We start from the raw sequence: 72,089 nt of genomic DNA, 5'->3' as shown, positions 1-72,089 counted from the left end.
TGATAAGGTCCTCAAGCTTGTCCTTTAGCGCCGAGCATTCTTCCGTCGAGTGCCCCCGGTTTCGGTGGAATCGGCATGCTTTCGCCTTGTCCGCCCTTGGGGGCGTGTTCGCTCTTTTCAGAATTATCAAGATTTCCGACGAGAGGGCTTGCTCCAATACCTTAGCCCTGCTAGCGTTGAGGGGAGTGTACGTTGTGTAACGAGGTCCTCTCGGGGGGCGGGAATTTGAGGGGTCGGCATTGATCTTTTTTGTTGATTCCCGGCTAGATTCCTTCCGGTTGTAATTCTCCTCGGCTCTAGCTTGATTTCTTGTTTCGGCCAACTCTTCCATTTGCATGTATTTTTCAGCTCGGCGTCGGAGATCATTCATGTCCACAGGTGGCTTTTTGCATAAGCTATTGACGAATGGTCCCGGCCTGAGGGCAGTGCTCAACCGGTCCAGCGCCACGGCTGGGTTGAGATCACCGATCTCCATGGCAATCCTGTTGAACCGGTCCATGAAACATCTCAGACTCTCTTTCTTCTCCTGACGCACTCCCGCTAAAGCCAACGAGGTCGTCCTGTACGGCTTGCTCGTCGCAAATTGCAAAGTGAACAGGGATGACAACTCGCCAAACGAGTCGATGGAAGAGTTCGGCAACCTGGAGAACCAGTTTAGAGCTCTTCCTTTCAGTGAGGTGGGAAATATTCGGCACAGGGCCGAGTCGTCTTGGGTGGAGAGAGTTGCCTGCGTCAGGAAAACATTTAGGTGTTCGTCGGGGTCGGAAGTTCCGTCATATTTCTCAATTGGGAGGTTTTTCCAATGATCCATGAGGGTTGTTTCCATTATTCTCCGTGAAAAGGGATGTCTTAGGGAATGGACGGTGGTTTCGGCCCTGTTGGCTATCAATGAGGTGCTCGGCATTCGAGTTACCGGCTCAGTCGGGGCGTGATAGGCAGATTCTTCCACGGCTGTGGGGGTGGACGGCACACAAGTTTGGTTCAGGTTCCGGAGTTCGGCATTCTGCCGCCGTAACTCGGCTAGCTCCCGGGCGTTGGCTTCTCTTTGCCTGCGTATGGTGGCCATTTCTTCCCGCAACGCGCGGAGGTCGTCTTGTAAATTTGGTTGGGTTTGATCAGTATTCGGCTGGACCTGCTGTATCACGGGTTCCGGTTGAGTTTGGGGCATTCCGTACGGGTAACGCTCTTGGTTAGTCATGGCGGGATTGGCTTCGGTATTAACGTTGTGAGTCGGTTGGGTCGTTGTTGATTGTCCTTTGCGGGTCACTACCATATCTCGGTCTCAGTCGTAGAGTTAAGAAAGGGGCTGAAAACGTCTCTTCGGCCCCACGGTGGGCGCCAAATGTTCCTGTGTTAGGATACACACTCCAATTATCCTTGTTGTAGTAGGTCGGGTCTTGGGTCTCGGTCTTCTCGTTCAATCCGGGCGGTCCGAAGCGAGAGGGGGGGGTGCCTGCAAAGACACTCCAACGCTCAAGTAAGTACTCGGCGTAATAAATGCGGTAGGTCCAAAGTAGTTGCGTACCTCTCAGGAGTTCTATTTATAGGTGTTCGTGTTGGGCCGTGATTATGGGTTGGGCCCCGGGAAATTAGGGGACTGATCCGAAGTTTATGCTAATTAATTTACTTGTAATTAAGCCTGGTAATGACGTTGACCTTGGCCGACCGTACCGACAAGTTCCATACGTTCGTGTGGGGTCGGCGGTGTCGGGTACTCGGCGGGTTCGGGTACGCAAAGCGTTCGGATTGCTCGTCCTGTTCGGCACCATACGGTATAACTCTAACATTCATTAGGAAGAAATACTAATATTTACATACCAAAATGATGGTAATTGAAGTGATCTAAGGGGGAGAGAGACACCGAATGTATGGAGCGTAGTGTAAGGGTGTATCAACATTCTTTTTTCCAGATTTCCAAACACATACAAACAAGAAGACCTTTGGAGGATTTTTCAACGATATGGCAAGGTCTAGGAGGTATTTATTACAAGAAGAAAAAATAGGAGCGACCATAGCTTTGGGTTCGCGAGGTTTCTTGGAGTGGTAGACACCAAGTAGCTTGAATAACAGCTGGACAGGATTTACATAGGAAATGTTAAGATGTGTGTGAATATCCCACGTTACAAGATGAACGAGCAGGGTATGCAGCAAAGGAAAGCCACTCTAGATAGTAGAGTGATGCATAATCATGGAAGCGAGTGAAATACCAGCATTACAAGAAAAATGTAAATTTCTGACGAAAAATTTCTGACGAATATGAATCCGTCAGAAAATATAAATTTTTCAACGGATATTTTCATCGAAAATTTCCAACAGAAATATACATCCGTCAGAAATTTCTGATGAAAAATTTCCGACAGAATCTTCCGTCGAAAATTTCTGACAGATTTTTGTTTCTGTCAGAAAATTTAAGACCATAACACTTCTTGATGTCCTTTGTTTGAACTCTTTGGGAATTCGATGATCGTTTTTTTAAAATTTATAAATATTATTTTTAATATTATAAAATGAATAATTTTTTTTTATTTTTTTAAAAATATTTTTCTTTAATTTTATCTTTTCAAAATGACTTAAATATGTCTTTAATCCTTATAAAATTAATAAGTTTTAATTTTAGTTTCTGTAAAAAAAATTGTTTTTCATTTTCTAAAATTGGAATTTTAATTTTTAATTCTTATTTTTTGTGTAATCTTTTTAAACTACTTTCTATTTTTTTTAAAAAAAGATAAATAATTATCTTAGGTGTCACCTACAACAATTACGTACTATTATCATATTGATATTTAACACCTCTAAAATTTTTTTTAGTTTTTTAAAATAAATATTATTTATCTACCTTAAAATAATCAAACTAGTGAATTTATATTTTAGAGGGATGAAAATCAAAGAAAATTATTTTACTCATTTTACAACGAAACAATCTTTATAAATCTTACAAGGATGAAAAATATAAAAAAAATTACAAAGACCAAAATCAAAATCACCCATCTTATAGGGACTAAAATATATTTAATTAAACCTTCTAAAATTAATATTTTCGATCTTAACAATTATTTTAAATAAATAATATTTATTTTTAAATATTTATAAAATGCTTAGAAATGTTTGTATATTGTCTTTAAAATTATAGTAAGCAAGTTCAAGTGTGAATATTTTCATATTTGTGGGTTTCATGAGTTTTCTATTAAATAATTAGTGTATATATTAGTTTATTTAACATAAATAGTAGTTTTATATTTTAGAGGAAAAAACAAATTTTTTATTTTCTATAAGTAATAAGCTTAAAATTATAATTAACAATATATAAATTATTTGCTAATTAACAATATAATTGAAACATTAATTATATTAAATTATTTAACTAAAATCTTATTGACAAGTTACTATATGATATTAATATTTTTGTATAACTAATATCTGATTTTAAATTTAATATGAGAATATTATTATATAATTAAATAAGATTTTAAGTTAATATTTTATTAATGGTTGATAATTAGAAAATAAAACAAGGATAAATACATTTTTTGAATTTTATATGTTTGATTTAAGCTAAATAAATATATTAAATTAATTAATAATTTGTTTAAAATGTTTAAATTTAATTTATAAGTATGTAATAAATAAATATTTATAATTTTATAAATTATATTATCATTATAAATTATAAAATTAAATAATTTAAATTATAATTTTAAATAGAAATAAGTATATGTTAATTATAAAAATAAGTACATATAAATAAAGAATCATTGAATATATTATTATTATTATTATTATTATTATTATTTGTAATATAAAATTATTATATATTATTATTACAGTACAAGTATGAGATTATATATTTGAGGATGACTTAAATGAATTAATTTGTACAAGTTATACTGACAACATACATATACATTTCGGTAACTTACTCATCAGAAATTCACAGTTAAGCATGCTTGACTTAAAATAATATAGGGATGGGTAACCTTCTGGGAAGTTTCCCAGAAATTGCGTAAGCAAGGATAAAACACTCTAAAAAGTGAAATGTCGTGAAATAAAACTCTTAAAAAGCTAAATATGAGGGTTGTTACATTAATAAATTTATTAAAATTAAAAAATAATTATAATTTTCGACGGAAAATTCTGTCAGAAATTTTTGACGGATTTTTCTGACAGATATTTCTGTCAGAAGTTTCTGACGGAATTTTCCATAAGAAATAAGAAATTTTTGATTGATTAAATTATTTTTGACAGATTTTTTTTTCCGACACCACTTTTTTCTACGAATTTAAATCCGCGAAAATCTGTCAGAAAAAAAAAGAAGAAAATTCATCAAAAATTTCCCTTTTTCTGTCAAAAATTAGCATAATTTTTCTTGTAGTGCAGATTGGGATGAAGGAAAACATTCCTAATGTATAGGTGCAACGCCTCACATACGCGCAAGTGGCAACTGAGGATAAAGAAGAAACAAAGGTGCTTGGCAGTGAAGACCAAAGCAAGGCGAACACACCCAACAATGGCAAGGAATAAGCATGGTCACACCGGAGGTCAATAAGGAGTGGCTTGAAGGCAGTTGGGTCGACTACCTGAATGATATTACAATGTAGGACATGCTAAAAGAGGTATGCGTGCTCAGTGAATTGGAGGATGTAAGATTGAGGAATTTGGGTGATGATTTGGTATTCATCACGGAATTATCTAAGACATAGATAAGAGAGAAAATGGAGGATGAGGAGGATGTGTTCACTGAATTATTCCACTCAGTTCAATGGTGGGACCCTACAATCTGCCCAGGCAATCGTCTTACATGGGTGAAATGCTCTAGGGTCCCATCCAAGTCTAGGACCAACAATGCTTTGAAAAAGTAGTGGCGGTTTTGGGTACCTTGGTAAAGGTAGACGAAGACACGGCTAATTTCAACAATCTTGATGAGGCACGCTTACTTATAAGTGCCACTATAGAGAAAGGCCAGTGGGTCAAGGAAATTAAAATTAATGATCAGATATGCAGAGTGAGGATCGAAGAGGATACAAATAGGAGAATAGCACATTGCAATTGCTGGAGAAGGCAGGAAAGTACTTCATGGGGATCAAGGTCCACGTCAGAAAGTGGTGTGGGCAGATATGCAATATCCTATAACGCTGCGGATGGTTCAGAGAATGAGTCCTTATTTGACTCATGTGGAGAAGAGGTTCCAGTTCAACAAGAGGGCTCATCCCAGTGGGAATACGTCATCGACAGATTAATCTTAGAACTGATGATCATTGGGAAAGAGAATGATTCAAAGCAGGAAAACATCATTACCCTAGAAGGTGGTGTAGGAGATATTAGCCAAATTGGTGTATTATTTGACTAAAAAGGGTCTAATACAGATAACGATAGGCATGGAGAAGGGATATATATATATATATATATATATATATATATATATATATATATATATATATATATATATATATATATGATTTTTGTGGACTTGGTTGAACCATCACAGGCTAAATTGAGAGACAAAATGCACGAGAAAGCTGATTTGGGGAACAGACATTCTGAGATGACAGTAAAGGGTGGTAGTAGGTTGAAGTCAACGGGAAAAGACAAAACAAGCGTGATGGAAGGTGAAACATGTAATACACCAATAATTTTGAATGGGAATGTTGGGTTGATTAGCCCAATGGTCAACAGTAGTGCGACTCAAATATTTGAGAGAAGGCATGATGGGCTATCCAAACAGACCACGAAATCTAAGCCCAAAAGATGCAGGCCTAGCATGTGGGCAATTTACCACTCAATTAAAAATGTTGGCCTAGACAGTGGACATGTATGCACAGGGTGGAGGAGATCAAACTTTCTCCCCAGTTTAAGTAAGGTGCCCCTAATGGAATCCTACACCCAGGTAAATACAAACATTGCCAGAAAGCAAGGCATCTACATAACCTCCTAATTTTGAGGGGGAAGACCATCAAGGACGTGAACAAGAGTTGGAAAACTTGAAGGTGCAGGTGCAAGGCAAAAAAGAACAGAAACACAAACTATTGTCTACTATCATCAAAACTGGAATGAAAAAAGGATCAAAATGTGCAAATTAAATACCCTGTAAAAAAGATCGATGGAAAGAGGTCAGTCAACTTGGCAAGGTAATTAGTAACTTATTATCAAAATAGAGCATAAGAAATTGTAACTGCATATTCTAGATGAGGAATAATAACTTGGAGTTATGCAAATTGTGGGACATAGGGATGTCCCTATGAGCAGCTTATGAAGGGAATCAAGAGGAAGTATTGCAAAAGTTGTTAGCCATGGAGGAAATAGATCAGGAAGGCAATGGGATTAGGGAAGGGAATTCTACAGTGGCTTAATGATAATTGCATCATACAATGTTAGGAGGCTGGGGCAGAGGTTCAAATGGAGGTTCGTAAGAAATTTTCTTATTAAGGGGAAAGTGCAATTTTTGTGTCTACAAGAGTCCTAGTTGGAAAGCTTCAATCAAATGCAAAGTCAACTACTGTGGGGAGATTCAGAGGTAAGTTTTGTGTGTAGTCCAACAATCAATTCCGCTGAGGGTCTGACATCGGTATGGAGCAACAATATATTCGAAATAAAGGGTGAATTCTCAGGAGATGGCTTTTTGGGTGTGGAAGGAATATGGAAGGAAGATGATGTTTTGGTAACGATAATTAATGTTTATCCGTCCTACAACCTGTCAGATAAATAAAGAATGTGGGACCAACTAAGAGATAGAAAGGGACGATCAAGGGGAACACTATGGTGTGTGACTAGTGACTTAAATTGTGTTAGAACCCGCAATGAGAGAAAAAGGAAGTGGTAGGATCAGTGGGGCTTTAGGGGAAATGAAGCTATGTAACCAATTCATTATTGATTTGGAACTCATGGACATTTCGGCTGTGGGGAGGGCGTTCACCTAGTTTAGACCTAACGGGATAGCATGTAGCAAGCTTGATAGGTTTCTCATCTCAGCAGATTGGTTGACTACATGGCCTGGTTTTACACAGTATATATGTGATAGGAATATATCGGACCACTGTCCGATATTAATCAAAAACTGCATCATTGATTGCGATCCCAAGCCGTTCAGAACTTTGGATTGTTGGCTAGAGGCTAAGTCATTTTCTGGTATGGTTGAGAAGATATGGTTTCAAACAGTGGTGATAGGCTGAGGCGCTTTTGTCCTAAAAGAGAAACTAAAAGGCCTTAAGAACAAATTGAAGATATGGAGTGCAGAGTCATTTAGGGACTCAAATAGAAGACTAAAAGAGGTAAAGCAAAAGTTGAGCGCCCTTGACAAAAAGGAAAAGGCAATTGGTTTGGAGGTGTCAGAGAGGGAGGATAAGAAAATATTGCAGCAGGTGGTCTAGGAGCTGGCTAATACAAATGAGTCAATTGCTTGACAGAAATCTAGAATACAATGGCTTAAAGAGGGTGACATGAATACAAGATTATTTCATAAGGTTATAAGCTGGAAAAGGAGGAAAAATGGTCTATCTGGTATAAGGTTGTCGGAAGAGTGGGTCCAAGAACCGAATCAAGTTAAGAAGGAGGTAAATAGTTTCTTTAAAAGCAAGTTTAGGGATGAGGAGTGGGTGAGGCCAAAGCTTGATGGGGTAGCATTCCATGGTATAAGTGTTGAACAGAATACAAGGCTAACTGTAAGGTTTCAAGAGGACAAAGTCAAACAGGAAATTTGGGAGTGTGATGGGTCAAAGTGCCTAGGACCAGATAGGTTTAATTTTAATTTCCTCAAGAGGTCGTGAAGGGTCATATAATGAGATATGTGAAGGAGTTCCATTCTAATGGAAAACTCCCAATTGGAACTAGTTCATCATTCATGACTCTCATTCCTAAAATAGATTATCCACAAGAACTGGGTGATTTTCGAGCGATATCTCTAGTGGGGTGCATGTACGAGATCCTAGTTAGGATCCTATCAAAGAGGATTAAAAGAGTACTACCAGGGGTGATCGATCAATCTCAATCCGCATTCTTAGGTAGCAGAAATTTGCTACACAACACTTTGTATGCAAACAAGGTGATTGATAAAGCTAAGAGGAACAAAAAAAGGTGTTTGTTCTTCAAGGTAGACTTTGAAAAAGCCTATGATTCTATCAATTGGGGCTTTTTACTTTATATGCTTGAGAGACTAGGATTTTGCCATAAATGGAGGACATTGATAGAGGAGTGTATCAAGATAGCCAAAATTTTTGTACTTGTCAATGGAAGCCCAACGGTAGAATTCACCATGTACAAAGGGTTATGGCAAGGGGATCCTATGGCACCATTCTTATTCCTTGTCATTGTAGAAGGACTGAGTGGGATGATGAGATCGGTAGTGAGCAAAGAAATGTATACAAGGTACAAAGTAGGGAGGGAATAGGTGGAGGTTAATTTACTCCAATTCGCAGATGACACACTCTTCCTTGGAGAAGCAACTGTTAACAATGTAATGACCATAAAAGGGATATTAAGATGGTTTGAGCTAGCTTTGGGGCTTAAGGTAAATTTCAATAAAAGTAAGTTTGGTGTTATTAGAGCACCTCCAGCGGGAGGTGCTTGTGCTGTATCTAAAAACTAAGCAATGGAGCTTAGAAGCATTTGCTATTGGAGTAATCTTACGTGGCATGAGAAGTTCTTATTTTTTTAGAACCGGAGCTTCAGCAAGCAACGGTGCTTAGCACTGTGAAATTTGAAATGGAGAGCTTTCATTGGTTCGTGCGGATCTTTGCTGGAAAGTGCACAATGGTTTTGCAAACAAAAGAAACCATCACCGCCACCTTCTCCACGGTCTCCGGATCCGAACCGTCGCCCACACTGCACCGCCATGTTGTCCACCGTCTCCAGATCCGGACGCGCCCAGGCTCGCGCCGCTTCAGCCCCGTCCTAGCCAGCAACAGCCGCCGCCTGCTCCGAGAGGGTGGGATTCGAGTGGGAGTGAGAGTGGGTGTGAAGGAGAAGATGGAGGAAGCTGTGGAACGAGAGAGAGACCCCCTGTATTTATTATTGTAATTTTTTGTATTTTTTTATTATGTAATTTCTTTTTATTATTAAAATTTTTGTTATATTTTTTATTATATAATTTTTATTATTATTGAAATATGAGTTGTAAAAAAATTGAGGTGTCAAAAAGTGTAATATGAGTTGTAAAAAAGTTGAGGTGCTTATAAGCAATTGCCATTGGAGCAAAAGTTGTAAAAATGTAGTATGAGTTGCTTATAAATGACCTGGCACAGTGGGACCCATTTAAAGTGGTTGGGAGCCGGAAATACTCTTAGTGTCCAACCTTGGGAGCTACGCAAATTCGCAAGCATGCTGAATTGTAAAATAATGTCAATCCCTTTTGAATATTTGGGGATCCCAATTGGAGCAAATACAAGAAAAGCTAAATCGTGGAAACCGGTACTAATGAAGTTCAGCAAGAATTGGCACCGTGGAAGGGCAAATTCTTATCAATGACAACAAGAACATGTTTGATAAACTCTAATTTGACAAGCTTACCCCTATATTTCCTATCATTTTATAAGATGTTGAAACAGGTAGTAAGGAACATAGTAAAAATTCAAAGGGTCTTTTTATGGGGAGCTAAAGAAGGTGAACGGAAGATACCATGGGTCAGTTGGAAGAAAATTTGTCAAGACAAGATAAAAGGTGGATTGGGGGTCAAGAACATTGAAATGTTTAACGATGCACTATTAAGCAAATGGTGATGGGGATTATTCCACCAACAATCAGCATTATGGTGTATGATACTTGAATCTAAATACGACAACTAGCAGAATATGCAAGATGGGAATACCCCTCATGCTGCATCAATTTCGTGGAAAGACTTGGCAAAAGTATGTGGGAGTGATGAACCGTCCCAATGGTTTGACCAAGGATTAGAGTGGAGAATAGGTCATGGCAACTACATCAGATTTTGGAAGGATCCTTAGGCTGGAAATCAATCTTTGATGACCAGATTCCCCATGGTGTTCCTCAACTCTAAGCAGCAACATAGCTCATAGCTGATATAGGAAGATGGAGAGGTGAGTTGTGGGAATGGGAATTTAGGTGGTGAAGGGAATGTTTTGAGTGGGAGTTAAGGCAGTGGGAGGAAATGCAACACGTGTTGCAGGGGAAACATGGGGGAAATACCTTGCTGGAGTTGGCTACATGGAGATGGGGGTAGATTCTTAGTCAAGTCTACTTACTGTGCTATTTAAGCTACGAAAAATATACCTTCGAACAGCTTGTTCTTAAAAATGGTGTGGAATTTGAAAGTCCACCTAAAGTGGTTGTGTTTTGCTGAGGTTGTATCACAATGCCCTAGCCACTATAGACAATTTAAGGAGAAGAAATGTAATGGTTGAAGAGGGTAGCAACATTTGTGGTTTTTGTGGGCAGCTGCAGTAGTTCTACCCCAAGAAGTGAGTCAACACTTCTTCCAATGCCCTTATCTTGTGGGAACTAAAAGGAAAAGGAATAGATGGTTGGTGATGTGGTGCGCAGTGGTGTGGAATGTGTGGAAGATGAGAAATAGTCGCAAGTTTAGAGGGGTACAATTTAGTAGGACCATGCTAGCTACATGATCAAATCTAATCATTCGCATGGGCATGGCTAAAAATGGAAAAGACATTCATATTCAGCTTTTAGCAATGGATTGTTAATCCAAGACTTTGTATCTACTCTTAATTGCAAAGCACGTGGGATAGTTGATAGTGGGCCCGAGTATCTTAATTTCATTTATTTTTGCCTCCAATTAATAGATGGGTAAGGCTATTTTGGGCTGAACAAAGTATAGCCAAAAAGGATTGAATTCATTTCACACATGTTAGTCTTTGGTTATTATGTAATTTGGACTATCTTGTTGGGCTAAATTACTCATAACCAACTCTTGTAATTATCGGTTTGTAGCACCCCTAGTGCTACAAAGTAATTCATTTTGGTTGTTAAAAAAAAAACATTAATTAAGAATATCAGTTTCATATCTACTATGTACTATGTATGAATTGCACTATTAATTAATAGATATAAAACTTTTCTCCCCTATATTATTCGATTTTCATCTATATTTATATCTATATTTTATATTCTATATATTATTAAAGGTAGAATAATCTCTTAGAATTTTCTCTTGCTTAAAAAAACATAGTCTAAACACACTTTTTTTCCTAAAACTTTTTAGCCTTTTAAAATTCAAATGCTTTCTACTAATTATAAAAACAAATTTATTAGCAATTAATAAATTAAATTACGCTAGTTAAGCATATAAATAATCTTTTACAGAATTTTTGAAATATTATAAGATATGTGATTAATATATTAAATACATATAATACTTAAATGATAGTTACTTTTTTAATATAATTTTATATTCAAATTAAAATTTAGAATTGAATTATTAGACAATTTATTATGATTAATTTATTAAATGTAAAATGTTTTTATTTTTGTGGGAGTATAATAAGAATTAAAAAATTTGTTAATAAGAATTTTGTAATATATTGTCCCACAATTTTGTTAAAAATAATTGTCACACTGTCTCACACCCTTATATAACTAAATTATTAGTCTTTAATAAACTTAATGATGTCAAACTACATATTTATACCAATATCAATATATTATCTTAATATATAAACATCTAGGATAGTTCCAATATTTTTTCCTACTCTTTTGAAGGGTAATCATATCATTCTACAATTTGCCTGAATGATTTGAATATTTTTTAATTACAATGTGTGTTACGTTAATAATCATTAATGTCAATTACAATATTTTGTAGGTTATAGTTAAATGACACATTCCCTATCATTAAGTTATAAAAAAAAAGTTGAATAGTCACATTTTTTCTCTTTAATTCATATTTTTCAATGTGATTTGAATATCTTTTAATTATAATGTGCATTACATGTTTATTTTCAATAATCATTAATGCTAATTACAATGTTTTATAGGTCAGTTGAATGACACATTCTGTACCTAAAATTTCAATTTCTCATATTTCTTTCTTTTTTTATTCTCCTATATTTCTTTAATAATGCTAGGTAATTATTACATAATCTCTACAAAGTTTTTTGGTTACCACTCCTCTTCAATTTCATCTTCCCTATCACATCTTCATTCAACTATCAGTTTTTTTATTCATCATTCATAGTCACACTATATTAACATACCTCATTGTACATTGCTAATTAACATTTATACATTTCATTTAACTTTTTGCTTTCTCTATAATTTTTTTGCTGCTGAAAATTTGGGCAAATTTCATCCAAACAAATTGAATAAATATAATAGGTTTTAATCGAGGAGTTTAACACAAGTGGTTAATGTGATGAATCCAAGGTCGGATTATTTGGATAGTATCTAAGTTCGATTCTTGGAGAAAACAACTCATAGCCAAGTTTTACTTACCTTATGACCTAACTAGATTAGTCTTAAATGAAGCCTTAGAACATTGGTGTAAAATGAAAAAAATATAGCAAATTTTACAATTCATTTGTTTCTTTTATATTTTTCTATTATTTCAATGAGTTAATTTATGATGATTTAAAAAATAGTTCATTTTTACATCAATTATTTGATTATTAAGTTGATTGCACGAAGGAAGAAAATATTGAAACATCGAATGAGCAAAGTTTTAGTGTGGGCTTAGTAAACATGCAAATTGGTTTGATTTTCTTTTACACAAAAATTATACACAATACAAATTGATATAAAAAATAATAATTTTTGTCGACATTAAAAATGTTTTTTTTAATAATATGCTTATTTGATTAAAGTTTGTAATAATTATTTAATTAATAAGAACTAATTTGACAATTATGTCATAATGAAATGAAATAATTGTGTTAAAATATATATTGAGTAAGTGTTGTTTAAATTTTTAATAATTAATGAAAATGTTTTTAAAAATTTTAATCGGTTCATAGTTTTAAATAATTAGTAATTGGTTTGGTGTAAAAAAGATAATTTTAAATTAACAGTTATATGTATAATTAGTTTGTAATTGAGGGACCTAATTTAATTAATAGGTCAGTTATTGAAAGAATAACTTAATAAATGTGACACTCTAATCTGAACTTACATGTGATCGATATTTAAATTTGATTTAATTTTTTTTCTAATGCTTTGTTTTAAAATTTTAAAAAGGAAAGTGTAGTGACATCTTGTGTTTCGAGCATTTGTTGAAACATAAATTAAGATAAGATAAATGAAATATTTTTACTATAATCTCTATACATGTTCATAAAATAATGAGTGTCATAATATGATTATTTTTCCTTAGTTGAGTGATATCTACAACCCTTAGTATAACCAAAATAATATAGTAAAGAGCAAGATGGTTGCATATACATAAGCCAAAAGTCCTGAAGCCTAGGTCTACCCAAATCAAATAAATAGAAGGAAAGAGTCCTACTGATAAGTGTCCAATTAGTCTGATTAAATATTCATCTTAGACACTTATCTAGCACAATTTGTGTATATAGTGATGTTATTTTGATCTGTATATGCTTAGAATCAAAGAGGTACTTTTGATTAATAGTAATACAGGGAATATGAAGCTTTTGATCCAATTTGGTGCTTATTTTGTAGGTTTTGAAACCTGGAGTAGAATGGCTCAGCCATTCTAAAGCGCTCAGCGGAATCAAGTCAGAGAGCCTCCAAAACTGAAGGCGCTCAGCCATTCAGAGGCGCCCAGCGAATTTGGCTCTGGAAGAAAAGGATGGCTCTATGCCTCCAAGGCGCTCAGCCACTACCATCCGCTCAACGGATTTGATCCAGGAAAAAGGGGTGTTCTCTGCCTCTAAAGCGCTCAGCGGATCCAAGGGGCTCAGCCCTTTAGGTTTCTTCATAGTGAAGGATTCTTCAAACCGCTCAGCCATTCCAAGGCGCTGAGCGGATTCGTCTCTCTCTTGTTCACTCTGTTTTAATTTTATCACATATAAAAGGGCAGAAGAGAGAGAAAAAGGATCATCTGGAACTGTACGAAGGAAAAACAGAGGAGAGGAGAAACAGGACACTTTTGGGAGCTCGTGTGGACGCGATTCTTCGAAGGATTTCTTTCTTCTTCTACCTTTCATCTTGTATTTGGGTGATTTCTTGTACTATGGATAGCTAAGCCTTAGGGTTGGGATTGATGTATTCGTCAAACTCCTTGTATTCCTCTTTGATTCATATATATATGTCATCTATTATTCTATGTTAGTGATTGGTTTCTGTTCTTAATGCTTTGATAAATTGATCCTTTATCTCTGATTTTGGGTTTGGGATTTGGTTGGAAAACGTTTCCTGAACTTAGACTTGGAACGAATCACCTATTAGTTTTGAGAGTCAGGAATGGTCTTGAAATTAATAGTTGTATCAAGTTCTGACTCTTAATGCGGGATATTTAACTGAGTGAAGTGAGGGATCGTTCATTGAGTTAAATATCTTAGAATTTCTTATTCCAAGGGATTGGGTTTGAATGAATTTAGAGAACTCAATGGCAATGAGTAATGGAATTTTTAGAAAGAATCAATAGGAATGCATAGGAGGGAGATTGATGAAATCAAATCCCAACTGTTTCTTATATCTGTTTTCCTTCGAATCAAATTACTTTGTAGTTTCTTGAACTTGAAAAATCATCTATATCAAATTTGAATATGTGTAATTATTCCAGTTTCAAATTCATAAGCATCAATTAGTATAATAGAAATCTTAACTTATCTCACAAGTCCCTGAGATTCGACAACCTTTTATTCATACTACAGAGACTTGGGTGCGCTTGCCTATAAAACCAACACCTACACTTAGAGTAATCATCTTTAAACCAAATCCTTCATGCCAAACTAGACCTTTGAAGAAAAGAAATAAATATAAGGATAACAAAGGTGAAGAAATATCTCTCTTTGTGATCGTTGTCGATACTGCGTCTGGTTTTGAAATAAAATGTAAAGGTGAGTCACCATGGTCCAATAGCAGACTCTCACTAATTGATGATTGCTTGTACTTAGTTGGGGTTGCCAAGTCAGCTATGTGAAAACTATTGTCACAACTCAACACTTATACACCCAAGGACAATCACCCACGTACGTAACAATCTCTCCAAGTACCAATTGTGGTCATCTGCACCCAAAGGACTGACTCCCCAACACATTCCTCACCAAGTGTTTACACATTTGTCATTGTAGGGTTCATGGAACAAGGTACCAGATAACAACGAATTAATTGGAATACAAGCATTGAGACCTCATTTCATGTTCCTCAAATATAACATTTTGTAGACCTCATTTTCCACACCTCCCTCGGTGCACATGCCATTTGGCCTCCATAGAAAGTTATCCAATTAGACATCTCACATGTTGTCCATAGATGATGATAACACAAACTAATATGAACTCATGAGGCGTATAATCCATTGTTAAAGGACTTATATGCATAACTCAAGTCTCCCAAAATACTATAGGATCTTCTGGTGATAGACTAAGAATACAAAATTGACAAGTTCTTCACATAAAATATTGATAACATACAGAAAGAGAGAAGAGAATATTACTTAGTACTTTGAATCCAACTGATTTTTTATATTTGCAAAAATGGGATATTCACCATTATGACTATAATTAATCATGTGAATTAAAAAATAATTAATTTTAAAATATTTAATAATTTAAATTAATTAAAATTACAATGGTCAGATTATTATATCTCATTAAAATCAATATTAATTTGACTTTAAATCTTGTAATTAATTAATAAAACAGTTATTTTAACTTTAACTTTAAATTCAAATTCAAATAATTTCATGAAAAAACCAACCTTTTAAAATATCTCAAAATATACAACAGTCCCCCACATATTTCAAAAGGTTTAAAAAGAAATTATGAGTTCTCACATAGGATGTAATAATGCATTGGACCTAGTATAACAAGTGTAACACCTTGTTACATCATACACAAGCGCTTATTAACTATTTACTTATTTGTTGTTATAAAAACGAGGGTAAAATTTTCACACTTATTAAAATATATTATTATCATAAAATATAAAGAACCATGATCTTCTTAAATACAAATACGAGTTCTTATTACAAACAGATATAGTGAAAACATGTATTAATTATTCTCACTCATACATTACAAAACCTAATTAAAGTAGTACAAAAATTCTATCTTACCTCATACACAAGTATATGTGAAAATGGTCTTTAGGCGTTGTATCTTTGTGGCAGTCTTCACAATCCTCGATATTTGTATTATTGAATCAATTTGGTCACTATGCTTAGTTGATATCTTCACATATATCCATCAAGTACATGCACAAAAAAGAAACAAACGAGTGAGGATTTAATAATCTCGATATATATATATATATATATATATATATATATATATATATATATATATATATATATATATATATATATATATATTGAGGGTAAGGATACTTACCCTAAGATACCCAATAATTTATGGGGTAATTAGAATTAGTTCTTATTATACTTACTAGACATCGATTCTATTAAATACAAAGGTAAGAGTATTTTCCATCAAACACACAAGACTCTTGGTGGGAACTAGAATTTGTTCTAGTTATACTTACTTAGCACTAACACAGTTAGATCCATACTATCATGTTTTGGAAGTGATTGGGAGTACATACATCCCAACCCATAAATGGTATGATTTCGTCTTTCGGATGAATTTCAATATATCAACAGGATACTTCTTTCCCTGTTCAAATTTAGGACATACTTGCTCACCAATCTTGGAATGTTGGAGCAATTGTCGGGATTGTTGAGTTGATTTGGTGGAGACTCCAATACAAGGTGCTACCTTGACCCTTGGCTTTCTCAACCTCTCAACACCTTACCTCCAAGGTATTCCCACTAGTGTGAGACCCTCTATCTTTCATCCCTCAGCTTTACTTAGTTATAACTTCTAGTGTAGGGCTCCATGTTGTCACATGTCCCTTATATCGTCATATTCCTTACGATATAATCATAAGTATCTCATTGCCACGTTATTTTTTTTCATAGATTGCAACTTTTTTCCTTATATGTAAAGTAGCCCTAAGATGCATCTAATGTATTTAGAATTGTTAACATGCTAATTTGCATCAATGTCATTCTATGTTGGTTGGATTGCATGCAGATAAAAAAAATAGTCAATACAATGATGTAAAATGACAATCTAATTAATTGTGGGACTAAACATTTGCTTATCAAATTTAAAGCCATCCCATAGCAAAATGTCTCAACATTGGCATCAGTAACCTTTGGTATCTTCTGATGATATATTTCTTCAGAGGAAATGGCATGCCTATTAAAGCAGAAAGGATTAAGTTTTTGTCTAACTTCATCAGGTATCTATTTCTTCTTATGTAAAATGTCTACATCTAGTATTCATCAAAGTAAGGGGGAGTGAGTAGTCTTGTTCTAGGCATGGAATATTAAGGGGAGAATGATTAACTAGTGAGATGAGTGATTAGTTTAAGATTAATCCTAAATATTAGGATCTACTAATTGAGGTATACATGATGGTGATGTGATGTGCTTATGTGTGTGATGTTGAATTGATTTACCCTTTAAGTGTTTGATCTTAGGAATGATTCGAGGTACCTATATCAATGTTAAGAAAGGAAATTATGGGAGCAAAAAATTGTGAATAAGTTATGATATGAGTTGATTGTTAGATATTTGAGGTGTTTTAATGATAGTAATGCTTAAGGAATTAATGTGTGATGTCAATAATGTTGTGAGATTAGTTAAGTTATTAACTTAAGTGTTTAGCTTGATGTTAATCTCTTAATGATTATGGTTGAAGTATTAAAATATGATTAGATAAGTTCAAAATGATAATATCTTGAGGTGTATTGGATGATGTTGTGTAAGTGTTGTGTTTGAATTGTGAACATGTGACTCTCGTACTAGTTAATATTAATAACTAAGTATGGTATGTTGAGTATGTAATTATGTTATTGTGGGATATTAATGATGTAAACGATGTGAATTTGTATTGGTAGATTGATACAGTTGATGTGTATGGATCTTGTGAGGGTCATATGATGAGAAGTCTAAGTTGAGACTTAGCCATGAGGTGAACATGTGATAATCATTGTGGATATACAATCATGGATGTGGTTGTGATGAAATGATATGATATCGAGTCTTGTGTGACATGCATCATATGCATAATTATTGATTGGATGAGTACAATATGGAGTATGCTCTTAGGGAAGGCCTTTTTATGTAAAAGCTTGGGAATTCATGATCTTAAGGACAATTGGATTTGGGAAGCTCCAATTTTGCCTACTTGTGTGCATGGGGTGGAACTTGCACAACACAGTTATCCCAACAAGATACTGGTGTATCTCCTCCTAGTGTAGAGTGTAGTAAGAGTGTGACCTAGCACGATCTCCTAAGCTACTTTGTGTGTTGTCGTATGGTAATGCACCATAATGTGTTCTATCGGCGCCACATGCATTTACCATAAAGTCTATGTCCATTACAAAATATATTTGTAGTGAAACTATGTAGTGGATTATTGATTCTTATGTGATGGAGTATGGATATTATCACATGTGTTCTACTTCTTTATCATGATAAATTTTTATCATTATGTCTTGATATTAATATATTTTTTATTATGTGTTCTTTTTGTGTGTTTGGCTATTCAGATATATAGAGTGATATTTTTCTCACTCCTCATTTCTTGTATTTGTTTTTGTGTATATGTTATTGCAGGTAAAACTCATCATGATGTTTGGTGATGTTGGTAATAAGGCTTAGACCTTGTGTTGGGTTTTACTCTAATAGGATGTGACATCAAAGTTTAGTTAGAATTTACAGTAATTATAAAAAATATTAAATAAAAAAAATTTCATTAAAAATCAAATTTCCAGCCACGTAAGGGTAAAGAGTTCACATTCATAAACTTAATCCAAATAACATACCGGTAAAATTACAAAGAAATAAAACTGAATTTTCTAAAATAATTTAATAAGAACATCTTTAAACTAATTCTATCTATGTCCCGATGTCACATGTCCTATCAGAGAAAAACCCAACATAGAAGCCTAAGCTTCATCACCAACATCTTCAGTCTCACGCTGATGATCACCTGTATAACAGTCAAAACAGAATAACACGAGAAAAGGGAGTGAGAAACATCTCACTCTGGCTCACAGTGTAGAAATATACACCGAATAGCCAAACACAAACAAAATAAGTATAACATAGATAAATTAATAATAACATCACACTCATCCAAGACATAAACCATCACTTTATCATATAACATTAAGAATGCATATGCATGGACACAGACTACATATTATCATGCATGTGGCGCCAGTAAAACATCACATAGCATATTGCCGCTAGCAATACACGAAGAGTAGTATAGGAGTACATGCAGGGTCACACCCTCTGCACACTCTCACTAGAAGGATATACTACCAGAGTCTCGTCGGGATAGCTAAGCCGCGCAAGATACATCCCATGCACACAATGGGAGAGACTGGGACTTCCAAACCGAGCTATCTCCAAGGACTAATCCCCAAAGCTTTTACACTAGGGGGCCTTCTCTGGCGGTGTATTCCATATCGTACCCTTAAAACACTTATGCAAATGATGCATGTCATTCAAGACTCTATGCATTCTCATATCTCATTATCATTTCTCATTCCCATATCACATTATCATGTCTCATTATCACTTTTCACATCATCTTATCATATTCACATAGTCATCACTTTTCACATCATCTCATCATATTCACATAATCATCATTTTTCACATCATCTCATCATATTCACATAGTGTCTACAGAGCACTCAAAATCATATCAAAACTGATCTATTTTCAAAAATAAACACATATTTATACATCTCTTTCAACAAGGAATACATCAGAACAATCAGAAAGCAAAACAGAAAATATTCATATTTTGCCTGTTTCTCGTAGGGTTCCCACAGGAACCCACAGAGCACTCTAATTCATATCAAAACTTGTTTATTTTCAAGATTATATACATATTTACACTCAGCAAATATCAAGAAACACAACAGAAAACTCAGAAGGTAAAACAGAAAACATTTAAAATTTTCCTCTTACAATTATCGATGCATTCCCTTAGGGTTTCCCATAGGAACCCATAGAAATCTCAATTCATACGATTAATTACATATAAGAAAACAATAGGCAAAACAAATACAATTGGGAAAAACCCCTCATACAAAAAATGCAACAAACACAGGATTGGGGGCCAATCCCACTACCCAGCATACAATCTCACACCCAGAGCGAGGTTTCTCACTCTCCCCTTACCTGGATGAGCAGAAGACAAAGGTGTGATCTAAGGTCGTTCCTGAGTACTCTTCCTTAGAGCTCTTTATTTCTCCTTTTTTTTTTCTCCTAACCCTTCAGAACGCAAATGAGGTAGATAGGGTTAACGCTACCTGGCTCCTTTCTTAAAATTAATCTATTGGGCTGGGTCAACCCAACCCATTTTCCTTCTCTTCTAACCCACTTCTCTTTTTCCTCAAAATAATTAAATAAAATAAATACATGTATATTATAAAATATTTTTCCTCTATAATAATAATATATTTTTGACCCAAAATATAATAATATAATTTCAATAACAAAATATCATATAAAATCAACCTTCTCTTAAAATATATAAATATTTATTTAAATATGTTAATAAAAAAAATACTTATTTAATACGTACAAAATAATTGTCCAAAATAATAATTATTTAAAATGTACAAAATAATATTCTTCTATAATTATTAAAATAATTATGACCAAATATCATATAATAATAATAATTATTATTATTATTATAATAATAACTTTATTGAAAACTGGGGTGTTATAAAGATCAGACTTATCTAACTCCATATGGTACTTTTCTATAAAACCTCTCTCTAAAACTAAAGGAAATAAACTTATGAAGTTTATATTTTCCTAAAATCTTATATATCTTTTTTTGGTTCTTGGTCAAGTTTGACCTTAGCTCAACCAACTCTAAACAACACATCACAACAACACAAAACAACATATAACATCATAAAACATCTCAAATGATCAAACAACTCATAACATGCTTGAAAGAAAAATATATAGTGTTACATCTTTTGGATGGTTGTTGGTTAGAAGTTGCTCTCATCAAGTTGTATAGATGTATAGACTAGATATAGGACTTTTGTTTTGTTGAGGTGTATATATAGTATATGTTCAGGGATGTTGTAATCTCATAAGGAAATTTATGTTTTTAAATCCTAAGGAAATGTTGTTTTATGTTTATTCCTTGTATCTTTATTGATGGGAACAAAAAAATCTTCTTTTTTTTACGCATAATAATAATGATGAGAAACATATTAAAATAACACCATAAAACACTACAAGAAATTTTAAAATTACAGACGACCAAAATCTGTGGGTAATCCAAAAAACCTGTGGGTAACACTTCATTTCCGACAGATTACAAATAGACAATAATCCGTCAATCAATCTGTGGGTAATACTTCATTTCCGACGGAATTACCCACGAATTTTACCTACGAATAAAATTCGTGGGTATTGTTGATAATATTTTTAAAAAATCATTTCGAAATTATATTAAATAACATCCTTATTTAGTGCAATATCTTTCATATTTGACCTTTCAACAGCTCTACTCCATGACACATCATGCAACTCCTTGTTGGTCAAAATCTTTCATCGATCAGAATCCTTCATGGGTAACCCTTTTGGAGATATTCATCCGTTTTTAGGATCAAAGGTTGATCCCACAAATCAACACAAGACTTTTCAGTCTGTCTTGTCGTCACTCGCACATTCTTCTGGAAAAATTTCCAAAAGATTACTCATCCCTAAATTACTCCATGTCAAACACGCTTAACTGTAAAGTTCTTAAGGAATAAGCTACCAGAGAGTAGATGCATCTCATTAGTATAAATAGTACAAATTAATTTCTTTAAGTCATCTTCAACTATACAATCTCAAACTTGTACAATCTTTGGATCCCTCTCATTCTAGTATATTTCACAAATTACAATATAATATAATACTATAACTTTTTATCTAAATTAAAAAATAATAATATTTTAGTCAGTGTATTTCACAAGTTACATTTTTATTATATATAATTAAAATTTATAATAAATTATATATAAAAATAAATATTATGTTATATCAATAAATCATATTTAAAATTTGTATAAATATATATTAAATAAAAATTAGTAACTAATCAAAGAATAATTAACTTCTATATATAAAGTACAAATGTCTTTCTTGTACCATAGCGTTTTTAGAGACTTTTCTTTAACTAGAAGAGTTTTATATATTTTTTTAAAAAAAATTATCTAATTTAGTTTTTATTTATCATTATTACTTATAAATTAATTTTATTATTTTTAACATAAATTATTAATAAAATAATTACCGACGGATTTATCCGTGAATAATTACCCACGGATAAATTTGTTGATAATTATCCACAGATACATCCATGGATAATTCTGTAGGTAATTATCTAATTTAATTTTTATTTATTATAATTATTTATAAATTAATTTTATTATTTTTAACATAAATTATTAATAAAAATAATTACCCATAGATTTATCTGTCAATAATTACCCACGGATTTATCCGTCGGTAATTACCCACGGATATTAATCCATGGGTAATTATCTAATTTAAATTTTATTTACCATAATTACTTATGAATTAATTTTATTATTTTTAAAATAAATTATTAGTAAAAAATAATTATCCACGGATACATCTGTTGGTAATAACGTCGGTAATTTCGTGGGTATTGTTGATTATATTTTTTAAAAAATCATTTTAAAATTGAATTAAATAATAATCTTGTTTTATTAAAAACAATATAGTTCAAAATTGGTAAAATTATTATAAATGTTAAGAAATTATCTTTTAATTTTATACTATCATGCATCAATATATCATTTCATTAATTATATATTTCTCAATTTAAATAAAATTAACTATATAATATTAAAATATATTGATAGTAAATTATCATTTTATACTATCATTTAATTATAAATTTTATATACATAATAGTTGGTATGGTAAATTAATTAGCATGAGAAAATTAGTTAAATATTTAAGAATTTCATTTGTTAATCTTTTATCATTAAATTTTTTTAAGTTATCGACGAATTTTTTTGCATTTTCTACGAACAACGTTTTAGACAGATAATCCATGGGAAATATCTGTCTAAAACATCATAATTTTCCCACGGAAAAAATTCGTGCATAACGTCCATCTGAAATTTCAAACAGAAAAAATTTGTGGGTAATATCTGTCGGAATCATTTATGTTTCAAACGGACACATATCCATCAGAAAAATCGTCGGTAATGTCATTTTTCATACAGATATTTATCCGTGGGAAAAAGTCCGTTGGTAATAAGTTTTTTTTTGTAGTGAAAGAAATTGAGAAAGATCACACAAATTTATTTAACGTAGTTCAGCCTCTCATGCTTACGTTCACAAAGATGTTCATTATTTATCTCAAAATGTGTTATATATATCCTAAAAATCCTCCCTTCAAGTTTTGTGACTTAAACTTGAAAACTCCTTCCTCACAAGTTTTATGGGTAAAACTTAGAAACTCTTTTCTCGCAAGTTTTCTAGCGAAACTTGAAAACTATCATTTACAAGTTTTTTGATGAAACTTGGAAACCCTTCTTTATATGACATCTTCTATCATTTAAGACGGTGACCCCCTCTACAGTGATTCTTCTTATCTCAAGAGTCTCTATTTATTGCCCTTACATTACAATCTTAAAAGAGGAAACAAATCTCTAAAATAAATACAATATATTTCAATTCTAAATAATATCCTAAAAGAATCAATATCTTTTAAATTTTAAATACTATCTTAAAGATTTGAATTTGAAATTTTGAATTATTTTCCCAATACTTATATATATTTTATATGTGCATGTATATTCAGGTTCTACTTGCATGAGAATCTTAGGATAGAGAAGGTTACGTTTTTTGTCTTATTGCTTGTATGTTGTACTCGTACGATGGTTATCAAGTCGCTATAATTCCCTAGCTGCTATTGTCTTTTCTTAAAAATATGAAAGAGACAACAATTTAACCCCTACAAAAGATATTATTAATTAGTTGAATGAGTACATTATGTAATTCTTGAAGAATCAAATACATACTTAAGTTTTGATAACCTTTATTCAATACATGAAATGTTGACAGGCCTGATTATGTACAATACCACTGAATTTTTAAATACAAACATTGCATATGAAGAACAATTGACTAAAATGTTCAAATATCGGACCAGAAAGTTGCAGCAGTATTGGTTTCACATATGCTTCCTTGGTATATATGTATATGTCATGATTTTTAATTGTGTACGTGTAGCAGCTGGATTTTCTCACAATTATTCGTAAATCTTTTGTAATCATCGATCACTGGTTCTTTTGCTTAAGATGCCATTCTGTTTTGGCTCGGACCAACTCCGCTTTACTGTCTTGTAGACGAAGCAGATGTATATATTGCAGATCGGGTTTTCTGTTATTATTAGAGTCACCAACGACGGTGGATGATGAACAAGTCAGTGATTCCAACACATCTGAATGCCTACATTCACGCCGAAACTCTATTGTCATGCTTGTCAATTTATAATTTTCTAATACTTCTCTTGTCACGCTCTGCACCAACCAAATCAACATATACGCCAAATCATTACTTTTCTCTTGCGGAGACCATGTTAATCATTGCCAAATTTTATAACATTGAACAACTACGTTATTTTATGAGTGACTATTTTACGAGTGCACATCCAAATCAACTATTCTATAACATGCCAAATGTTAATGGTAAAATATAAAGTATAGCTATCATTGCCACGTTATTTTTTTCATAGATTGCAACTTTTTTCCTTGTACGTTAAGTACCTCTAAGATCCATCTGATGTATTTAGAATTGTTAACATGCTGGTTTGCATCGATGTCATTCCACGTTGGCTGGATTGCATGCAGATAAAATAAGCAGTCAATACAATGATGTAAAATTACAATCCAATTAATTGTGGGACTAAACATTTGTGTATCAAACTTACAGCCATCCCATAGCGAAATGTCTCAGCATTGGCATCAGTAACCTTTGGTATCTTCTGATGATCTATTTCTTCAGAGGAAATGGCATGCCTATTAAAGCAGAAAGGATTAAGTTCTTGTCTAACTTCATCAGGTATCTTGGACAATCTTCTTGTTTCTCTATTCATGAACGCCCAAGTGCTGCATCAACGAAATTTCGAGAAAAGATATATAGTGGTTCAAATATTATGTGGTTAGTTATTAATTATGAAAAATGGAAAGGATGAACTATAGTACCTGGTTGCTTTTGCTATGATCTCTTTGGTATAATGATCCCTTATTATCCAATTTATGCGCGTTAAATTCTTTCCCGCAGTATCAAACCAAGTATCAACTTCAATTTCATCCCCCCTGTTGTATTTATTATATTTTAATTTTTCTTTAATCAAGCCATCAATAAATGTAATCGTATTATAATTGTGTACAATATATATAAAATTGCTATAAAAGTAGTATATATAAGAGGCAGGTGCAGTTACCGTTTGCTATATCTCTGTACTTGAACCTGAATACGAGTCACAATCCAAATGAGTTTGCGAAGCTTCATTTCCCGAGTTTCTCCAAAATCGTTCTGACTTCCCCAAATGCTGCTGCCTTGCCTTATAGCAGTTTCCTGAACCAATTTATATTTCATTCCTCTCGTTGATTAATGTACTCTATTTTTTAAGTGTTTCAAAATGAAAGGTCTTGTACGTGCACCGATATGTTTTATATGTGATTATATTATTAACAGTTCTAAAAAAATTGTTGTATAAAAAATTTTAAATTACATACAATAAAATAAATTAATACACAATAAATTTGTTACACAACAAATTATATGTATAAACTTAACAATAAAAAAAATTAGGTAGAGCAACAAACCTATCCTAACCCATCATTTGGTCCAACAAAGTTGGTGGGACAACTTAGATGGGTTAAGATGTTTAACCTAAGGGTAGACTCATTTTTTCATCTCTAATTTTGATGAATAATTAACGAAAAGATACAAATTACTAAAATTTAAAAGTTTGAGAACAAAAATCATTAAAAAAAATTATTTGGAGACAAAATTTGTTAAAAAAGTGAAAGTTCAAAATATGAAATGCAATTAAATATCTATCAAACATAATATATTTAAGTATATTCACATTAGATATGTCACATCAACGCTCATAATATTTTGCCAAACAATTAACAAAAGAAACAAATTACCAAAATCTAAAAATTTAGAAGCATACTTTGTGAAAAAAAAAATCAAAAACAAAATTTGCCAAAGCATGAAACTTTTGGACGCAAAGTGCAATTAATCTTAATTTTAATATAAAGATAGTTAATTAACCCTTACCTCTTATAATAAACTATTGTTTATATATATATGACTTATTTGATGATTATCTTTAAAGTAATCATTGGTGTAAAAAATCCTTTAAGTAGTCGTTTGTTCTATATATACTACACCAAAATTAGTTTTTTGTGGTAATTAATTTATTATTTAGCGGTCATATAAATGATCATTATTTTTTTTTACCAGCTTTTAAATAATGGCTGGTATATCTAGTGTTGCTAGTACTATTACTGATATTTATATAAAATGTCGGTAAAGATCTACTAAATTGTCGAAAAAAATTATTTTTTTTAGTGACAATTCTAGTAGTCATTTTAAAGGCTATTAAAAGTTATTTTTTTCAATTGTCTCCTTTACTTTAAATAATTTATTCTTATAATTTTCTTTTCTAAATTCATAACTCTATATACTTTTTTATCTCTACTCGATGTAGGATTTGTAAGATAAGAGTTGAATTTTATTTATATATTTTTTATTTTTTTAATTGTCTTGTCTCTTAAGAAATGTGAGATTTATAAGGTGAAAGTTGTTCTCTAATTATTTTATAGTACTATTGAACTTGGTAACAATACGTGATTTGATATCAATTTAGAATAGTGAATTAGGAGTCAACCCTATAAAATGTACATGTAAGATGATAGTTATTACTCACTTATATAATATTTAATTATCTTATCTCTAATCGATGTTGGACTTAAGTTTTTTCTAATAAATAGTTGTCACTAATAGTAAACTTTAGTGTAATATAAATACATTTTTAGTGACTATTATATATTAGCCATTAATATTTTTATATACGGCAGCAATTAAATTATTGTCATTAAATAATTGTCATTAATAACAAATTTTGTTGTAGTGATATGATATTACTTAAAATTATAAAATTAATTAATTAAAAAAAGCGAAAGGAGTGAGAAATAAATTCAGTTTTTACATTGTTCGTATTATAAATATTGTGTGAGTATACTGCATTGTAAAAATTTAATTAGGTGAAATTATAAATAAAAATTACTATATACACACAAGATTTGAAATATTGCCAATATGTGTGTAAAAAGAAAATTTTCCATATCATATTTGGATAAAATATAATCGACCTAATTTAATACAAATTATTTTATCTTGTATATTTAGTGGGCAACTTAAATAAAACTAAGGGATGTATTGAATTAAAATTTCAAAATTTCAATAGATTTAAAAAAAATATTATAAATTTTTTTATAGTATTTAATTAAGATTTTTTTAATATAAAAAACGTCATGTGATATTCAATCAACACAATAAAAAAAATTTAAGAGTTTGTCAAAATCTAAAAGTATTCAATCAAGACAATCGAGAAATATTTTAAAGAGTTTATTTGATATTTAAAGATATAGAGATTTCAATAGATTTTTTAAAATATTGGATTTCGTGAGGTTTTTAATATAATTTACATGTAAAACAATCTCACAAAAACCTTTTAGATTTTGTATGACTTTTTTTCCCTTTTTCTTTTTACTATGTCTTTCTTTATTTTCTCTCTTAAATCTTCTCTCGTCTTTGTTGTTTCTCTCTTGTATTTTTTTACTTTTTTTTCTCTCCCGTCATTCTTGTTTCTTTCTTCTTTTTTTCTCTATCGGATTTTCTTTTTATTCATCTTTCTTATTTATCTCTGCTTCTTATTCTTTTTTCTTTCTCCTTCTCTCTCGTCTTTCTTGCTTCTCTTTTTCTTTCTCTCTCTTTCTTCACTATCTCTTTTTTCTTCTATTTTTATTCATCTCTCTCATTTATCTCTTTTTTCTTCTTCTTATCCTATCATTTTTTTATCTATCAATTGATGTATAATTTATCAATATTTATTTTTTTAATTATTAATATTTAAAATGATTTTTATATTATTAAATATTATCTATTATTAAAATTTTAAATTATTAAAATTTAACTATTTATTTTTTAATAAAATTTAATATTAAAATATAAAATTTTGAAATATATATTAATGAAATTTTCAATTTACCTCATACATCCTTAAAAAAATATAATTGAGAGAATATTTACTATTTTTAAATCACTTTATAATTTTTAAGTCAAGACTAATATTTCTATTTAAGACACAAACTGAATTTGTATTACCATGTAGCGCCATATAAACTATCTTCGTAAAGAATGTCATTTTCGGTGAATTTCTAATTGAATTAGTGGACAAATCTTCGTCTTTAATACTACCAATTAATAAAGATCATAATTTTAAACATATTATTCAAACTCAAGTACATGGAAGAAAATATATCAATGCATAAAGAACTAGTATAACTTTAGATATCTAAAAAAAATATTAGTTAAGAGGACATTAAAGTCAATTACTTATCAAAAGATATAGACTATTATTTATCAAAAGTAAAATTGTATTGGTTTTACTTTTGTTATTATTTATGTTATAGTTTTTTTATTAAATCTTGTAATATTACAAATCCATATTTTCATGTGAAATTCATAAAATCCCTTAAAATCTTATAATATAAATCCATCAAAATCTATTAAAATCTAAACTACAAAATCTTGATTAAAATCCTAGTTTTAAAATTTTTTTAAAAAATCCTAAAAACCATAACATTCTTATAAAATCTTTTAAAATTTGTTAAAATTCACAAGACTTTTTCATGCTAAAATTATCTTTCGAAATCTCAATCCAATACACCCTCCTAAATATACACTTCTAAATACTTTTGATTATTAAAATATTAAATATTGAATAACTTAATGTTTTAAATATGATTAATATACTCTTTTTTAAAATATATATATATATATATATATATATATATATTTTATTTTATTTTTTAATTTTTCAATTAATACATTAAATGTTTTCTTACCGTTCACCTCCGTAATTTATATGTACCTATAAATACATTATTTTCTCATTACAAGAATTTATTTTATCTTATGTTTTATTTATTTTATAATAATATATTTTCTATTAGATTTAAATATATATATATATATATATATATATAACATTTTTTATTACTTTTAATTTAATGTTATCATGCAAGGGCTGGGTGATATGTTATCACTTATATTTTGACATCACAATATTTTAAATTATACTCTGGTATAAATTGATGTGAAAGAGACGTAAAACTGAAATTTACTCTCTCAAATTTGCCATTAAAGGGGTATAAAAAATTGTGATGTCAAAAATTTTTGTTTGATACAAATATTATATGATCTTCAATTCACAAGGCTTCCAATAGGTTAATTAAATATTATTATATAATTTGAAATTAAAAAACAATGTTGGTTTAATTTGTGGGGTTCGGAGATTGCATTGTATTTTTTTTTTTTTTTCAATTAATACTTCAAATTAATGAAACTGTATAGTCAAAACTTTATATGCAAACGGTACACACATGTACGTGATTATGACATATTCAGCTATAATATAAGTTTGATGATGCAAGAATTGTTAAGCTAACCTGAAGAAAATTCATGAGTGCCTCCATGGTGATAGTTTTATCTGATCCAGTTTGGTAAGACCCGACAAGGAAAATCTGCCTATAAACAAGTGTGTCCTCCACAAACTTCCCTCGAAATGTTCTTTCATTTGCAAGCTTGTCTGGTGCATGATGAATCAATGGCACATTTTCCATTCCCCCAGGACTACAATCAGAACTTGCAGTAATCCACAATGAAAATCTTCGTTTATTGTTCAATGCATTAGGCTTGCATGAGGAGTTCAACCTCGGATTTGCCTTGTCTACAATTTTCTTCTTCGCATTGCACCAATTTCCTGGAATTTGTAGCCCGATGATGATGGGTGCCACCATTGATGTCATATCTGAATGAATAATGTTAGGATAGTCCACTCCAAATGGATTGGAATATGGAGTGATGGGAGAAAAGATATACAATGAAAAAGAAGAAGAAAAAATTACTGATTGATGACCATGTAAATTAACTGCTGAGAGATAGTTTTGGTCGTGTGTTTAAATTTTGAAGTTAAGCACTAGCGTGACGCAAGTGTATATCTAGTCTTAATTAATTAGTGACACGGATCGCCCCCACAACCGCTATAATCAGCCGCCAGAATGTATAGATCAGAAAAGCAAACGACTTTCGGGACTAGGAATGAGAATAGTTAAAAGGTTTTAAATAGAAACTTTTCCTTTAACTTATTTAATTAAATGTCGGAATGATCAAAAAGGTTAAGGTTTTAAAAAGGAACTTATCCTTTAACTTATTTAATATAACGGTGTGTTTATACTTTTAGAAAGAAAAAAAAAAAATATATATATATATATATATATATATATATTTAAAAGGTTAAATTTAAACTTATTAAAAAGTTAATTAAGTTAAATAGGTTAATCTATTTAGTTATATAATATAATAAAAATTAATATGCATATTAAAATATTAATAATATAATTAAATAAATAAATTTTTAATATCAAAAAGTAAATATCTATATGTTTGACATTTTCATTATACTTATACGTTTTCTTACTCATAAAAAAATAAATAAAAAAAATTAGCCGTCGCATTTTCATCATATTCTTTTTCTTGGTCATCATAATTGATTATTTAGAATATTTTAAATAGGATACAATAAATATTTAAAAAATTATATTTTTATACATAAAATTATCCTCTTTTATCAAACAGATTGTGCGTGAATATATTTGTTACACATGAATATGTATAAATTGATCTTTTTACATTAGTTTTTTCTTTTAAAAATTAAATTTTAATAATAATAATAATAAACTATTTTTTATCACATAATTTTTTTTTAAAAATAGTATATATATTTATAAATAAATTAATAGATTAGAACAAACTTGTAAAAAATTTGACTCTAAACTTATAAAAAAGAAAAACACATAATAAATAATATGTTGAACTTTTTATTTTGTTTTAAAAAAAATAATATATTTAACTTAAAACTTTAATTTTAGAAAAACTGACTTAACTTATATATTTAATGTGTGACAAGACTTAGGGGTGTATTGATTTTGGATTTTGTAGGATTTTAAAAGATTTTTTTTTTGAGTAAAAGAGTTTATTGATATTCAATCAAGATTTTATGTCACTTAAAAACAATCCAGTGGTATTCAATCCAGATTTTCAAGATTTTTTAAAGAGTCCATTAAAATCCATTGATATTCATTTGAGATTTTTTACAACTTAAAAACAATCCATTGGTATTCAAAAATATAAGGATTTTAAAAGATTGTTGTGTGAGATGGATTTTGAAGGACTTTCTAGTGTTATCTATAAATATCAAATTCATAAAACAATCACATCCAAACCCATCAGATTTTGAAGGATTGTTTGAAGTGACTTTTCAAGTGTTTCAAGAATTTTCAAGTGAGTTTTTTCATTTTTTTTTATGCTCCTATCTTCTCCATTTTTTTCTGCTAATAATACTGCACTTCATTGCTCATATATAATATTGTAGTACTGTTCTCATTCCATTCTCCTATTTTATGAAACTCTTATATGTAAATGATAGTGTCATTGACTTGCTCTATTTTTCTGTTTGTTCTCTTTAATTGACTTGCTTTATTTTATTCTATGTAGTTGAATTTGTTCCATTATATAACAAAAAAATGCTTGAAATTTCAACTTTTAAGTGGTAATTTTTTTTATAACACACGTCAAGAAAAGGAAAAGATGAAAGATGAAATTTATATCATAATCTATAATATATTTTTTTTAATATGAATTTTTCTTTTTCTTTTTATATTGTGAAATTAGGATTTTTTTTATATTTTAAAAAAAGAAAATTAATATAAGACATTGCAGTATCTAATATTATATATATTGCATATGTAATTAGGTAAATATTTTTTAGTGGATTGTGGATTTCCTAATCAACGCCAATTTTTAACTCCATTTCGAGGTGTAAGATATTATCTACAAGATTTTGCAGGTCAGGGTAATGAACCTGAAAATGAGAAAGAATTGTTCAATTTTCGTCATGCGTCTTTAAGGAATGTGATCGAGAGAATATTTGGTATTTTTAAATCAAGGTTCACAATTTTTAAGTCAGCACCTCCATTTTTATTTAAGACATAAGTAGAACTTGTGTTAGTATGTGCAGCACTACATAACTTTCTACGTAAAGAATGTCGTTCTGATGAATTTTCAATTGAAGCAGTGGATGAACCTTCATCTTCAACGTTACCGGTTAATGAAAATCATATTTTTGAGCCTATTATTCAAACCCAGGAGCAAGAGCGAGAAGACGCTAATGCTTGGAGGACTAGTATAACTATGGATATGTAGATGAATGTTATTTAAGAGGATAGGATATTATGGAGAATTATTATTATTATTATTTATCTAGACATTGTTATTTTTTATTATTTTTATCTTTGACTCTTTTTAAATTTAAATGTATGATTTTTTTTTTAAAATCTTATCAAATGTCAAAAATTCACGAAAATTCTACAAAATCCCACAGAATCCATTAAAATCTTGTTTTAAGAGTCTTGCAGAATCCATTAAAATCCTTATTTTAAGTCTTGTAGAATCCTATAAAATTTTAAAAATCATAAAAATCCTGCAAAATCTTTTAAAATCTATAAAAAAAATTTAACTAAAAAAATCATTTAAAATCCTAATCTAATACATCCCTCTTATTCCTTCCCATCCCTAATCAGGACGTAGACTAACGTGTAGAGATTTGCATATCCGGATGGTGAAAAGAGGAAGTATTATCCTTAACCGTTGAAAAGCATTTAATTGGATGTAGAAAAAATAATATATATATATATATATATATATATATATATATATATATATATATTTCTATTTTAGAAAGAAAACCCACGTTATAACAAAAATATATAAATAAAAAAATAAAAAAGTCCACCCCTCACTCCTTCATTATTAATCTCATTATATATAATTATATATTTTAAATTAATTTCTTACATTTTAATTAAATAAGATATTGTCTTATATTTTAATAATAAATATAAAAAAAATTTAATTAAGTTTAAATTCAATATAATAAAATAATTAATTACCAAATATTATACGATTTTTGCTTGTTATGGCAAATAAAATAATTTAATTAAATTTCTAGATTCCTAAAGCAAGGGATGAAAATATTAAAATGAATTTATTATTTGTGACAGTAAAATTAAAATTTAAAAGTATGATATAAGTTTTATTAAATTTAATATATTACTTAAATAAAAAAAATTTAAAATATATTTTTTAGTATGAATAATCTTTTAAAATTTATATGTTATTATTGTTGTTGTGTTATTATTATTATTAATATTATTATTATTGTTGTTGTTGTGTTTCAGTGTAGTTCCGAGCATCATTTACTACAAGGATTTTGTTTGTGCGTACCAATTTGTAGTACATTTTTTAACTGATTTGGTGCTAAAATTGTTTTAGAGACGAACAAAACAGATGGCACTCAGAACACTATTATTAGACAAGCTTTGAAGAGAAGAAAGCAAGCAATGCTCCATGAATCGAGGACAACGGTGAAACAGAAGATGGAAGAGCCCAAAAGAAAACCAAAGATGAAAAGGTATATACTTTGGGTTTTTCAGCAAGAAAGGGTTATAAAATAATAAAGATAAAAAAATTGTTTTTCACGAATTGTGTTTGTATCCGATCTCCCAATAATTAAGTATTCTGATGACTTAGACTCTTCATGTCTTTAACACTTAAGCTAGGAGAATTATGTATAGTATCGATCAAGTAAGCCTTCTAGTTAATGACTGATTGACTTGTCAAATACGTCCATATAACAAGACTTAATCAACTTCTGAACCATTCCCCCCACAAGTAACTGGGGATAAGGTGTCATGATTTACAAATCAAATAGGTTCGATGACAGTCATAAATATTGAGATTTATAGGCCTATTAATAATAATAACGATGCAACATAATTTGCAAAATCATAACAAAAAATAAGGAATTTACATTCATAATATCACCATAGTGTATTTATAAGGACCCTTAAGCCTTAAAAAAAATTAATTTTACACTCACTAAATGTTCTAGAATGAGACGACCGTTAGGTCTTTCTAGAGAATGTTTTATACATATTAGAATAGTTTTAATAAAAGAGTTATTGAGAATTATTTTAGACCAATAAAAAAAGATAATCTCAAATTGTGTTTGAAGAGAAAATATTAGGTGTTCTTGACATGAAATTGTGCATTGGGATGAGAGATAAAAACCTGCATGAGTAGAGAGAGTGATATTTTCTTCTTTTTTATCCATAAGATTTACAACCATAAAAGTCCTATGTCTCGACTTCAAATGAAAAATTCAAAATTGATGGAAAAAGATCTTTTTGATTATTGAAGAATAGGGACAAAAGGATTGATTGAGAAAAAAAATTTGTTCTTATTATTAGAAGATCGTGATTAGATAAACATATGTTTCATAAAAAGAAGAAAAATGTCTTTTCTTTGAGAATAATAAAAAAAACAAGGGAAAAGTGTTCAATTGAAACATGAAAATGTGATTGAATTGGTTCTAATTACTTTTTGTGTAACAGCCCAAATTTTTACTGGGCCGTGGGCCCAATTCGTTGCCTGGAACGGGCTGTTTCGAAAGTGAAACGGGTCGTTCCAGAATAAAGAATTTGCCTAAAAAACGTAGTTGAGAACGGGCCATTCTGGTTTGGAGAACGGGTCGTTCTGAAGGTAGAACGGGCCGTTCTGCTAGGTTTTGAAACGGGCCGTTCCGGTTTTAGAACGGGCCGTTCCAGTTGAGATTTTTGCTTGGTTCTGGAGGGTCCAGAACGGTCGTTGGAACGGGCCGTTCTGGATTAGCTGAGGCAGATTCCTATAAATAGGAGGCCTTACCTCTCATTTTCTCACATCTCTCATTCTCTCTTCCTATTCTCTTCTGTTCTTTTTTTCTTCCCCTCTTCTTCTCTCTGAAGACCATGGGGCACTTAGAGGAGGAGACCAAGAGATCCCTGTTGTAGTTTCAACTGCTGTTTATCCAGGTACGGGGAAAAGGGGATTCTTTATATGTAGAGTTACATGAGGGAAATAGGTAGAGAAAGAACCCTAATTTTATAATTATTTATGTTTAGAGAATTCTTTGTTTTATGTGATTCTGTATGAATTTAGGATTATGAATATATATTTTATTTGTAAAAATGATGTTCTAGGAGAGAGAACAAAATTATAGATAAGTGCCTGTAAGTTAGGTTTTAGAAAAATTGGACTATTTCTAATTGAGAAATTGAGGATCCCATTAGATTCTGTATGTGTTGAGGATTAGAAATATATATTTAATTTGTAAGAATGATGATCTGAGAGGGAGAACGAAACTGTAGAAAAGTGCCTGTGGGCTAGGTTTTGAAATAATTGGAGGTTTTACTGTTTACGTTAAAATTATATTAAATTGATAATTTCATTGATTATAATATTAATTTATGAATGTTATTGGTATATTATTTGATAAGAATTGATGATCTAGATGTGAATTGCTTGAAGGGTGTGTAAACCCTTATTTTGTTGGACTTGTCTGTTGTGTATGTGATATGGAATTGTGCATGGAATTGAGATGTTGTATGGATGTGATTATGATTGTGATTGTGGTGCCTCACATCAATGACTAGGGATGGCACGGCCCCTGGGTAAGTGGTGCTACAGGGAGGGCGTGACCCTAACATGGTGTGGGATGAGTAAGACAGTTAACACACACCACTTATGTCGATTATGGAAGCCCTGACATAGGGTTAATTGCAAGAGACTGTATGGATTGTAATTTGATTGTGGTTCCTCACACTAAAGGATCAAGGATGATACGAACCCTGGTAGTTGATGTTTCAGGGACGAGCGTACTCCCGGATGATCAGGGATGATACGAACCCTAGGTAGGTGATGCTTCAGGGATGAGCGTACTCCTTAATGACTAGGGATGGCACGGCCCCTGAGTAAGTGATGCTACAGGGAGGGCGTGACCCTGGTTTGGTGTGGGAGGCAATTAACCTGTATCACTTGTGTCAGATGTGGCGAGGTCTTGGCATAGTGTTAATTGTAAGATTGGTGTGAATTATGGATGTGGAAATGATATTGTTAATTGTATGATTGACATGAATTATGAATATGGAAATGATGTTGTAAATTGTATAATTGGTGTGGATTATGATGGATTGAGATATGTATGTGAAATGAGATATGTTAAATGTGAATTGAGATGTGAAGATGATGAATGATTGATATATATATATATATATATATATATATATATATATATATATATATACATATATATATATATACATATATATATATATATTATTAAATAATGAATTATGATGAGATTATATTGTGATGTGTTTGTATGTACTTTGCATATAGATATTTTCTTTTCTCACAGTATAAACTATGGATATTTTAGGTGAAGAAGATCCGGCTACGAGTGGCATCTAGAATGTCAAAAGTTAAATTATGGGGAATGCTCTGATAATGTGACATCGGGGCAAAGGATTTCTAGGACAGAATATTTATATGGATTTGGTATTGTAATAAATGATTTTAAAATTGTAAACTCTTAAATTTTACCTTTCAAGTTTTATTTTTCAGTCATTTTCTCATATTGAAGAAAGAACAGTTTTGAAGTTTTATGTGAACCCTTTTACGAACCCTTTGAAAGTTTATTCTTCTTAATTAAATTATATTATATATGTGTTGGGGTAGTAAGGGTGTCACATTTAGTGGTATCAGAGCAGGTCGATCCAATCGGCCGTGAGTTATGAGTCTACTATGCTTATTTGGTAGATAAATGATAGAATGAATCGATTGTCAAATTTATTGATATGTTAGTATGATGATTGATTTTGTTTGTTGTTATTTAATTGTGTGTACTCTAACAATGTTTTGCATTATGATGATGATAACGATGGTAATGTTTCCCTTGTATTGTTAGTGTTGTGCTTACACTTATATTATTTTTTCATAGTTTGGTTGAAAGACATGATATAGCTTAGTTGATGTTATTCACGATTGTTCATTTGTTTTGATACTTATTGCTTATGTAAGAAGTGATGGTTGAGTGGTATCGCTCGTGTTGTGAGCATATGTGCCAGTAATAGTGGACGAAGCCTTGTGCTAACCAACTACAACTATTAGAACCTTAAATGTGGGTAAGACATTGATTTATCGAGTGTATTAAGAGTTTACAATTGGTGGAGTTTCTGAAAACTATAGTTGTAGTGATTGAATCCAAAAGGTTATGTGTTGAGCATTAGAGCTTTGAGCATTCTTGATGAAAGGTCAAAGAATTGGTGATTCCCTTAAGTTTTGATACTTGCATATTAACCTAGTTAGGATTAGGTTGCATGAGGATTTTATTTCAGTTATAAGTCTTTTATGCTGAATGTGTGAGTTGATTTGGTTTAGAATTGTAGTGAAAAGCTTGGATATGAGTTTAAGGTGGAAAGAAGTGATTTTGGAATGGTTGAGGTATTTTGTGGGATGTTAGTACACTATTGCTGTATGGTGTAGGGAATATTTTCGTTGCAGTTTTGTTGTGCCAATAACAGTACCGTATTGACAGATTTAGATTTTATAGTCTTCACAAAAGTTGTAGCCTTGAATGTTATCTTTCCAATGGAACTGGAATCAGATAAAACGGAGGTCTAGAACTTTAGTTATAGCTACTTTAGTGATCAAAGGTCTAGTTGTAAGCGCCGAATATATCTGTTGAGGTTTTTGAAATTTTTAGCTAAGAAGATGATCTTTTTGGAATCTTATGTCTTCATAAGAGTTGTAGCTTATTTTCTTAGCTTTCTTTTGAGATAGGTTTGAGATCATTTGGATGAGTATAACTCTCTGTGTGTCAATTGCTTTTATAGTTGTGGAAGGTGGGTATATGTTGTCATGATTTTTTTGAGTTCTTAGGCATAGCAAGGATAAAAATAGATTTGGATAGGATGTTTTAAGGTTTTGTCATTGAGAGGTTGTTTAAGATGATATGATGCTATGTGGTAAAGTTGGTTCATGTACGTGCTATATGGAGTAAATGGTGATTGATTCGTACATGCTTAGGAATGGTATATATGAAGGTTTAAAGTAGGTATTCTAATACGATTTGATATGCATGTATGTTGATATGAGGATAGATGACCTTATGGATCATTTAGTGAGTGTTTATGTGTTTAGTAAGATTGACCTTAGGGTGTGATATCATCATATTGGAGATGAGGATGAAGATGTATCCAAGACAGCTCTACGCTAATTTATCTAAGTATGATTTTTAATTGTGTGAAGTGAGTTTTCTAGGTCCTGTAATTTCTGGCGGAGGTATAACATAGATCTATCTAAGATAGAAGTTGTGCTTAAGTGAGCGATACTATTAGTGAGGTTAAGAGTTTCTTGGGTTAGCTCATTACTACTAGAGATTTATTGAGTAAATTTCTAAGATAACATTACTTTCGACTAGGTCGTCTAGGAAGAGTGTTGTCCTTGTGGGGGATAGTAAGTATGAGAGTAGTTTTGAAATTCTTAACGAAAGATTGACTAGTGTTAATACTACTAGATTTTAGTAAGTCTTTTGTGGTATATAGTTATACTTCTAAGATAGGTTTGGACAGAGTGTTGATGCAAGAAGGAACAATAGTAGCTTATGCTTCTAGGAAATTGAGAATTCATAAGAGGAATTACCTTACCCATAACCTTGAGTTAGTGATTTTGTCATTTATACTAAGATTTGGAGACACTACCTATATGATTCTAAGCTTGAGGTATTTAGTGATCATGAGAACCTTAAATATCTTTTGACCAAAGGAGTTAAATATGAGATAAAAGAGATAGTTGGAATTTCTTAAGGAATAAGATTTTGATCTTATTTATTATTTGGCTAAAGCCATTGTGGTGATCGATGTTTTGTGTAGGAAACCTTTATATTTATCTTCCCTTATGATTAGAGAGATGAATCTTTTGGCTCAAATTAGAGACTTAAGTTTGGCTTATAAGGTTACCCTTAGTAGTGTGAGACTAAGTATGACTTGAGTAGTGAATGAATTGTTGAAGGAAATTGGAGAAGCATAATTTTGGTGACAAGATATAAGGCTATAGGATAAGGTGATGGATGAGAGTTTGACTTGGGTATAAATGGAGTGGTGAAATTAGAGATCTGATATGTATACCTAGTGAACTTATGCTTAGGTGCTTAATCTTTAGAGATGATCATAGAAGTAAAACCAATATTGTGGCAGATGCCTTGATTATGATGACCTCTGGTATATCATTTTGATGATTTAAGGGTTGGAATTGATTGAAGAACTTAGAGACTTATGCTTTGTGTGTGAGATTATCCTTAGGAGCATTGAATTGATTATGTTGAAAGTGACTAGTGAATTAATGGATGAGATTAGAGAAGCCTAGGAGTTAGAGCCTTTCTTAGAGAATCAAGTGGAAAAGATTGGTAGGAGTGTAGATAACTTTTCTGAGTAGAATCGATGTTGTTTTGAGGTGCAAGAACAAATTTGGGTGCTTAGTAACCTTCAATTAAGAAAGATGGAGGAAGACATTCATTTAGGAGCTATTGAGATGTATCGGGACCTTAGGAGGATGTATCAGAGTGGTGCAGCGGAAGCATGGTGGCCTAAGGTAAAGAAAGGAGTAGAGAAATTGTATGCTTGTGTTTAGTATGCAAGAAGTCTTTAGGAATTTGTGTAGCACTTAGATGTCCCATTTTGGAACTGTAATGGTGAGTGGATAGACTTTAATTGTAGGTTTGTCTGAGACGCTTAAGAGATCGATTCTATTTGTGTTTTAGTGGATAGGCTCACCAAATTTACTTGTTTTATCCTTAGATATCCTTTGGTGAAAGTGATAGAGTTGTACATCAATAAGGTAGTGAGGTTGGATAAGAATTAGAAAGTAAGAAGTGAGGAGACTACCATTGCAAAAATTTCGGGGACGAAATTTCTTAAAGGAGGGGAGTATTGTAACAACCCAAATTTTTACTGGGCCGTGGGCCCAATTCGTTGCCTGGAACGGGCCGTTTCGAAAGTGAAACGGGCCGTTCCGGAATAAAGAATTTGCCTAAAAAACGTAGTTGAGAACGGGCCATTCCGGTTGGAAAACGGGCTGTTCCGGTTGGAGAACGGGCTGTTCTGGTTTGGAGAACGAGCCGTTCTGAAGGTAGAACGGGCCGTTCTGCTGGGTTTTCCAGTTGAGATTTTTGCTTGGTTCTGGAGGGTCCAGAACGGCCGTTCCACTTTTAGAACGGGCCGTTCCGGATTAGCTGAGGCAGATTCCTATAAATAGGAGGCCTTACCTCTCATTTTCTCACATCTCTCATTCTCTCTTCCTATTCTCTTCTGTTCTTTTTTTTCTTCCCCTCTTCTTCTCTCTGAAGACCATGGGGCACTTAGAGGAGGAGACCAAGAGATCCCTGTTGTAGTTTCAACTGCTGTTTATCCAGGTACGGGGAAAAGGGGATTATTTATATGTAGAGTTACATGAGGGAATTGGGTAGAGAAAGAACCCTAATTTTATAATTATTTCTGTTTAGAGAATTCTTTATTTTATGTGATTCTGTATGAATTTAGGATTATGAATATATATTTTATTTGTAAAAAATGATGTTCTAGGAGAGAGAAAGAAATTATAGAAAAGTGCCTGTAAGTTAGGTTTTAGAAAAATTGGACTATTTCTAATTGAGAAATTGAGGATCCCATTAGATTCTGTATGTGTTGAGGATTAGAAATATATATTTAATTTGTAAGAATGATGATCTGAGAGGGAGAACGAAACTGTAGAAAAGTGCCTGTGGGCTAGGTTTTGAAATAATTGGAGGTTTTACTGTTTACGTTAAAATTATATTAAATTGATAATTTCATTGATTATAATATTAATTTATGAATGTTATTGGTATATTATTTGATAAGAATTGATGATCTAGATGTGAATTGCTTGAGGGGTGTGTAAACCCTTATTTTGTTGGACTTGTCTGTTGTGTATGTGATATGGAATTGTGCATGGAATTGAGATATGAAATGAGATGTTGTATGGATGTGATTATGATTGTGATTGTGGTGCCTCACATCAATGACTAGGGATGGCACGGCCCCTGGGTAAGTGGTGCTACAGGGAGGGCGTGACCCTAACATGGTGTGGGATGAGTAAGACAGTTAACACACACCACTTATGTCGATTATGGAAGCCCTGACATAGGGTTAATTGCAAGAGACTATATGGATTGTAATTTGATTGTGGTTCCTCACACTAAAGGATCAAGGATGATACGAACCCTGGTAGTTGATGTTTCAGGGACGAGCGTACTCCCGGATGATCAGGGATGATACGAACCCTGGGTAAGTGATGCTTCAGGGATGAGCGTACTCCTTAATGACTAGGGATGGCACGGCCCCTGGGTAAGTGATGCTACAGGGAGGGCGTGACCCTGGTTTGGTGTGGGAGGCAATTAACCTGTATCACTTGTGTCAGATGTGGCGAGGTCTTGGCATAGTATTAATTGTAAGATTGGTGTGAATTATGGATGTGGAAATGATATTGTTAATTGTAAGATTGACATGAATTATGAATATGGAAATGATGTTGTAAATTGTATAATTGGTGTGGATTATGATGGATTGAGGTATGTATGTGAAATGAGATATGTTAAATGTGAATTGAGATGTGAAGATGATGAATGATTGATATATATATATATATATATATATATATATATATATATATTTTTTTTTTTATTAAATAATGAATTATGATGAGATTATATTGTGATGTGTTTGTATGTACTTTGCATATAGATATTTTTCTTTTCTCACAGTATAAACTCTGGATATTTTAGGTGAAGAAGATCCGGCTACGAGTGGCATCTAGAATGTCAACAGTTAAATTATGGGAATGCTCTGATAATGTGACATCGGGGCAAAGGATTTCTAGGACAGAATATTTATATGGATTTGGTATTGTAATAAATGATTTTAAAATTGTAAACTCTTAAATTTTACCTTTCAAGTTTTATTTTTCAGTCATTTTCTCATATTGAAGAAAGAACAGTTTTGAAGTTTTATGTGAACTCTTTTACGAACCCTTTGAAAGTTTATTCTTCTTAATTAAATTATATTATATATGTGTTGGGGTAGTAAGGGTGTCACATTTTGGAGTGGAATAGTCGAAGAAAATGGGTTCTTGAATCGAACTTGGAAATAGATTCGATTACTTCAAAATAATTGAACAAAGAGCCATATGAAGAAAAAATCTCATACAATTCTGAACATAGACAGTAATGAAGGTGACTTATCTTTCAACTTTTCCACAATTACACCCAGAAAACCAAAAGACATTAGAATTTGAACATAAGACTTTGAGTATACTACTTCACACTTCTTAAAAGTGATTGTTTTCTATCACTATATGCATCATATATACCATTTTTTTTTTTGCAAATAAGCATATACAATGTTTCATAAGTATTATACTCATTTTATTTTTCTTAAATATGTCTATTCATGTTTCTTTATTTTTAACAACTTAATTATACGGTAAAAAGAAAAAGAACTTACTTAATTCATACCATTTATATGAATATATAGCTTAATTTATAAATATCATTTCTCTCTTTTTAACATTTCATTTTTAAACAACTTTTATTAAAAACTCTCTTAGATGTTAATAAGTGACTTGAGAGCAACATAGAAAATTGTGTTGATTTTCATATCATTTAATTTAGAGTATGTTACACTCACACTTCTATTATTTTTTTGTTTTATATGTTGCACTTGATATTCCTCCACTTTTTGAACCCATATTGCAATCTCTTAAAAGTTGAAAAAATGTTACATTATCCTCTTGATACACAACCAACATCAAGTCCATTAACATATTCATGTCACGTGACCTGCACATGACTTTTGATGAATTTTTTCTTTCAAAAATGTCCCTTTAAATGGAGAAGGTGAGGGAAATTTTTGGGATAAAAAATTTATTAAAAGTCTTTTGCAGGTCACATGACACAAATATGTTAACAGTTTTGATGTTGTTTGTGGTTGGAGGGAGAGTGTAATATCTTTTTAACTTTTAAAGGGATGTGAATGTAATTTAATCTTTAATTTAACTTACTTGAAATATATTTCCCTTTTTTTAGCAATTTCTTTTTTGAAAAGAAAAATAAATTAATTTCAATTATATTTTAGACTAAACTATACTCAACTTATTTTAAATTTTATTTTACATTACACCAAATCAAATGGTAACTAGATTTTTGTTAAAAGATAAATATTATCACTTTCTTATTTTTAATTGGCTAAATTTTATTTTTGATTCCTATAATTATCAATTCACAATTTTGGTCTCTTTTTTTAATTACACAATTTTGATACCTCAATATTTAAAATTACATAAATTGGGTCCCCTTTATCAATTAAATCATGATGTGGTATTAATGGTGACATAAAATGATGATTTGTCACCTTGATAGTGATATAACAACTACGTGAATTGATGATCTTATAAGGACAAAAATTCATGATTTTAACATTGAAATTTTTCATTTAGACCACTAAATCACTTAACTTTTATAAGTATAATTTGAACATATTATATATGACATTACTACTCAAGTTAATTGTTTTCTTAAATTCTGTATCTAATATCAATCAGTTTAAAATTAATAAATAATAAATTTACTTAATAAAAATAATAATTTACTATTTAATATATTTTATACAATAAATATATACATACAGAAAAATATATTAAATAATAAATTGTATTTAATAGATGAAAATACATAGTAAAAACACAAATCAAAAGAGTATATATATAATCATTATTTAATATGTTTTTATAGTATACATATAAAGATACAATCATTTTGTCTTTTATTTCTTTTCTTGACTATATTTTTATCTTTTATAATACATCAATAATTTTGTATTATCTATTTTAATATATTATAAAACCCATATATTTATTGTATAAAAACTATTTTATATAACATGCATACAGATATTATATTATTATTATATTTTTTCATTTAATAAAATTAAATTTTATTACTTAATATTTTTTATTTGATAAATATAACTATACAATATAAAATAATAATATATTAAATAATATATACTAACATTATATTATTATGTTGTTTTTTATTTTTGTTACAATGATTTTTATATTCTATAAACAAATATATTAAATAATGATTATATAATTAATTTACTAAAATTAAAAACATTATTTTTGTTAAATAAATTTATTATTTATTAATTTCAATTAACTTTAGATAAGGTCATGACTTCTAATGTCATATATAATATGTTGTTGAAATTATAATTATAAAAGTTAAGTTACTTGTTAATTTAAATGGTAGTTTAAATGGTGTTTATTTATAATGAAGATCATGAATTTTATTACTTAAAATATCATGTTTTATTATTATTTTAAATAAATTTTATATTTTCTTAACTATGTTAATGTTACGCTAGTGGTGTGCGTTATTATTATAATGTTACATCATCACTATATGAATTATTGTAACGACCCGGCTGGTCACTACACACTACATAGTACACCTGAAAACCGGACAGAAAGGAACAAGTGCATACATATAGTGTCTAGAATATACATATATACATGGTCCAAGTCTGACTAGATTCAAAATGTACAAAAATACATCCAAGCTGTTACACCAAGTAGCTGAAACAACAAAACATCTACTAGGATCAGCTCTGCCTGCTAGCTGCAGACTCACCACTAGCCACCTACCTATCCCTGCTCTACTCCCGTACATAATACGATCATAGCAGTCCAACCACATGGAAAACACAAACGGTAAGCTAGTATAAAAAGAACAACGTATAGCAAGATTTAAGTAATATGAACAACTACAACTATCAACACATCGTCAGCCTACATCTCATCGATTATACAACAAACCAGCAATTGGCAAATAATGCGTCGTCACGCATATCATCTCGGAGATCTCCTACAACAACTCAGCCTTTCGGCCCACAACAACTCAGCCATTATGACCTACAACAACTCAGCCATTATGGCCTACAACAACTCAGCCATTATGGCCTATAACAACTCAGTCATTATAGCCTACAACAGCTCATATCATCATACAACACAACACAACTTTACAGCACAACATATCATCTTACAGTACATCAAGACATCTTACAACAATATTCATCTGATACAACTCAACATCATCAAACAGCATTATCTACTAGTCATCACTTCATGTTCATCAACTTCGACTTAGCTCCACATAAAACAACATTAGACAACATATAGTAAATTATCATCTCTGCGCCCGGCGCACTCGTGGTTGCGCCCAGTGCAGTGCAACCAGAGAGCACCAGGAGGGCCAGCGCGCCCAGCGCAAGCATGCCCGCGCCCGGCGGGACCCAGCCAGAGAGCCCAAGGCTCACTCGTGCCTAGCGCAATACCAATTGCGCCCAGCGCATGCCAAGCAGAGACTCCATGGAGTCTCACGCGCCCAGCGTGCCTAGACCGGCGCCCTGCGTGGGGAAGGCAGAGACCTCCCTTGGTCTTGTGCCCAGCGCAATTCAAATTGCGCCCAGCGCCCTCAAGGCAGAGACTCCCAAGGAGTCTCACGCCCAACGCGACAAGGGTTGCGCTCAGCACAGAAACAAAAAGCCCAAATCAGGGTACAACTGATATCGCGCCCAGCGCGGTCCAAGTCACGCCCAGCGCGGACTAGCCAGAGACCCACATTCCCAAGCGCGCCTGGCACACCCATCATTGCGCCCGGCGGGCTTGCCTAAAGGGAGTCCCCTAGTAGCCACGCGCCCGGCGCGAAGAACTGCGCTCAGCGCGAAGCTCAGCAGCAACACCAGCAAGTTCGAAAATTTCACCCAACCCTGCAAAATAACCAGAAATTCAGCATGCAAACGGTTCAAAGTACCACATTTTCATCCAAGAGTCCAAAAACACCACCTTTTTACACATGCAACAACAAAACAAGAAAAACCCCAAATTTTTCTCAAAACCCCAAAGACCCCAAAAACTCAAATTTCCACCTGATCAGTAAAGAATCAGCAATCTTAAACAACCAAATGAGTTCTTAGACCCATTTTCATCCAAAACACAACAAGAAAACTAGCTTCCCTTACTTCGGGAAAGAATCCGAGCTTCCGGGAAAAGGAGGACGAAGGGAAGAAGAAGGAGTTTGAAAACGAACGGAGAAGAGAGACAACTTCAGCTAGCTCTGCCCTAAGCTTGATCAGCACCTTCAAAACCAAGGCCACCACAAGGAAGATTAATCAGCAACAAGGAAAATGAGAGAGTGAGAGTGAGTTAAGAAGAAGAAGGTGAATCAGCCAAAGTGAGTGAATAAGGTAGAGTTTGGGGAAGAAAAGAAAAGGAAAGGGTTTCACAATTATCATGTTACCATCAAAGTGACATATCATTAATTTATATCAATATTAATGTCATTGCATGTTTTAATTAGTAAAGAGAACTGAATTTCTTAATTTTAAAAAATGAAAAAAAAAATTGTATAATTAAAAAATTAATAATCAAAATTAGAGATTGATAATTATAAGAAAATCAAAAGTGTAATTAAACCTTTTCAATTTGTTTGTTTATAGTTTTAGTGGTTTTTAATTTTTAATTTTTAATTACTCAAATGAAATTAAGTGACAAAATATTATATATATATATATATATATATATATATATTACATTTGTTCCTATTTATAAAATTAAACTTAAAATAATTATTTGTTCCTTTATATATTATTTTTAGACTAAAATATCTTTAATTAAATGTATTCTTTTAATTTAATAAGATGTTATATATATTACATTTGTTCCTATTTATAAAATTTAACTTAAAATAATTCTTTGTTCCTTTATATATTAATTATTTTTAGACTAAAATATCTTTAATTATGTAACATCCCAAATTTTATACAATGGTTAATTATTATTTTTTATATTTATGAAAATTATTTTCCTATAGTTATTAATTAATAAAAAGGGTATATATATATATATATTAAAAAAATATTTTTTAAAAAAATTATTATTTTATTATTTGAAAAAATTATTATTTTATTATTAAAATAAATAAAACGAAATTTGTGCAGAAAAATCTGCTCTCCGAAAAAAATATGGTGCCCACCTTATCCTCTTATCCCTTAATTAATAAACTTTATCTCCAGGTAACTAAATTGTAAAGAGACTTTGAAATCAAACTAAAATACACAAACTTTCCATTAAAAATTAACTATGTAATCATTAAAATTAATACTATAAATAGGCTTGAACATGGAGTGAAAATGTGAACACAAGTTTACGGAGAAAAAAAAAATAGTGAGAAGGAAGAGAAAAGAGAGAGAAAGAGAGAGAGAAAGAAAGAGGGAGGAGAACTTTACCTCTTTAAAATTTTATATACTACTATGTTTATTTATTTATGTTATTTTTTATGTATATTTATTTAATGAGGTGTCTCTAACCTCATTTATTTTCTTATCCTATGATTATTTTTATCCATAATAATTATTAAGGTGTTCATATTTTATATTTTTTAATTATTTTATAATGATTGTCATTTTTATTTATATCATTGGTACTTTTAATATATTCTTTTTACGTAAATATATTTATTGTAAATATATTTTATATAATCAACTATAATATAGTTGTGAAAACTTGGACTTGTCTTATTGTCATTTCTTCATGTATTTATGAAGATAAATATTGTTCTATGGCCATAAAAGATAAAGTTTGAATTATTTGTAGCTGGAGGTTTGACCTTGGGGATTTAAATGAGTAAGAACTTATGGTGAAATATCCTTATGAGTAAGGAGTTAAGGTGAAATATCATTTTGATGGTTGATATTATGATGATGCTCATTTATCCTGACTAGTCACTACAAATATAATTCAAATTTTATTGTATCATGAAAATCTAATATACGATCTGTATATATGTTTAATATTGATTATAAATAATGCTGTATATTCTTTTGAATTATTGTATTTATTGGATATTGTTCTCACTCCTCTCTTTTTTTATTTTTTTAAAATTAAATATATTATAAAATAGATGGATCTACTTGGGATTCCAGATCATTTTGCAGTTGTTATTACTGTTGTCCTACTTGGAAGAAATTGGAATATGGAGGTTATTTGATGGGTCTGTTGTAATTTTATTTGTCAATCATATTATTTCAATTGTAATTTTCTTTCCACTATCAATGTAAATATTGTAATAGAAGTAGAAGAAAGAAATAATGTGTAAAATAATACATTATTGTAAATATTTTAGAATGATATGTTATGTAATAAATTCACAAAATATTCTTTTTCTTTATCTTTATCTCCATTAAAAAAAATATTGTTAATGATATAATTGCAAAAATATTATATAAAAAATATATAATTACTATTATATAAATCGGGCGTTACAAATTAAATGTGTTCTTTTAATTTAATAAAATGAATTAATTATAAATTTTTTAAAGAGCATGTACTCTAATCGATTAAAAGAAAGGTGTGTATTAATTAAGAGAGATAAATAGTATAGAGTATTGATTAGAAAATATATGAATATTAATTAGAAAAAAGAAGTGCTATAAGGGTAGTTTTAGAAAAGAAAAAATAATATATATATATATATATATATATATATATATATATATGTGTGTGTGAATAGGGAAAATCTTGTTAAATTTGGTAATTGGGTTTTATATATAAAAACGAAGATAATATATACTAACAATATTGGTTGATACAAGTGGTAGTCACTTGTGTCCCTTAAATAAATTCACTAACATAAATGTGCTAAATAACGAAGGTTGTTTCTATGTTTAGTAGAGATTTTTATCCTCTACAAAAAAAAAATGCAAAGGTTTTAAAAATCTGTGCAATTACATTCGTCGCATGCAATTAGTGACATTTTTAAAAAATCTCTTGTATTGTGAGTATTTTACGACAATTTTGTTGGGGAGGTTTTAAACATACACTAACAATAGAGGTTTTTTAAAGGATGTTTTAAAGTTGCACTAATTGCAAAGATTTCTTTTTTACCGGAGACTTTAAAACATGCTAAGAGGTTATTTAGTAGAGATTTTTAAGTAAATTAACTATAAAAGTCGTTAATAGAGATGTTTTTGTGGAGTTTCTAATCCTCACTGTTTTCCTATATATAATAGTTTTTGTACTCGTTTTAATTTAATAATCTACATGTATTACATTTCTCATTTTCTCTTGTGATATCTATAAAAAAAAATCAATAAAAAAAATACTCATAAATTGGACAAAGAAATTCCATTACCAATTATCGAAATAATAATATATGAAATAGCTTATATTAAAAGAAGAATATCTACTTTATGTGTGTTCACAATCTCTAATAAATACTTTTAGCGTAGATATTTCATAATAATATCATATAATTAATATATATATATATATATATATATATATATATAATCACCTTATGTATTTTTGGATACAAAATAAGAATAAATTTATGTTGTATCCAAACCAAATACATAACAGAAACTTATTTTTGTTGTGTGTTGTATCCTCACCTCTTGTAAAACCGAAACATGCTTCTATTTTGTGTTTTACACAACAAACATACATTTGTGTAAAAAAAGTTATTTTGAAGAAGAAGAAAAAAACACTAAATGTTGGGGAGAATTTATTAAAAAAAGTGAGAGTATTGGTGCCCTTTTATGTTTATGTTAATGATTTACCTATTTCCCCTTCTTTGTTACAACAAATTTCCAATATCTTTACCCTTTAAAAAGAACTAAGAGTTGGGCCAAGAGCGACATGTAATTTTTTATTTGGGCCCATATATGGGTAACATGTATGGGCTTTCATGATGGATCAAATAAACTGGACTTTTGATCAGAGCCTGTAAATAAATATTTCATTTCTTCTTCTTGGAATGGGTTAGTTCAATGATTCTTGACAATGGTAAATGCAGAGTTGGGGTACATAACCTGGAACAATTTTCACTTTGCCTTTGCCCTCTGTCAGTCAGACTCAGTCGAGTATTTTTCAGCTTTTATGTGTAAATCAACACCAAACACATGGCAAGTACTGATCAAAAAGAAATTCAAAGCAAGTGCCACTACATTATATGATTTATGAAAGTTCTTTACCCGTGGTTTCTCCACCGTCATCCACGACATCACCCCACAGTTAATTAATCAACTATCACATCAAGATTCAGGAGACACATACAACCGACACGTGTCACCGACCTGCTCGCGTTAAAAAGTGTGTACACGTGGCTCGTGCTTTGGGCAAGGAAGGAACCTTGGTAAAAATTTAGGTAATTATTAATATATATGATTAAAGAAACAAAATAACATTCATTATTGGATGAGATTTTCTCTCATCTCATCTGGCCGGTGCTAGGTTAAGCATGACACGTTTAAGGCAGAACCCGATACTTGCCCCCTCTCTTCACACGTGGCACCCCTGTCCCCCTCTTCACACTTCACAAACATTTTATAAACCTCACTCTAACGTGCTTCTCTCTCGTAGCTCTCAAACGTTGTTTCACTTCACGACTGGTTCATTTTCTTTTCACCTCATAATTCGTTGTTGTAAACATTACTTTACTCTTTCATCTTTTTCTTCATCTATGCTTTCACACGGTTTTCTTTCTTCTTAGTTCTGCGCTTATTGCAGTGTTAATAGAAGATAGATTCAGTAATTACACGTACAAAAAGTATACAAATAATACAGACACATATATGGCCATGGGCAAGTTGTGGACCTTGATCATCCAGCTTCATACTATTGCCGGGTATATATATTTCTTTCCGTATTGATTCCTATGATTCATTCCCCTATGTAATTGTATATATCAAACTATATATTTATATACTAATTCATATCTCTTTTATGTTATCTTATTTCCAGGCCGGTTTTGATGTTGTTGTACCCTTTGTAAGTATCGATTCCTTTTCACAACTTTCAACCCGACACTTTATTAATAAATTTTAGATAAAATATGTTTTAAATACATTAGGATTAATTTTAATAAAATATATATATACAAGGACTTAAAACACATTGTAACCGTAATTTTGCTTCTGTTCATGTACCTTAGTTAGACAAAGACGTTCTATGATATATAATTATTGCTATTTAATTTATAGGTATGCATCGGTGGTGGCAATAGAGAGCCAATCCAAGTTGGACGACGAGCAATGGTTAGCTTATTGGATCATCTATTCGTTCCTCACCCTTGCGGAATTGGTTCTTCAACCCATCTTACAATGGTGAGTTTAAACTAAATTTCTATGAATGAACCATTGACATGTATATTAAACCTCTCAATTAAACTTTGTCTATGAAATGAAATCCACTAATTAATAATTAATGCGGAATTTATATTTGTAACTTGTAATTGTTGACTAATATAGTAGGAAAAATTGAATACATATAAAATTGAAATTCGCAGGATACCAATTTGGTACGATGTGAAGCTATTAACGGTGGCATGGTTGGTGTTGCCACAGTTCGAAGGTGCAGCGTATTTATATGAAAGGTTCGTGAGAGAGCACATAAGGAAATACATAACGGAGAGGGAGCACCACCACCACCACCAGGTCAACCACCAGCAACAAAGCAAAAAATCTCCCAACGAGGGCAAGGCTAAGAAGAAGTTCGTCGAGTTCGTGACACCCAAGAAAGTGAGTTTTAGTTAACTTCTTTTTATATCATTTTCTTGGTATGCATCATCAAACTTAATCTTACAAAATAAATTTATCTTTTCATACATGTTAAAAGGTGATTTTGTGAATTTCTAAAAATAGAGAGTATTTTTTTATTATCTTTTAATATAACCTAAAAGTGTTTTTTTTTATTGTGATTTTTTAAAAATAAAGAGTTTTTTTATATATATATATATATAAAGCAGCTCTTATAAACACCCTTGTATCTAAATTGACTTGGATCGAAACAAAGATCGGATACTATCATTACAAGTAGAGACGGGTTTTCAATCAATTTCATTGATTGAAATGAATTAAGTAGATGGGTTTTGGTATATCAAATTCTAATGCAAATTATGGTTGTGATTTTGCCAATAGGGGGATCAGGAGGCGTATTGAGTTGGCAAGGACGGTGCATGCTTGATCAGCGTATTGATGAGTATTTTTAACTGGGTTTGATTTATGTTTTATGTATGTATGTATGTGGGTCTCTTTCGTGTACACTTCCACGCTGTGTCATGATCATCTCATCTCGTGTATGTAAAGTGATTTCTTTCGTGACTCCCCTTCCATAAACTTAACCTAATATCAAAGTAAAACCAAATTCTATTCTCAGAAAGTCCAAACTCAAAGTATTTTCTCTCATATATCCACACGTGTAAGGTAGGAAAGATGGAGGAAAGGGATGTGCATGTGGGCTACGGATCAAAAATCGAATACAGACTTTATAGCATCCTTTCAACCTTATTTTTGTGTGTATGTTAGCTAATGTTTGACAACCGCTGTTACCGGGCCATGGTAAAATTGAAGAATTTTGCACGACCCTAGGCCTATGTACGAATATAAAATAAAACTCGTATGTCAGTGTGAATCTAAATTTTGAAATTGTCACTCTTAAAAAAAGACTTCATATTAGAAACTACTATATATATATATATTGGTTACCAACTCCACATTATATGATAGACAATACATTTCATGATTTTAGAGTAAATCATCGTTAATGGTGTCATGGCAATTTCCCCTTCGGTATGTTAATGGGATAGACAATACATTTCATGACTTTGAAATGCCCGAAAGAATCTTCTCTCAAACTTTTTCTATCAAAGTAAATGAAATTCGAGTGTTACGTTCTTTTTAAGTTTGACAAGCCAACCAAATAAAATAAATAGTCATGAGAATTTAATAGCTCTTTCTTTAATAATTTACTTCAATATTTAGCATAGTGATAAAATTAAATATTGATTTGGAAGGAAGGGAACGCAAAGGCTAAAAATATTAAAATTTTATATATGATTTTCAAAAAAAAATTGCCAAAAACATATCCAAAAATAAATTGGATAGTTATGATGAAATATGTTGGGATTTGGTGTCATTGCGCCATACTTATTTTCTTAATCTTAACATTTATATATTAGATTACTTAAACTCAATTTCTAGCTATAAGAACTTAAAGATTTGGAAGAATAAATTTTTTTTATATTAGAGAATCATGATTGACTAAATTTTTTTTTTTTTGGTTGATTACAAATATTTTTGTAAATATTTAAATATTATCTGGGATCATAGATTTTTATTGTATTAATTAAGCAAATCAAGGTATTATAGTAAAATATTTATCTTCATTCAAGAAAGTTAGATTTTCACTTATTTCATATAAAAATAATTTGATGAAAAATTTGTATTAAAATTTTTTTATGAGAAATCATTTTCTAGAAATGTTATTTTTTTAAAATATTTTGCGTATCAAATATCCTAAGTTCTTTAGATAGTTTTTATTCTCTAGAGTGCTTGACTAACAAACTTGCATAAGGAATACGGATCTTAATTAAGATGGCTAGAAAATCTTTTTCCTAATAAAAAAGTTATATGGATCTTTAACTTCAATTCAAGACTCAATTTCAATCTTAAATCAAGTCAAATATCATCTCATAAATGATCAAGTCAATATCATCTCAAATCATAAAAAGGTATTAAGAGTGTGATCAAAAGATTAACATAGAAACATAAACATGAATTAATAAGTCAAAAAAGATACATAAGGTTTAATTACATTATTACCAAACAAGTTGGTGTAAAATCATGAACATACATGAATGAGAGTGATTTAAAGATTGTATAAACATGGGATTACACTATTAAGGATAACTTAAAGAAACTAATTAATATTACTTATATTATCAATATACATCGAAATTTTGATAACTCGTCACTTAAGAACTTTATAATTAAACGTGTTTGACTTAAAATAATTTAGAGATAGATGACCTTTTGAAAAAGAAATTCAAAAAGTACAAGTGAGAACAACGACATTGAAAAGTTTTGTGTTAGTTTATGGTAATAGTTATTTATCCTAAAAAGTGATTGGACATCTCCAAAAAGAGTATGATAAATGTCTATTTTACGTAGAAATTATGATTATTTTGACACTTATCTAACTAGATTTAAAAAAAAAAAACTTGTAATTTAACTTCTAAAATATTACAAAAACCAAAACGTTGTGTAATTAAGTTAATGTATAAAGAGTTGATAGAAATTTTACTTATAAAGCTTTGTTTTCTGTTTTATAGGTTCAATGAACTTCCAAAACTTCAAAACACCTCAATCTGCTTAGTCATTTGGAAAGAGTTGAACGAATCAAAGGCAAAGAGTAAGACTTGGAGCAAAACCAAATCCACTCCATCATTTGGAAGGGCAAAGCATATTGGGTCTAGAGAGGGGTAGAAAATTAGTCTTTAGGTGCTCAACGATTTCAAAAGGGCTCAATTGATGGAGTTTCTTCACCATGAAGTGTTCTCCAAATCGTTTAGCCGTTTGAAAAAGGCTAAGCAGTTTACTCTCTTTCCTTCATATTTTATTTTATTTGTTGATCATATATTAAAGGGAAAGAGGGACAGAAAACAAAGAGATCATCACAGAGAAAAGAGTGAAAAGAATAAAGCAACGAAGAATTCCAAGGATCATCTAGGAATGAGGATTCTAGGATTAATTTTTCTTTCTTCTACACTTCCTTTATGTATTATGAAATGGCTTTCATTACTATGAGTGGCTGATCTTTCTCTTCGTATTAGGGTTGAATGTAATCCATCAAACTCTTATGTATTCCTTTTGACTTATATATATATATATATATATATATATATATATATATATATATATATATATATATATATGAGTTAATCACCTATACACTGCTAGTGTAAAGTTTTTTTACACTAGTAACCAATTATATCTTTTAATAATGTCATGTTAGTTGCTTATTTAATGAAATAAAAATAAAATAAATTAATTTAAAAGATATGATTGGTTACCAGTGTAAAAAACTTTACACTAACAGTGTATGAATGATTAACTATATATATATATATACACGATGTTTTATTATTTAGTGCGTTAGTGGTTTGATTATGTTCTTAATGTTAAGGTGACTCAATCACTCATCCTTTGATCTTTGATTTGGATTTTGATTATAATACATTTTCTAAATTTGTTTTGAATCAAATCACCTGTATAGAGAAAAGATAAACACTAAAAGGAGAGTTGAATAGTGTGTATCAAAAATTCACATTTTTTTTGTAGTGAAGTAGTAATGTTAGTCAAATGGAGTACGAAGAGTAGTTAGATGAAAAATTGAATGTTTTTATACTAGTTCGTCTCAACCACTGAGACTACGTCCAATTCTCAATCCAACTAGATTGATTTCTACTATCTTTAAAAAAAGATACAAGTATTCTTTTAACAAGTCACTTCTAGCTTAACCATAAGTATTTTTTAACATATCTCTTCAAGCAACTACCTAAGTATTCTTTTAATAACAAGTCTTTTCAGGCTTAACCACAAAGTAATCTTTTCAACTAACCCTATTCAATCTCAAACAAGTATTGTTTTATATACAAACATCTTCAAGCTCAACCTTATAACAATGATTGTAAATGTTACAAAAATGTTGTGTTTGTCTCACTTAAACATTATACAACTAGTATAATGCAGTCATCTTTTACAAGAAAGAATAAGTATGGTTTACAAATGGTATTTCTTTGTATGTCTTTATGTATAAGTATTTTATGTATATTGTGCATCCTTTCTTTCTTAAGCTTTGAATCTTTTTATATAGTAGCTTGGAGAATATGACCTTCGCAACACTTTGAGTCTAGCTCACAAGTTTGTTTCATTTATCTTCATTGTCTTTCCTTATGATGGAAAGTAACCATTTCACTCATTTAATGTGAGCATTATCACCAAATGGTATCTCTTATTTGATTAAGGAGGCTACTTATTATCTTTTCATACCAAATAGAGCTTGTAGAAACAATGTTAGCGCAATGCAGCTGTAGTAGTGACTTTATCTACTTTTCTTAGTGATTTTATGGATCTTCGCCTTTGGTCTTGACAAAAAATATGATTTTGTTCTATTTAATAGATTCGTAAGAAATGAAGCATTCAAAATAAACTTTGTCGTTAGTCTTAATATATAATGAACATTTAATGAACATGAGTCAAACTACATGTTTTGTCTTATTTACATCATCTTACAAACAATTTACGTCTTACACTTCGTTTGATGAGCATTTTCAAAGATATTTTTTTGAAGACATTTTCTATTATAAAAATGTTTCATTTGTTAGAATTAAAATTATAAAGCTTAAGGGATCCTAGATCATCTTCTCAACTAGGAATATATTTGGAGTTATTAGTTAAACAAGTTCAGGAACTTAATGTAAGATTTCTTATTCGATAAATAGATTAGACATTTATTAAATTGGAATCCTTATAATTTCTTAATGCAAGAAATTGATTTGGAATGACTTTAAAGAATTCAATAACATTGAGTGATAGAAATCATATATAAATTATCTTAGGAGAACATATATAAGAGTGAGATGGGTGAAACTTAATTCCAACAGCTTTCTGTTCTATTATCTTTTAATTTTACAATTATTTTACTTGTTATCTTCTTATAAACCCAATATTGAATTGAACAACAATATTTTTATAGTCATTGTACATCTTTCTATTACAAGATCTATATGGGGTATTGGGAGTTACTAAATATCTTTTATGTCTTTGAGGTTTGACAACTCGTACTTACATTTCTATATTACAACAGACTTGGTACACTTGCCATAAAAACCTCAACAAATCTCTTGGCGCCGTTTTCGGAGACTTGTGTCAAGATATTTAGTAATTTCAGTTCATCCTTCTTAAAGCTTATGTGTAATTAAGTTGAATGTATTTCTAGTGTAGATATAATATATGTTGTTTTCTATGCTAATTTTTCTATTTAGTTTCTTTTTGTATGCGAGGTAAAACTTCAGCTGAGCATTTTCTTTTAGATCCTGAAATAGAGAAAACATCTAGGAGGAATAATAGTAACAAAAGGAAGCAAAAAAGCTAAATTAGGAAAAGTAACAATAAGAAGGCAAATCCTCTTTAATTCAATAATCAGAGTTTAAACTAATGGCTGATCCAGGTGGTGTAAGAAATCTAGTTGGTGAAGGACCATACAACAACAATAACAACCCTAAAAGACTTTTAATGGAATATGCTCACCAATTGAGACCTAGGCATTTCTCAAGCATAGTCAAGCCCACAAAAGGAGTAGAAATGAAGCTAACCTTTCTTTCTCTAATCACTTATAATTAGTTTGCAAGGATTGTTCATAAAGACCCCTATACTCACTTATCTACCTTCTATAAGTTATGTGGCACCATGGGAGTACCTGATGATGATGAAGAAACAATGTATCTCAAAGTGTTCCCTTTTTATTTAGTAGGAAAAGCCAAAACATGGCTACAATCTCACCCAAATCAATGTTTATCTAGGTGGAAGGATGTTGAAAGGAAGTTTCTAGCTAGATTTTTCCCTCCATCTAGATATATAAGTGCCAAATCAAATATTGCAACTTTCTCTTGAGAAGCAGATGAACCTTTATATGAAGATGTGGAGAGATATAAGTCTTTGTTGAGGAAGTGTCTGAATCATGGGTTTAATGATGTTGCATAGTTGAACATGTTATGTAATGGGTTGAGACCACAAACCAAGATGTTACTTGATGAATGTGTATATGGATCAATGATGATGAAAGATTCTAAAGAATATCACAAGTATTGATGCTTTGGCAACCAATGACTATCAAGCTCATCATGATAGAAGCCAACCCACTAAGAGAGGAAGTCTGGAGTTAGATACATAACGTTATTTTACCTCAAAACAAACTTTTTTCTCGACACATGGGGGATTTAAAGAAATAAATGCCTAAGCTACAAGTGGGATCATTTTCACACTTTTAACCTCAACAAGTTTTAAGATGTGATTTTTTTGTAGGAGACCATCCAAATGGTCATTGTGAATAACCAATTTTATCCAGACCCACAAAAGCAACAAGTAAGCTTGAAGCTCAAACAAGTTGGTTTTAGTAGCTCAGAACGGGTTGTTCCAAAACCGGAACGGGCCGTTTCCAAGTCGGAACATGATAGACTATGGCCAAGGCCAAGGAATCCAAGAGGAGATACATTAAAAGAACCAAGAGGAATGGGATGATTTTGAAGACCTTTTTCATATGTTGTAAATATCTTGTACATAGTTTCTTTTGTATAGGTTATTTTTGCCTTTGTATTTGTAAGGCACTTTATTTCCCTTTTTAGTAGCTATTGTATATTGATTCTAGGGTAGGTTACTTGGACACTTTGACTCTATTTAACCTAACCTAGAAATACATTCTTTTCTTAGTTTTCTAGTAGGAGTGGCATTAGCAAATTAGAGAGTGTCCTTAGTAAGCTAGAGAGTGCTCCTAGCAATTTAGCCAAAGGTGGTCCTAGGCTAAATTTTTCATATTGGACTCATTTTACTCCTAATTTTTCATAGATTTGATTTAGCTAGGTTCCATTCCCATTGAATGAACCTAACTAAACCAAATTAACCATTTTCAAATCAAAAGGAGTAAATTAATTCCAAGAAGCCACCCACCTTAGAAGTGTGTTCACACTTGTGTGAACACTTGTGTGAACACTTGGACAAAATTCATGGAGTTTCTTAAGCTTGGAAGCTTGAAGCACAAGCTTCTCCTTGGCTAGCTTACCAAGCAAGCCAAGTGAGAAGCTTGCTCTCCAAGCCTCTTGACCTTGGACGGTTTATCTAGACTCAACCATGGTTCCTAGTGAACCATGGTCAAGACTAGCTTGCTCTCTAAGTTTCCTACTCCTATAAACTTGTAATTCTTTGATTGTAAAACACTTTTGACCAATTTGAGAAATGAAATCTGAATTTTCTCTCTAAATCAAGAGTCACAAAAACCGAAGAGAACTTTCTCTCCTAAGTTCTCTCCAAAGGTGCTTCAACCTTACCTTGGTTCCTTAAGCTTCTACCTCAAGCTAAGGAGTAACCGAGCCACTTCAAGGCTTCTTCTCCATTGAAGAACACTTCAAGGAGCTTCAAAGAGTCATTGGAGTCTTAACCTCAATAGCATTCACGGTCCTAAGCATGGAGCAAGTGAAGGAATCATCAATCTCCTCACCTAGTTCCATCAGAACAAGTCGTTCCTAAATTGGAACAAGCTGTTCCAAGTCACTAGAAAGGCCTAAAATCCTAATTAAGAACGGGTCATTCTGCCTTTAGAATGAGTCGTTCCAATTTACGAAAAGGGCCTAAAACCTTAATTGAGAACAGTCCGTTCTACCTTTAGAATGGGTCATTCCAAGTTCAAATATAGCTCATAACTGAAGGATCTAGAAGGGGCCGTTCTAAATCTGGAACAGACCGTTCTGGTCAGGTCTGACATCTATAAATAGCAATAGGAGGTAGCTGTTAAAGGGGGGCGAAAAAAAGGGCGAAAAAGGCAGCAAAAAATTCATCGAGAACTCCTTATAGTTCGAAAATCCTCTTTCTTTCTCTTTCTTTGTATTTCTTGAGATCTGTGAGGCATCTGTGTAGTGTGAAAGGTAGCCAAAAAGTACCTAATAGATCATCATATTTGAAGATTCAACGCGATAACAAGTTCAACAATTTATTCGCCTCACATTTGGTATCATATTTTTTCTTAACCTTTTTTTTCTTTCTTTTTTTTCATTTATTGAAAATAATTGTATGTACAGAGTGTATGTGAGTTGTTGTACAACAAATAATAAAGTTAATTGAATAACATTTTTATGTTTAACGTTATCTAATTACGAGGGTTTAATGACTAGCCACTTGTTAGCTTAAATCCTTGTGTAAAGATTATTTCAAAAAAAATAGTAATGTTAATTCTATCTTTAGCGTTATCATTCAACGTTTATTTATTTGTTAACTTAAATTATTATGCAAGTTTCAAATAAATAAAAAAAAATTCTTCTTCATCTATAAAGGTTCTATATAAAACATGACAATATATTTTTAGGGTAAATTAAATATTTATAAATTTATGTAATTTTACGCAATTAATTAAAGGTACTATTTTTACAGGCGTCATAGGATGCTAATACTTTCCCTACACATAATTGACTTCCAAACCCAATTTTGATTTTAAAAGATTATTTTTAAAGGGTTTTCCAATATTTTTTCCTTAAAATAAAATATTGGTGGTGGTTCCATTGAAAAATAATGTCTGCGTCATCCCATCGTGATTCTAGTTACAACAGTCATTGTATTATGGTTGACCAGGAGCAAGAGGAAGAAGCTAATTATATAAATAATTAAGAGAGGCAAGGAAATTACTCTAACAACCAAGGTTGAAGGGGTAATAAGAATCAATATTTAGGGTAGAAACAAAAAGTAGGACCTTCTCAAAGACAACCCCCTCAACAATCTAATTACCAGGATCATCAACCTTATCAACTAAACAAATTATCAAAGATGGATGAGGCACTCACACAATTCATAAGGATATATATAGATAACTAATCAAAAGAATATTGAAGCTTATATTTGGAATTTGGAGATACAAGTAGGACAATTGGCTAAATAGTTAGCAAATCAACAAAACAATAAATATTGACCAACACACAAGTCAATCCTAAGGAATATTGTCATAAAATCTCAACAGAGTACCCACAAAGGATCATGATTGGTGAAGGATTCTGACTAGCGAGAAATTAAATGAAATGTCATAGATTTCATTCGTTGAGACATCAAAATTGATAAGCATTACAAATGGTATTAGCGTTTGGTTATCTTTCCCAATACGATGTGATTTGAGGATAAACTAAGCAAAAGTTGGTGGACTTGTGACATTTTAAACAGAATAGAATGTGAGTGGTCTAGTGATTGTACAAGTGTGAGGTTGTGTAGTTAAGAATAACTTAAAGGAATTAATTAATACTACTTATACAAAAAAAAATGCATCTACTTTGGTAATTAATCACTTAAGAAGTTCATAGTTAAGCATGGTATGTTTGACTTGGAACAATTTAAGAAATGTGTGAGCTTTTGAAAAGTTTCCCCAAAAGTGCATAATTAAATAAGGACAAAACAAACTGAAAAAGTTTTGTATTAGTTTATACAAACAGTCATTAATCCTAAAAAACAGTTGGACATATCTAAAAATGCTACTCATGAAAGGTTTTAACTGGTGAAGGATTTTGACCAATGAAAAATTGAATAAAATGTCATTAAGTGAAATGTTGTTGAGTGGGAGTCTTTTAAGATGTCAAATTTGAGGGGTATGACAGTTAGAGTCTAACTACACTTTTGTTACCATTGTCATTTTGTGTCCACCCATGTTTTTCATAAAGCAAAATGGTTTGTGGGAGCAAGATTAATATGAAACGGTTTAGTGTTAAATTTGTTTTTAAAAAAAATAGGGTTGGGGGATTAGGGTATGGAAGCGTTCAAAGGTAGGATCCTTCTAGTTTTGGTGCTTGGAGTTTTGATTATGGGTTAAGTGTTTATGATTTTGCTTATTTCATTGTTGACTTTGCTTAATGTGGATTGTTGATTTTTTTGTTTTGAATTTTGGTTTAGTGGGTTGTTGATTTGTGTATTAAGAGTAATTGATTTTACTTACTACATTTCTTTTTCTCTCTCTTTCTTCTCCAATTTTTCAAACTCGTTTTGTGGCAATTATACATTGTAAGAAAATTTATAACACCTTAGAATTACTAAAATATGTTTAAAATAAACAACAGTTAACATATGTTTGTTTAGAGCTGTCAAAATGGGCTTGGCCCGGCGAGCCAACCCGGCTCACCACGGGTTCGAGCCGGGTTGGGTTAAAAAAATTTTGAAAATTTTAATACGGGTCAAATTTGAACCCGGCTCACCACCAACCCGGCTCACCCAGGTTGAACCCGTGGTGAGCCGGGCTGGCCCACCAACCCGTGATTAATTTTTTTTTTTTGAAAAAATACAATAATTATTGGGTCATGGTGCAGTCCAACATGAGACAATAATAATTTAATGTTAGATTGTGATATGTAATTTTTGTGATTTTGGATTGTATTTGAAGTTTAAGATAATTTTGGAATATATTTATCTATTTGAGATTATTTAGATTTGATTTGATTGTATTTAAAATTTATTATTTAATGTTTGGGATGAATAATTCATTTAAGGATGTCTTAATTAAGAATCTCAGATTTTTAAAATAAGTTTAAATTTTTGGGCTTTAGTTGTATATTAAGAAAAAAAATGAAAAAAATTATTTTTTTTTAAGGTGAGCCAACCCGTTTAACCCACCAACCCGTGGTGGGCCGGGCCGGGCTCGATTTTTTTGAGCTCACTGATAAGTGAGCCGGGTTGAGTTGGCCCACCAAATGGCCAACCCGTGGTGGGCCGGGCCGGGCCAGGTAGCCCGTTTTGACAGCTCTATGTTTGTTATGTTAATTAAACTAGTAGTTTATATGAGAAGTCATGCTGTTGGCAAATTATCGTTTAATGATGATACTTGATGGGAGGGTCTATGAATAATGACAAATAATAATTAAGAGACTAATTAAACCAATAAAAAATTGTTGAAGGACTAACAATAAATTAATTGAAAAAAAAATGATGGCCTAATATCGATTAAAAAATTATTGAAGGAAAAAAATACTTCATAACATGACAAGTAACATGACCGTTACATTATAATTTTGACGTTAAAGACCAAAATATTAACGAAGAAAAAGTTTAGGTTAAAAATTTTGTTTAGAGACTAAAACGATTTTTGGTATACAAAAAGTTATTGCATTTTTTTTTTGGAATATAAAGTTAGAAATGCTAGTTTCTTATGCTTATTTTATTATTTAAAAAATAACTTATCTAGGAAATATGATTTTCCAAAAATGATTTTGTTTTGCACTAAACTGTTCCCATACAAGAAGTAAGAATCTAACATTTTTTTAATTAAAAAGAATTATTTATTGTGATAAAAAAATATAACATTATTGTGATAAAAATAAAAATGTGAAATTTACTATTAACATTTATGAAGTTTCATAAAGATATTTATATAAGATCAGCCGAATAGAATTTAATTATTCTTCCAAAAATCACAATTGTCAAGATTTATGATTTCAGAGTAAAAAAAAAAAAAAAAGTTATTCTACCTAACACTCCAATGAATGAAATTTGAAAAGGGTTTATGTACTAAGAAATTATTTATCCCTGTATTTAAACTTACCAATCATATGGAATATTTCACGTGAATAATCTGAATAATCAATGCACTAGTGATCTCATCTGAGATACACTACACAGGAAAAATAATATTTAACGTTAAATCACAACATGAAAAAGTATTACATAATTTATATTTCACGTTTATAACTTTCAAAATACACTTCGTGGTGGCCAAAAAAAGCAGTGTGTTGATTGGCCATTAATTGCCTACTGACTGACAAAGAAACCAACACACATTTATCAACAACACATTATGTATGTATTTAGGTGGCATGATAATTATATTCACTTAAATAATTGCACTCATAAATAAATATATAGCTTGCGTGTGGTCGTGGTTGAATACTATTTGTAGCTACAATTATCAGAATTAGGGTTTGTTTATTTAAGAACGATGAGTGATGCAGAGATGAACCAAATGCAATGAGGGAGTGCCACCGAATCGAAACCTAGGCGCTTGTACATTGGTTGCGGGGTTTGGTATATAAAACCAAAAATAGGAAAACTACACGTGGAAAACATAAGAGCATTATGATAGCTATAAGTTAATTATAAGTTCGTTATCCAATTGTTTTGCTTTAAATTCAAAAATTCTGGAGAAAAGTTTCCCTTGAAGTGGGTGGAAACAGATATTATATATAAGCATTCAACAATCTGAAGTGGGATAGGCCTATCACTTGAACCAATATTAATGTAGAAGCTTCCATGTTACAGATTGCATAAACAGCACATCACATTAGGTGGCTTCAAATTAATGAATTAATTAATTCCGTATCTTAATATCTTTCAACTAATTATTGTATTCGATCGGATCATTGACAAATAGTTTTGGTTAGATTTAATGTACTTAAAAATAGATGTGTTTATGTTCAAATTTGTTAAAAAATAAATAATAATTTGAAATTATCGATTAATGTTGGAGAGATTTTAATATAAGAGAATACTCTGTACAATAGATAATGAGTAAATCATATAAGTAAATTTGACATCACAACACTGATATTGGTTTTGTTAGTCATTTCCTGCATTTAAAAATATTTTGGTTAGATTTAATGTACTTAAAAATAGATATTTATGTTCAAATTTGTTACAAATTAAATTTAATTATTTTTTGAAATTGATGATTAATGTTGGAGAGTTTTCGACACCAAGAAGTATTTCACACAATCGTTAATAATGAGTAAACCATATAAGTGAGTTTAACACCATAATATAACTTTAAACCTTAAACCGTAATTGATGTAGGACTCACTATATATATTACTCAACATGTTCAACTCTAATCGATATAAGACTCATTTCACATTTGAACTTCAACAATTAACAATTAACAAATGTTCATATTTGTAACATCTTTTTTATTTCTTAAAGCTAGTGTATGGTAAATAAGAGATTAGTATGAGGTATAGAAAATGTTTAGATTATGATATGACACGACTCCATGCAAGGTTAAAGTCAACCACCAACCTCTTTAAGAATTTTTAATGAGATTACAAGTCATTTATTTCATCCACAGTACAAGTTCATATGAAAAAATATAAAACACAATCGAGGAAAGTCAAATTCAATCTCAAGTCCTAACTATTAGGAATAAAGAGACTTAACCAGTTATGTGTCACCTTGCGAGACATGGAGATTAATCTCTTATACATAATGTTTGATTAAAAAGAAATATATAGAGGAGAGAAAAAAAAAATCTTCCTTGTTTAGTTCAACACTTCAACTTTTTAGGAGAGTGGGAGGGAGTAAAATTTCTCTCATCTAAATTTGACTTCCATTCAATATTTAAGAGATTAGAAGAGAAGGAAAAGTGAATTATTTTTTAAAAATAATTTGATTAAAACATTCTCTCATGTTATGAAACAAGAATATAGTTATTTTCTCTCCACACTTCTTCTCTAATCAAACAAAATATGTAATTAAATTTTCTTTTCTCTCCTTTAATAAAATTTATTCCCTCTTCTTTTCTCACTTCATTTTCGTTAAACCAAATACAACCTTAATTTAAAATGTAATTACAATTAAAATTGGGAACTCTCCCTACTACTTTTTATATACATAAATTTTGAGATGAAACTCAAAACCATGTGTATGAAAATTTTAAACTCCTTACACTCAATCCGACACATGGTATATTTAAAACACATAAAAATAAATTAAATTTATTTAGTTTTAGCATTATTGCTTAATTGCACACATTTAGAATAAGTAAAAATATATGCATATATATATATATATATATATATATATATATATATATATATAATTATAATTAGACCAATTCTTATTTATAATTGAATGAATTGAAATTATTTCCAAAAGTAAATTCATGAATAATTCAGTAGTAAGAGCTCACAATAAAATTAGTCTTTAACTATTTATCGATCGAAGGATGTTTAGTGCAAACCTATAGTCTTAAGTGTTTGAATCTTAAAGTTTAGCTTAAAGAGAGCTTCAAACCTCTTGTAGCTTATCAAAGTGATTGAAGAATGTTTGCTTATCATCGGATTATATAACAAAATTTACTTTCAAAACAGTGATCAATTTCATAACTCAACTTTCTTTTACTCATACTTTACAATTATATGAAAGCGAAATATTCTTCGTTAGTTGTTATCCACTGTTTTTGTAAAAAAAAATAATAATAATTTGTTGACCAATATATATAATTCAGTCTGATTTAATATTTTTTAATAACATAATTAACAGGTATTTTCATAAAAATAAAAAAAAATTATAGTTGATATGCAGATTAATTTTTTTATATATAAATTCATAAATGTTTGTTTTTTTGTATACAATGTGAAACTGATAATTAACGTTTATAATAGTTGAGTCTTTATAAAAATGTTTAGTTTTTCGATCCATTGCATAAATACTTTGTTTATTATATATTTTTGTATAATTTTAATAAATATATAATTATAAGTATTTTGTATAAAATTAGATATTTATATATTTATAAGATCAACTTTAATGTTTATAGTAAGTAAGTTTGATTCCGTCGTTACATGTCAGGATCTACGTTTAAAGACAAAAAAATTAATTGAATTAAATATATTTTATTTTTGTAATATGCTTAACGGGATTCGAATTTCTTGAAAGTGAATAGAATTTTAAATATTCACATCTAAAAGCATAGGCATTTTAAAACCCGAAAACAATTAATAGCGCGCATTTTATAAATTTGTCGATGAGAAAACTAATTAATAATATTATCGATTTTGTGATACTAAATACACAATTTTTACAATAAAATAAAGCACAAAATGTTAATTTTTTTATCATAAAAAAAAAAAAAAAATAGTGATCGTCTGCGCTACTAGAAAAACATGAACAAGCATGGGTCAAAAACCAGCATTAATTATTATTTTGTGTGAATTAAGCAACAGTCTCATGACAAAAAAGCTTGACATAAATGAATTTGTGTTGCTCCTTTTGCTCTATCGATGCACCGTTCTACATCTCTCTCTCTCGCTTGATTTTTTCATTGACAAGGTTGGACGTCCTTCATTGGTTACCCACAACTACACATTAACATATCAAAAAACTTGTAAAGGGAAAGGAAATTTTTGATAAAATATAAGGAAAAGGAGTAAGTGGAAGATTATGAGTGAAGGGGAAGAGGAATAGTTTTTAAAACAAGAAAAGAAAAGAAAAGAGAGACATTAATGATATCTTGTTTTCGCGCTCGGATAAAATATTAGTGTTGGCATGTTGATGTTAAGAAACATCAACCTAGTCGACTTTAATTGTAAGATATATTTAGTTTTAAAAAATCATTAATCAATATCAATTAATATTAATAAAGACCGACGTAAGTTAAAAATATTAAAACTCATTTTAGTGTCTGGCTAACATCAATTGATTAGTGCGATATCTTCTAATTCTCATACTAATATACTCGTATAATAAAGGAGATAAAATAAATAAATAAACAATGGTCTCAAATAACTTCAATAAATAAAATAGTTCGCAAAACCTTTAAAAGTAGAAGAAGTCGCATATATAATACATGAACCACATTAAGGAAAATACTAAACCAAGTGGATAAATAAAGCCATACAAAATGGAAGAGCTAACATAGGTTCTAAAAATGCATAGTCTCAAAGGAACATAGATCCTAAATTGTGAATTTTAATCTTACATCCTATCAAAATTCAACCATCAGCGAAACACAAGGTTTAAACCCTATCATCAAGATGATTATCACCTACAAAACACATAAAGAACCACACAGTAAAATAAAGGAGAGTGAAAAATATCACACTCTAACTATCAGTATGAGATATAGCCAGATAGGGACATAAGCAACATGTCACATGCAAGTGAATTAGATCAGCATAATATTAATAGCAAATATAACTTAAGATTAACTCAACATATTAACAAATTCATGGTTCACACAAGTGCAGTAGGCATGGATTTCCCTAATCTATATGCACGTGACACCGGTAAAAACAATTTATCTCTGAAGGCATGCATAGAGTAGCATAGGATAATATATTGAGTCAAGCCATCACAACATCATTAGGAGGAGAAATACCAAGGCGCATTAGGATAGTAATGTCACACAATTTTCACTTCATGCACACCAACGAATAGAATTAAGGCTCTCAAATCCAATTGTCCCCAAGGTCATAAATCATCAAACTTACACACGACTTTCCCTAGCGATGTATTTCATATCATATTCATCACACAAAACACTTATGCTCGTGATGCATGTCATGCAGGACCAAATGAATATTTTATATTATATATTTTTATCACAATCTCGTATCTCAATCACATCACTGTTAGGCAATCAGGCCCAAACTTTATCCCGAATAAACTTAAGCTTAGACTTCACATGATTATCACATAGTCTACACATATACCCATCACACATCACCCATTAACAACATAAAAAGGTAACCAAGATAACTAAGATTTGCCCTTAATCTACTCATAAAATTCATCACTTAATTACTTCTAAATCATTACCAACAACATTGTGGATCATACACTTAGCTAAATACCTCCGAATAACACCTTCTCACACTATAATATATAAGTACTTATTCACATTCAAGGTGGCACCTAGTGAAGAGCCCTCTACACCTAGCTTAAGACACACAAAGAACACATGTTTCTCTCTTAAGGTCCCTCAGGTATGACTTCACTCTCGCTTGATGAATTTGCACCATGGAGCTCATGGGGCTCCCACACCCGCTATGGCCCAATCCATGCTTGGTGTATGAGCCATAAAGAGAAGCATGTGCTCTTTGTTTTGCTCTCACGCCCAACAACTCCATAATATGGCGCCCAATGTCATAGTAGTTTGAAGGAACTTGTAGAAAGTACAAAAATCGCACAAATTAACCCAATCTCCAAAACTTGCATTCTAATTAGCGAAAATCTTGATTAAACCCTAACTCTATATAATTAAGTCTCTAATTGCACGAAACAAACTTCATTTATACTATATACCATTTTCATCATTTTTCACAATACTTGATGAATTAAGGATTTCTTACAAGAATTACGAAAACATATGTATAGATTCACAACCAAATAACTCAAAATGCAATTCATGGTACATATAACACAATTAACATTCATAGACCATTAAAAAATCACATGGAACACAAATTCACAATATACAAGTCAAAATTTGGGATTTCTCCCATAGGCACATATGAACAACATCAAGATTAATTGAAAGTCAATATCATTACTCAACATATAACTCACATCCCAAAATAAGATTATTCATACCCCTTTTGCCTCAATAAACACTAGCAAATGAATGCAAGCCTCTAAAATATGCTCATGTAGCCTCATTCTCTCATTCTCCTCGAGAGTGTTTTTGTTTCAAAAAGAAATAAATGAGCATAAGAACAAAAGCATGAAATTGATCAACTAAAATATCCTTTTTAAAGCAAACTTCTTCTTTAATTTTTATTAAATAAAACATAATAATTGATAATAAAAAACAAAAAAACAATATAATAAAATACATATTTTTCAAATACACATCATACAAAAGCCTCTTAATTATTATTAAAGTCTAATTAATTAATTAAAACATTCCCTATTAATTTTAGAAAAACTTAGAGTGTTGCAACTAGCAATGTATCTAGCATGAATATCAAGGCGAGCGATTTTCTTATGCTAATTTGAGTTTTTTCTTTAATATTAGTGTTGGCTATTTATGATTTTCTTAATAAAAGACACTAATTTTCTTATACTAATTTGAGTTTTTCTTTTAGTGTTAGCTATATATGACTTTCTTAATAAAACAATCTTTTGGACCTACTTCTTAAAATATAAGAAAGTTGCTTTAAAAAACGTTTTTATTGAAAAATAGAAAAAGGCCCATCCAGTGCAATGAGCGCAACGTCTTTTAAAACAAACGGATGCATCCAAAACAAATTTTCCTTTTGTTTTTTTCCTTAAAGTTGATGCATATGTGCGTATCCTTAAACCAATGAATAGCTATGTATGTTTTGTTTTCACGCCTATAAATACGGATGAACCAATTGCAGGTTGCATATCTCAAAGTGACCAAAATCAGTTTTAGGAGAGTGGAACTTTCCAAAATTCTGAAAGGAAAACCAATAATTTTCCATGGCTGCCACAAATTTCACTAAGAAGTTGGCTTTTATTTTGGTGGTCACAGTGTTGATCATGTTGGTGTTTGTGCCACAGCCTTCGGAGTGTGCATTTGCTGTCCCACTAAATCCCTGCACACTTCCTGAGTGCATTGCTCAATGCAAGAAAATTCTGCACGCAAAGTTTATGAGTGCATCCTGCACAACAGGCTCTCAGGGAAACCTTTGCATTTGCTTAGGTTAAATCCTCATATAACTGTTTGCTTTATTTTATGTATTTGTCACTAAAATGGAATCAATCCTTGTCATGTTTTAAATAATAACAGCTTTCTAAGGTGAAGCTCGTACTCTCTTCCCGTAGTTCATGTAAGCACTTTTATGTTGTTATATATTGTACTTGTTTGTTTACTTTACTCCAGTCATATAATGAGAAATATTATTATTAAGTGTGTGTGCTGTACTTCTATACATTTATATATGAGTTAGGTTTTGATATATATGTTTTCAATGCTATTGTAAAGAATTTTATTCTGCTAATCAATTAAAACTTAATTTAGATATAATTTTTAAAATAATTATTATAAAAGTAAATAATTTGTAATTGTATCCTAATATATGATTTAGTGACGGTATAAAAATTTATTCTATTAATATATTATAATTAAATTATTTTTTAATATAAAATGTTGTGGTGATTACTGATTAGAGTGAAAAACAAAGGATTATATATATGATATAAATAAATAAATAAACATATAAAATCTAAAAATGTTAATGATATATGTGACTATCGATCCAAACTTTAATCATGAAGTATCAAATATTCAAGACATGCATTAAAATATTAAACCTATGTGAGTTAAACATATGCGTGTTCCAGCTTGTTTGGGATACAAGCATTCGCAACTTAATATGCAAATTAGATTTTATATCATCTCAAGATTTGGTTCTATCACATCCATATACTTTTTTATTAAAAATGATAAAAAAAAAAAAAAAAAAAATCGCTATCAAAGAATAGTTTTTAGTATTTCAACACACCTTTAGGAGAAGAATTAATGTTGCAAATTTATTGGCAAAACTTAGTGCATTTCAGGAGAATATTGTTTGATTTTTGATATTTGTCCACAGCATCTCAATAACCTTGTGTTTATGGATGTTGCTGGCTGTTCTTTTACGAGTTTGCTAGCTTCTTCTTTTTCTCTTAATTTCTTATGTATTTAAAAAAAAAAAAAAACAGATGCATGTGGCTAACTTGAATTGAGTTAAATTAATAAAGTTGATCGTATATTATCTAAAAATAATAAGATAAGATATATATATCGATCACGTTAAACTAAATAAGGTTCATTTGTGTACCACTTGATGTCATACAATTTTTTCATAACAGTTTAAATTATATATATATATATATATATATATATATATATATATATATATATTAGTAAAAAAAAAAAGAGGCACTTTGTGTCTTCATTGTAAAAAAATAAGAAAAAAAAACTGTTCAATTAAATTTAAAAGAGTGAAATAATAAAGTAAATTAACTAAGAGGATAAAAAAGTTTAAAAAAATTTGAAAACCAAATTAAGATATATGTGATTTATTAATGTTATAAATTATACGCGTCCATGAGTGTCACAATTTTGTCTTTAATATTCTGTAAAAGAAATAGTAAAACCACGGTTTTTACGTAATTTTAATTTCTATAAAAATTTATTCACAAATCTTTAATACATGAAAAAAAAAATACTTACAATAAAAACAAAACAAAAAAATCAAGTA

At 30.7% G+C, this 72,089-nt stretch overlaps 2 protein-coding genes across 4 annotated transcripts; one reads left to right on the top strand and one right to left on the bottom strand.

Annotated features, from left to right (window-relative positions):
* Nucleotides 1–24,438: 24,438 nt before the first annotated feature.
* Nucleotides 24,439–30,264, bottom strand: LOC109813179 (acyl-[acyl-carrier-protein] hydrolase FATB2, chloroplastic). The gene is made up of 6 exons (XM_020377316.3): nt 29,914–30,264; nt 25,608–25,741; nt 25,366–25,479; nt 25,092–25,269; nt 24,928–24,996; nt 24,439–24,681 (listed from the first exon to the last, which is right to left on the bottom strand). Exons 1-6 carry the CDS (start codon nt 30,262–30,264, stop codon nt 24,439–24,441), a joined length of 1,089 nt encoding a protein of 362 aa, XP_020232905.3.
* A 20,558-nt stretch (nt 30,265–50,822) lies between these two features.
* Nucleotides 50,823–55,235, top strand: LOC109813190 (protein YOP1). Of its 3 annotated transcripts, none has more exons than XM_083076569.1 (6): nt 50,823–51,021; nt 51,107–51,224; nt 51,341–51,367; nt 51,580–51,702; nt 51,885–52,116; nt 54,708–55,235. In XM_083076569.1, exons 1-6 carry the CDS (start codon nt 50,838–50,840, stop codon nt 54,714–54,716), a joined length of 693 nt encoding a protein of 230 aa, XP_082932695.1. In that variant the 5' UTR covers nt 50,823–50,837; the 3' UTR covers nt 54,717–55,235. The 3 variants fall into 3 exon arrangements, with proteins under 3 accessions (XP_082932695.1, XP_020232918.1, XP_020232916.2); XM_020377329.3 differs by lacking the exon at nt 54,708–55,235 and adding an exon at nt 52,516–52,698 and having other exon boundaries at nt 50,823–50,988; XM_020377327.3 differs by lacking the exon at nt 54,708–55,235 and adding an exon at nt 52,516–52,698.
* Nucleotides 55,236–72,089: the final 16,854 nt, after the last annotated feature.

This window comes from Cajanus cajan, chromosome 6, assembly GCF_000230855.2.
Source record: "Cajanus cajan strain Asha chromosome 6, NIPB_CcT2T_4, whole genome shotgun sequence".
Classification (NCBI taxonomy): Eukaryota; Viridiplantae; Streptophyta; class Magnoliopsida; order Fabales; family Fabaceae; genus Cajanus; species Cajanus cajan.
Note: the sequence above shows the minus strand (reverse complement) of the source record. Positions and strands in the feature narration are given on the sequence as shown.

Excerpts from the sequence above, each read along its gene's own strand:
- LOC109813179 (XM_020377316.3), bottom strand. The coding sequence starts at position 30,264 with ATGGTGGCACCCATCATCATCGGGCTACAAATTCCAGGAAATTGGTGC. Across the intron at positions 25,270-25,365 it reads ATCATAGCAAAAGCAACCAG|CACTTGGGCGTTCATGAATA; the intron begins GTACTATAGTTC and ends TCGTTGATGCAG. Across the intron at positions 24,682-24,927 it reads ACATCAGATGGATCTTAGAG|AGCGTGACAAGAGAAGTATT; the intron begins GTACTTAACGTA and ends TGGTTGGTGCAG.
- LOC109813190 (XM_020377327.3), top strand. The coding sequence starts at position 50,838 with ATGACACGTTTAAGGCAGAACCCGATACTTGCCCCCTCTCTTCACACG. Across the intron at positions 51,225-51,340 it reads CAGCTTCATACTATTGCCGG|GCCGGTTTTGATGTTGTTGT; the intron begins GTATATATATTT and ends TCTTATTTCCAG. Across the intron at positions 51,368-51,579 it reads TTGATGTTGTTGTACCCTTT|GTATGCATCGGTGGTGGCAA; the intron begins GTAAGTATCGAT and ends TTTAATTTATAG.